This window comes from Sarcophilus harrisii, chromosome 5 (genome assembly GCF_902635505.1).
Source record: "Sarcophilus harrisii chromosome 5, mSarHar1.11, whole genome shotgun sequence".
Taxonomy (NCBI): Eukaryota; Metazoa; Chordata; class Mammalia; order Dasyuromorphia; family Dasyuridae; genus Sarcophilus; species Sarcophilus harrisii.
Window position 1 is genome coordinate 87,283,153 of NC_045430.1, and position 60,948 is coordinate 87,344,100.

Consider the following 60,948-nt stretch of genomic DNA (forward strand, 5'->3'; position numbering starts at 1 on the left):
CATTAGAAAGAACATCTAAATTGGTGAGATTATAGATATATTCAAGGATGTTATGAGATAATGGTAGGATCTGGTGAATGATTTTTCAACTAAGAACAGTCTTTGATTTGTTATAGTTGCCTGTGTGTGAAAATTTCTTATTAAAGTTCTTCTCTATACATAATAGATATCTAATCTGTATTGCATTGACTTGTGTTGTATAGTAGTGCCATGCCAAGGGAGCAAGGTCAGCGAACAGCAATCTTTAACCACTCCTATTTGTGCCTTACTACGGATTTAGTGCCTAAATGGGTTTCCCAGTATGAATGTTCATTCTTGGCTCTGAGGAATAATCTCCAGAGGAATTACAAGGAATTTGTAATTCTTTCTATCTTTTAATTCCAATATCTCAGCCAGAAACAGTGTTCTGGTTAAATCATCTCTCTTCTGTGGGGATGTTTTCCCCTTAATTGCCTCCTCCTAACTATTCCCCAAAAGTACACCCAGACTAGAAAATGCCTGTGTTTAACTATATTTATAAAGACAAAGTACACATTTAAACAAAGAAAGGTAAGCAAACTCTCCTTGAGTCCAGAGGGAACAGTTTTATTCTTCCATGAGAAAATCTAAGTGGAGAAAGGAGACACAGAATTCTGTCCTGAAAGACAGCATTTTCCCAACGCTCCTTATGCCCAATCAATGTGCTCTTTTTAGTAGCAGTGTCTGCCCATTCCTCTGATCTCCAGCTCAATAGGGTATCTTGGGACCTCCCTCTACTGGACTCCCTAAGGCCTCCTCCAACTCCACACATCTAGTCAGTCAGTCAATGAGCATTTATTAGCAATCTACTGTGACATCCTGTCAGAAACTGGATTCCTCTGAGTTTAGTTTTCATTTATACTAAATGAAGTAACTTTTAAAGGTCACCCAAGGGCAGAAACAATGATTATACATGCCATGGAGAGACTTTTTTTTCTAATTCACTCCAAAGACTTGTAGGAGGAATCTAAAGGGATCACCCCAAAGTGGCTGGTTTTGGGGGCCCTTTTCTATGATTAGGTACTGAGCTTTTAATGACCCCCTTACAAATGTAATTGTTATTGATTCTTAATTTGTCCAGTCCCTCCTAAAAGCTGGTACCCAGAACACAACAAAACACTCAAGATGTGCTCAGAAAGAACATTAACTAGGTTAAAGTCACTGCACTGGGGATTGGGGCAGGAGAAGAGAGTCTGGGAAAACTCCAGAGGATTGCCAAAGTCCCAGGTAACATCATGGCACAATGAAAAGAGTTCTTTCCTGTCATCTTAGCCAATCTGACAGGTGTGTAGTGGTATCTTAGAGTTGTCTTAATTTGCATTTCTCTGATTAATAATGACTTGGAGCATCTTTTCATATGACTAGAAATAATTTCAATTTCTTCATCTGAGAATTGTCTGTTCATATCCTTTGACCATTTTTCAATTGGAGAATGGCTTGATTTTTTATAAATTAGAGTTAATTCTCTATATATTTTGGAAATGAGGCCTTTATCAGAACCTTTGACTGTAAAAAATATTTTCCCAGTTTATTGCTTCCCTTCTAATCTTGTCTGCATTAGTTTTGTTTGTACAAAAACTTTTCAGTTTGGTATAATCGAAATTTTCTATTTTGTGATCAGTAATGATCTCTAGTTCTTCTTTGGTCATAAAGACCTTCCCCTTCCACAGGTCTGAGAGGTAAACTATGTTGGTGGAGTTGTGAACGAATCCAACCGTTCTGGAGTTTGGAACTATGCTCAAAAAGTTATCAAACTGTGCATACCCTTTGATCCAGCAGTGTTACTACTGGGATTATATCCCAAAGAGATTATAAAGAAGGGAAAGGGACCTGTATGTGCACGAATATTTGTGGCAGCCCTTTTCGTAGTGGCTAAAAACTGGAAACTGAATGGATTCCCATCAGTTGGAGAATGGCTGAATAAATTGTGGTATATGAATATTATGGAATATTACTGTTCTGTAAGAAATGACCAACAGGATGATTTCAGAAAGGCCTGGAGAGACTTACACGAACTGATGCTGAGTGAAATGAGCAGGACCAGGAGTCCAGGAGTATATACTTCAACAACAATACTATATGATGACCAGTTCTGATGGACCAGGCCATCCTCAGCAACGAGATCAACCAAATCATTTCCAATGGAGCAGTAATGAACTGAACCAGCTATGCCCAGAAAAAGAACTCTGGGGGATAGCTAAAAACCATTACATTGAATTCCCAATCCCTATATTTATGCACACATGCATTTTTGATTTCCTTCACAAGCTAATTGTACAATATTTCAGAGTCTGATTCTTTTTGTACAGCAAAACAACGTTTTGGTCATGTATACTTATTGTGTATCTAATTTATATTTTAATGTATTTAACATCTACTGGTCATCCTGATATCTAGGAGAGAGGTGGGGGGGTAAGAGGTGAAAAATTGGAACAAGAGGTTTGGCAATTGTTAATGCTGCAAAGTTACCCATGCATATATCCTGTAAATAAAAGGCTATTAAATAAAAATAAAAAAGAAAGAAAAGAAACAGCAACATTTTAAAATGTAAATAGACTTTTAAAATGCTGATTTTTATAAGTTTATTGTTAATACTTTTGAAATTAATAAAACTTAAAAGTACATTAAGATTTGAGTGGGTAAAGTTTTGGGGATACTATATGTAATGTGTACTTGAAACATAATCTCAATGTGTGATATTATCTATTACATATTGTATGACCTCTGTGTTTGACCCAATGTTTGTAATTCTGTCATATAAAACTATGTCTTCTCTACAATAGTCTCAAATTCAGTTATAAAGTGGTACCTGCTGATTCCATAATGGCTTAGCAAACTACAAATTGGCATTGTTATATTGTATTTTTATTTATTTTAAAAATGTTTTCTAATTAAATTTTAATCTGGTTTGCCAAAAAAAAAAAAAAGAAAAGAAAAGAGTTCTTGACTGGAAGGCAGCTTGGATTTGAGTTTGAGCTCTGTTGCTAACTTGCTGTGTGACTTTGGACAGATTATATTACTTCTCTGAGCCTCAGTAGTCTCATCTGAAAAAGGACCATTAGACTGGATGAATTTTAAGGTCCCTTCCAGAGCCAGTCAGTTCCTATGAGTCTAGGGAGAAAGGAAAGCTTGAAAAGTATTGGGCATGTTTGGGAAAACAGCAAAGGAGACAGTGTGGCTACAATGGCAGGTTTGTGCAGGGAGATAGGTTTGAAAAGGTAGGTCGGAACCACACTGCAAAGAGCTTTGAATGGCGAGCTAAGGCATTTGGTTTGGATTCAGTAAAGGGAAGACATTCACTGGAGGAAATGAGAAGGCTTGGCAGCAGTTTGGAGGATTGGGGTTGAGGCCATGAAGCAAAGCAAATCCTGACTCTGGACTTTCCTCCTCACCCCAGCAGCCTCTGTGGAAATGAGGGAGGGAAAAGAGGACAGAGATGAGGAAAGAAGAGGCTATTTAAGTGGCTGCATTCTGGCATCACTGTCACTGTAGCTTTAAATATTTTATAGACCTGGGAGTGTTCCTATTCAGAGCAGGCCCTGCCTACTGCTCCGGCACTGCCAGTGACTAAAGTGGGGTGTACAAGCACACACACACCCACCAGCACCCTCAGTCTGAGTACACATGAGCCAGCTGGCTCTTCTAAATGTGCAGGACCCACACACACACCTTTTCCCAGGAGGATGAGCTGTACCCAGAAAGCACCTAGAAGAGGAATTAACAGGTCATGAGTCTCTCCCTACAGAACCAAGGACAGGCTCTTCATGAGGTCCCTCACTAAACACACACCTATTCACAAAGACCCAACATATCCTTGTTCTCTCAGATGCCATCCTGCTATAGGAGCATGCCCCAAAAACTAGAGAAGGTGAATGGATCACTCTCAGGAACTGAAGAAATTTCCAAGCCCTAGTAGCTTTGAAAAGAACTTCTTGATTCTTGAAGGATGGGATAAGCTCAGGTCACCAGGCAGATGGAACAGAATGATGGAACTCTCTGGGAATCCACAAAGTAGCTTATGGGTTGGTCAGGACACAGCTTTTGCTAGGACACTTGGGTGGGGAGGAACAGAACAGAAGACAGAACTGAGGTGCTTATGACTGCAAAACAGAGTGTAGAAACAAAGCAATGGAAATTGGGGTAAAGTAGAGCAGTAGTTAGGCACCAGCATGCTGGGTAGTTAGATACTTGGAATTCAGTCCATAATACTCCTAGATTTTTCCCTCTGCTGAGTAACCCCAAACACACTTCTTCCCTCCATCAGGGAACCACTCCCCCTCTACCAATCTATTATTCTCTTCCAGCCTTTCCCTCCCAAACAGTAAGGATGAGTGGAGCGGGAAAACCACTGATTATCCTCTCCTCAGTTGCCAGTCATAGCAGCCAACATTTGGAAGTATATTTCTTTAATTGTTTGCTTTTGTTTCTGTGATATTTCTCGTTAAAAAACACAGTTTAAAAACACAATAGCAAACTGCCATTCATCATGAGCTTGTTGGTCTATAAGCATATTGCTCAAAACTGAGAGAAGAAATTTTCCCAGTTGAAAAAGGGATTTATTTTTCCTCCACAACAGCTGGGAAAGGACAGAGACAATAAGAATGGGTTCACTTGTTTTAAATAATTTTGCAAAGTGCATATGTGTACATATTTGATTAGATCAAATTGATCTACACTTTTAACCCAGTGTTAGAGAAATCTGGTGGGAGGGAAGAGTTGGTGCAGGTTTTGCCCGAAGGTGCCCTTTGGTACCAAGTGATGAGGCCTTTCTGTTATTTACTTCTGGAACTGGAAGATTTTTGGCACACATATCTTCTAGCTGAATGAAGCTCAGAGGACCCCACACACCTATTACTTACAGACCCCCCCAAAAAAAACCCCAATACAAAGATAAATAGAGGCAAACTCAAAAATACAATGAGCCCAACCTTGTACTCAGTCACTTTCATATCAAAAGACCACATGGGTTCTATTGCCCACTCTCAACACACACACAATACATAACAAACATACACATACACAGCAATAGAAGTGAAGTATCAAGGAAAACACTGAATGTAGAATCAGGAGACAGGGGCTACTTACTGCCATCTGTGTGACCTAGGCAAGTCATTCTCCTTTGTAAAATGATAGAGTTGCACTAAATGATCTCTTAAGGTCCCTTCCCAAATCCTGTGATCCCACATGAACAAAAATTCATTCTTCTCTCCTGTAAATAGTTACACATTTTTTCAATGCCTCCACAACACATAGTTACACATGCACACACACGTGCACACACATGCTCACATATACATCCTCACTCCTCCACAGCTTTACATCATATTCTCTCCTTCCCTCCCTCCCACACTCCTTTTTTCCCATCCATATCAGAAATCCCCTCTTACAAAGTGCTCTTAAGAGCACCCCCAGATCATCTCTCCCTATTTCCACCCCTGCACCTGCTGCTCCCAGAATCCCCTTATTTCTACCCCATCCTCCCCTACAATATCAAACCTTCCATATACTGGAGGTGTTATTCTTTCTGTCATTTGGTCTTCAGGATTTTATGAAAACCTAGGGCTTTGGAAACAGCATAGAAGATAAGATGAAATCTAGGCAGAACTTCCAGCATGTTTTGACATTGCAAAGAAAGAATAAGTACCCCTTTCTATAAAACCCAAAACTAGGAGTTCTCAATTTTTGTGTATCCTAAACATACAGGAAAAAAAGTCAGTGGAGTGAAGTTCATGAGACCTGCCTCAGAATAATGTTTTTAAACACATGGGATTACAAGGAAAACCCGGGGTGGGGAGGGGGGGGGGAGAGATATAATTTTTCCCCATTCAGGTGATAGATCTCCCGAGATGGATCCACAGAGTCTCACCACCGGCTAACAGTTATCCAAACTAGAAATAAGACAATCCTAGGGGATCAGAAAGGGGGACCTAACACCTGGGTGACAACAACAAATCATGTCACATATCTCAATCTGAGTCCTCATGTACAATATGACCAGGTTGAACAAGATAATTTTAAAGTGTTTTCTGACTCTCACATTCTGTGATTCTGTGACTAAGCAGGTTATAAGTAGGATATCTCTGAGTACACACACACACACACACACACACACACACACACACACACACTCCTAAATAATGAGTCCTATCTGGGGTGGGAGTGGGAAAAGGAACAGAGTCACAGGGACAGGCATCAAAGCAACTCCCTGGAAAGTCAGGAGCCAATCCTCCTCCACTGCCTGTTTCAGTGGCTCCCCACCCACCCTAAGGGTTCTACCTAAGGTCTTCCCTCAATCCCTCTTGTTGTAATAGACAGCTGGCATGCTAAAACAGCTCACAGTTACGATGGTGGGAGAAAAAAAGAAGGGGAGGGATGGGGGAGGGATGGGGACAGATCCAAAAGCTGCTCATGCCCAGTTAGTGAAGCCCAGACAGCTGTTTTCCCAGGCTGAGTGAGCTCAGGGAAGGGAAGAAAACTAGCGTCTCTTTAGGGAAAACTTGGGCTGTAGAAGAGTCCTGTGAGTCTCTGTTTTGAGTTCATGAAGTGAAAATGAGAGGCCAATTAATATGAAAATGAGAGTCAGTCAGTCCCTAGGGAGTCAACAGTCCCTCTGGGATCCTTGGCCTTACCCCCAGCACCCACAGTGTACTGGAGAAAACTGAGCCCTTAGAAGTATGTGTAAAGAGATATGGTCTGGGCAGGTTGGAGAGAGAGTAGAGGTTATTTTGGGAGGTGGGTGTGGAAGGAGATCCAAAACAAGGAGATGTCAGGGAGGTGAGGACAGCTCAGGAGGGCTGCAGAATAACCTCACAGAAAAGAGACTTGCTCGCTAAAGCCTCAAGAGAAAATGACTGATTCATGAGCTTCAGGGTGCATATTTTCCACATTTCATTTCCATATTGGTCTTTTAATGTCAAATTAACAGAAATCCCTATTGCCCCCATGCCTTTATCTTTGGTTCCTCAGCTTGTCCCACTTTCACTAAGGAAAAGTCCTTTTCTTCTAACAGCTTTGTGAGGCAGATTCTTCCCAAGATTGCATTTATCTTCTTTCTCCTCCTAGAAATAAGATTCCCCTATACCCCTCATGCCTTAGGTATGACTAAATTACTACCTTTTCCCTTCCTATCAAAAAAGTTCTTCCAATAGTCCAATAGTCTAACTTCCTTTCCTCATGTTTTACATTTGTCTTTATTCTGTCCCTAGTGTTTACCAAGGACCAACTTCCTCATAAAGAGATCCAGATTGGACTCCTTTTCTCTCTCCCCAGTTCGATCTTTTCCTACTTTTCCAGGCCCATAATTCACTAAAGGAGGAAAATAATCCATCCATTTCACAAGCACTCCTACCTCTCTCCCCAACACCCCACTCCCCCAACGTACATGCACCCCTCCTCCTCCAAGCTAAATTGCTGAGTCTCCTATATCTGTATCCCTTAGCCTTCCTTCTCCTCCAGAGCCAGCACAAGGCATGAGTACTTCTTCATGGGAGTGATACTACAGGATAGCAGATCTTTCTGAGGTCATCCCATCCATCTTTCTGCTTTAGAGCAATATTTGAAAAAATCTCAGAAAACTAAACACAAAGCCCCGCCCCTTTATGGAAAGTCCTCACCAATGTCTCACCTCAGTTCCTACTACAAATCAAAGCCCCTTTTGTCTTGCATCTTCTTAGGATAAAGACCTAAATGATATTTATTAACTATCCATTGGTTCCTGCCCCCGCCCCCAGCCCCAGCTATATCCCCTTAAAACCCTGCCCAACCTGGATAAATACTCGGGTTTGGGCTCCGCCTGGCTGGACTCAAAATATTCCTGGGTCCCCGTCCAAGCTCTTGCCCTCTACCTTCCACCCACTATTTGGTAAAAGGCCACACCCCCAGTCCGTGGCACCCTGGTGGTGACCCCCGTTGGCGCGGACTCGACAGGGTTAAGATTTGGGGGCGGGTGGGGGTTCTGGGAGGAAGGGGTACGGAGCCAATCGGCTGCGGCTGAATCCCAGGGAGTGAGGATCCCAGAGCAGAACCGGAGCAGCGACCGGGCCGGCTGCTAGGGCAGCGACCAGGGGCAAAAGCAGCCAACGAGAGGCAGCTGGCTAGTCCCTCGTGCGCTCCGGGAGCCGCCCCATCCCCCACCTCCACTGCAGCGCCGGCTTTCTTCCACCAGAAGGACCCAGGTGTCCCCGGCGCCCCAGCCATGGAGCAAGACAACAGTCCCCGGAAGATCCAGTTCACTGTCCCACTACTGGAGCCACACCTGGACCCGGAGGCGGCGGAGCAGGTGGGGAGCATGGAGGCTTTGTTGGGCCGAGAGACCCGGGGAGGAGTAGCATCCCCAGGGCGGGGGAGGCAGTGGCTACACTCGGCTGGACAGAGCTAAGAATAGAGACTTCTGCTCTTTCTGGAAGTCGGGGAGCAAAAAGATCTATCGTCCTGAGAGGGCGCCCCTCGTGTCCCCTCTGACTACTGTTGTACCCCTATGCTGGAGGGGCGTGATGGAAAAGAATTGCTGTTTAACAATCAGATGACCCCCTCCCCATCCCTCCTATATACTCAGAGCCACAAACCCATTTGGACCGTTGTGAGACAGATGGACAGACGCTCCCACTCTTTTTCTCGCTGCCTTCCCCCCTCAGAGACATACGGCACAGACCAGCTCCCTCCCCAGCCTTGTTGAGGGAGGAGGGGGATGGGAGGAAAGATGCTGGTTCTGTCCCTACAACCCCTTTCCCTTCGTTTGCCCTGCCCCTCCTCCCACCTTACCCCGGTTTTTAAAGGAACTGGGTGGGGGACTAAGGGTCTCCCGCAGTTTCACAGGAAGTGTAGGGAACCAGGAGGGAATTAAGTTGATGAGAAAACCCAAAATAACGAGGAGGGGTTATTGAAGGAGAAGGGGAAAGGAAAGAGGTAGAAATGTAGCCCCAGCTTTTTGTCCTGGAAGAAAAGAGTGATGGGAAGGAGAATTGAGGGGCAAAGACTTGGAGTAAGCAGGGAACTGGGCAGCCTGCTCTGAGGAGGGATGTAGTCTGTCTTCTGAAGTTCTCCTCTCCTAGGGTAGAGAAATGAACATCTGGATCCTCATCCCAAAAGGGTGGTAGGAATAATTGACTTACTGCAGAAAAAGGCTCTCATGGGCCTTGAGTGATGAAAAACAGAACCTTGGGAGGGGGTGCAAGGGTCTGAGTTAAACAATATGCAGATGAGAAAGATGCTACATGCAAATGATGCCTGGTTCCCTGGGATCTTCCCCCACCTCTGGATTTAGCCAAAAGAGTAGGTGACATAGCGAGGCCTTGAGTTGCCTGACCTGAGCTATTTTTAGCTTGGAGCAGCCTGGCAGAGAGAAGGGGGGTGGGAGGGTAGAGTGGACAGGAGGCCAAAGGGTGAGGAGGGCTGGGACCATTGTGTTGGCAAAGGGCTTCCAGCCAGTACTATTGGAAGTAAAGTGGAAGTCCCACCACACACACACACACACATCACAAAATCACAGTTTATTAGTTTTGTATCCAATCTGTGCTCTCCCTAAGACTCTCAGAATTGTCCTCAGTCAATTCAATCCCAGATCCATCCAATATAAGTTCTAGTTTCTGACACATTCATCACCCCTCTTTTCTATGTTGGGTCTAGAGGTCTCTTTACCTGGAAAAACTCCCAGCTGTGCTCCCCAGGACCCTGAAGGGAAAATGTTCTTTCTGCTCCAGCTGTTTGGCAAAATGTGTGAAGGGAGAAGTATTGCCCTCTCCCACTCTCCTTCCCTTCCCCTCCTTCTCTTTAAGTCTCTAAAGCAGGTATTCCCCAGATACCCACAGGAAAAGTGGGGAGGTCATAAGGGAAAGATCAAATCTTTTCTGGCCCCCTCCCCACCTTCTCTGAGAGATGAACAGAACCCTGTGTCATATGGATGGCCAGACATTCAAGTCTTACATAGACTTATCTCTACCAGCCATAGAATAAGCCATGCCAGTTGCAAAATATGTGATTAGGCCTCAGGAAGAACACTCCCCCAGGGTGGGGCTGGAAGATAACTGAAGGGTTCTATCCCTAATCCAGCATCTATCTATTTTCTTCCACTCCCCAAAAGATACAGAGATAAAGAAGATGACCTCTGGCTCACAGTGAGGGGACTGGTGATAAGAGACCATGTGTGTTGGGGGTGGAGAGCCAGGCAGAACTAACATGATCTGCCTCCAGCTGGTCTCTTCATCCCACTGTCATGGGTTTATTCTTTGTTTGTGGTTGGGGGAGGCAGGTGTGTGTGGTTGGAGAGAGGAAGAAAAGGAGGAGGGGAGGGGATTTACAAAGGTACAAGCAGCAGCCAGGTTAAGGGCCCTCTCCGATGGAGATGAAAAAGGGAACCAGCCGAGAGAGAAGCTCTTTCCAGTCTTCAGTAAACCTGTGTCTTCTTAGTTTAAAATTCTACCTCCAGTCTAACTTCATTCTCTCCTGCTGGGGTACCACCCTGAGGCTTTTAGGAGAATAGCTGGCTAAGTTAAGGGGACAGTCTAGGAGGGAAATGATTATTATAACACATATAATATGTTTTGGTTTGTAAAACCTTTTCCTTACTACAATCCTACAAAACAAGTAGCATAAGTGTAATTATTTCTGGTTTTTTAGATTTTGAGACCCAGAGAGGTCAAATAATCATTTCAAAATCTATTTCCTTCATTTTACAAGTAACAAAACTCAATACAAAAGACTGGTCCAAGGTCATACAATCCATTGCTTCTGAATCCAGATTCCACCTCCTTTCCATGACACCAAAGTGACCTATTCATTGCCACACAGATACTAAGTGATACTACAAGAGATTTAAAGCTTGTCTCCTGGCTACAAATCTAGGGGAAGGACTCAGGAATTTGGTGGGCTCTGTCCAATGAGGCAAAAAGTAGGAAGAAGACCTCAAAGTCATCGCATGGCCTGCCAACCATCTGCAGATTAATCTGGACATAAATCCAGACTTGGAAGTTTCTGGGAGCTTTGAGGAAGCTTTGTAAGTCTATGGAATAGCTCAGGTCAGTGGGAAGTCTTTGCTGAAGTAGTCTACTATGTGCCAAGCACTCTGGGCAGTGGGGAGACATAAGTGTAACAGTCTCTGTTTACAAAGGACCAAAGACCCAGACTGTATGTAAGAAGAACTCTAGAAATTGAGAATTTAATTTTAGCTAGGAAAACTGATGAGTAGAGAGATCAAGAAAGTCTCTAAGGCAGCGGTAGCACCTAAGTCAGACACAGAAAGAAGAGAAGGACTAAAGAAATGGGAGCTTAGGGGGAGGGATAAAATTGATTCCTGGCATGAGCTAAGGAGCAGAATAGATGGAGATCCCAAGACTTGGAACTAGAGGGGAACCTCAAAGCTTCAGTCCAACCTTCTCACTTTACAAAGGAAACTGAATTCAGTGACTTACCCAAAATCTTAAGTAGTGAGTAGAAGAGCTAGAATTTAAATTCAGATGCTCTTACTCAAAATCTAGAATTTTTTGCAAAGATTATTCTAAAATTAGAAGACTTTGGTTCAGACTTTGGCTTTGTCACTCCCTGAGTGACCTTGGATAAATCATTCAACCTAAGGTCTCAGTTTATCAGCAAAATTAGGGAGTTGACAAAATGACCTTTTAAGACCAAACCTAATTCTAGCTCTATGAGGGAAAGGAGGGAAAGGAAAGTAAGAGGGAGAAGAAGAAAGAGAAGGAAAAAGAAGAGAGGAAGGGAGGAGGGAGAGAGAAAGGGAAAGAAAAAGAAAGAAAGAAGGAAAAGACAAAGAGGCTAAAAAGGAAGAGAAGGAGTAGGAAAAAAGAAAAAGAGAGAGAGAAGGGAAGGAAAAAAGGAAAGCGACAAGGTAGAGAGGGGATATAGTTTTCCAATCCAGATCCTCTGTCTCCAACGCCAATATTTTTTCCATTATCCCTCAGTGGCTCCAGAACTCATTCATACACAAGTTTAGGATACACAAATGGATGTACCACTAACCCTATGACTGTTTGTATGGGTACATGTATAAATCAGATTGGTTTCGTTAGAAACCTTGAAATGTCATCCATCAATCAACAATCATTTAACTGTTTACTATGTCCTGGGCACTGTACAAAATCATCAGGATACAAAACTAACAGTCCCTGCTCTCAAGGAGCTTACATTCTAAATGCAGAAGACAACAAACATATATATACATATATATGCATAATATATGCAAACTGAAATCAAAGTAATTGGGGAAGGAGGAGAAAAAGGGGTCATCAGAAAAAGCTTCATGTAGAATGTGGCACTTACGCTAAGTCTTGAAGGAAACCAAAGGTTCCAAGAAGCAGAGGGAAGAGGGAGTGAATTCCAGGCATGATAAATAGTCTAGGGATAAACAGAAGAGAGAATACAGTGAATATGGAACATTGATTTGGCCAGTATGGCTAGCAGACTCAGAGTTTAGGAGGGGAAAATTAGGACAGGACTAGGGTGTGAAGAGTTTTAAATGCTAAAATGCTGAAATGCAGAACATTAACAAGGTCTGGGAGGAGGCAGGAGGGAGTAGTGAAGGGAAAGAGATAATGACATGTTTTGGACATATTAAGTCTGAGATGCCCAAAAGACATACACTTTGAAACATCCAAAAAGCAGTTTGTGATGCAGGGTTGTAGCTCAAGAGAGAGAGTAGACTAGAACTGATAGTCATCAGTATAGAGATGATAATTGTACCCATGGGAGCTGATGAGATCACCAAGAGAGGGTGCAGGAAGAAAATAGAAGACAGCCCAGGACAAAGCCTTGGGTACATTCACAGTTAAGAAATATGACATTGATGATGAATCAGCAAAAGAGCCTGAAAAGAATTGAACAGAAAATTAGAAGAAGGAAGCAGTAAATTCAGAAATATCCCAAAAGAGAGAACAGTTAACAGTGTCATATGCTGCACAGGGGTCAAAGAAAATAAGGATGGAGAAGAGATCATTAGATTTGACAATTAAGATATGTAACTTGGGAGGGAGAAGCCTTAGTTGAGTAATGAGGTCCGAAGGCAGATTGTATGGTGTTTCAGAGCATGTGGACTGGAGGCATTTAATATAGATGGCTTTTCAAAGGAATTAAACTGAGAATGAAAAGATCATAGCATCATTGCCATAGAACCTAAATGGTAAGTCAGAGAGTGTCAAGTCTAACCCCCTCATTTTAAAAACGAGAAACAGAGTCCTTAATAGATAAAGCAATATGGATTTCAACCTAAATTCTCCGATTCACATAGTTCTTTTCCATTGTCCCACCCTACCTATAGGAGGCAAGTTAGGAAAGTTGGTGGGACCTAATGGGGATTGTCTAAGGGTAAATGAGAGTTGAGTGTATTTAAAGGCATCAAGGAAATGAGATTTAGATAGGGGAAGGGAAAAATTATTAAGAATAGGTAATGATAATAGAATTAATCTTCTGGAAAAGGCAGTAGAGAATAGGATCAAAGGGTCATCTAAAAGGCTTGGCATTGATGAAAAGAAGGGCTGCATCTTCATCAAAGACTGGGGTAAAGGAAAAATGAGGGAAGTGAAGTCGTGGTGTTGTGAGAGGAAAAGGCCAACTTGTCAGATGTGAAGGAGAGAAAAGAATTCTCAGCAATTAGTGTCATATTCAATAAAGCATCTTGGCTAAGGGGAGGAGGGGAGGTAATGTGGGAGAGAAGATAGGATTTGGTAAGCCTCTGTGGGAAGTGGAATAGAGAAGGAATTAGGGAAGAGAAAAAGGGCTGTCTTGCTTCAGTGAGGGCCCAGTTAAGAGATTAAATAACATAAATTTGCAGTGTGGTTGGTTTCAAATTTTCCATCAGCTCCATTCAGTAGTGCATAAATAGAAGAGGAAACAAATGGTAGGGGAATAATTCCGTTTGTCAGGGTACGAACAAACAGCAGTAAGACAAGAGAGTGAGGGAGTGGAGAATAGAGAATGATGTGAAATTGGACTGGTTCTCTAAAGATGTGGAAGGGAGAAGTAAAGCAGAGTAGAGGGAGTGGGCTGGCACAATACAGAGGGGTACCGAGATTGAAGGTCATGATAAAGACAAAGAGGAGATGAGGGGAGTGAGACATAGGAAAAGATGGAATGACAGAAAGCTGTGATCAAAGAATTTCAGTTCTTGAGCATGAAAATGATAGAATGATGGTGAAAGGGTATGGCCATCTTTGTGTATGGCTGAGATAAAGTGGAGGAATAGGTCATATAAAATGAACAGATTAAGTAACTGTGTACTTAAATTCAAGTACTTAAGTTAAGTACTTGAGATTAAGTAAATGTGTACATGTACATGTTGAGGTCTCCTTTGTAAAAGGGCATGAGTTGATCAGTAGCTGTGTGACACTGGGAAAGTCCCTTAATCCTTTTTGCCTCAGTTTCCTCATCTATAAAATGAGACAGAAAAGGAAATGGCAAATCAGTTCGGTATCTTTGCCAAGAAAATTCCGAATAGTCACAAGATCAGACATGACTGAAAAATGACTGAATAACAACAACATGAGTTGTACAGAAAAGAAGATTGAAACAGGTATTGAATTTGATAAAAGAAGCATATGACCCCAAGGAGAGGAAATGTCTTATTACCACCTCATCTCACATTCCCCACAGCTCCCAACTCCTTCTCCAACTCCCCCTGAGTTGCTCCATTATTCTCCCTTTTTTGCATGAGAAGTTCTGTCTAACATCTAACTAGCAAAAGGGCATTTTGTGCATGGGAAGAAGATTCTATATATACTGATAAGAATCCAAAACTGTTAAGAGACTTGAAAATGTAAATTCATTTGTATTTGTATCCCAGCACCTTGGTCCAGAATAGTCATTTTGTCAATACTCACGATACAATCTTTGCTCTCACCTCAACACCACCTCCCCACTCCAATTTCTCTCAAGACTGGATAATAATCCCTTCCCAGTTCTATCCAGCCCCTTTCTTTCTCTCATTCTTCCACACCAATATAGTACCAAGAAAATGAGAAATCTACATCTCTAAGGGTCACTTTCAGACTAGCCAGCCCTATGGGCAGCTTGTCAAAGGAGCCGGAGTTTGGGTGAGGTCTGAGAAGAGATTGTTACAGTGACTATAAGAGAATGAGAGGGTCATGAGCAAGGTACAAGATTTCCCAGCCACACTCAGTGCCCTAACCAAGGTCCTGATACAATGGAAAGAGCACTAGACTTAGAGTTTGAAAAGACCTGGGTTGGACTCCTCAAGTCTTACACTACTGACATGACCTTGGGAAAGGCATATAACTGCCTTCTACAAAATGGGTGTAATGAAACTCATACTGCCTACTCCAAAAGATTATTTACGAGGAATAAATGAGGATATATGTAGTCTAAGCACTTTACAAACCTGAAAACATTATGAAATATAAGCAGATATCACTGTGATATTTCTACATTGTTATATATCATTGTTGGAGGTTTTTCGGGGTTTTTTGCTGAGGCAGTTGGGGTTAAGTGACTCGCCCAGGATCACGCAGCTAGGAAGTGTTAAGTATCTGAGGCCAAATTTGAACTCAGGTCCTCCTGACTTCAGGGCTAGTGCTCTATCCACTGCACCACCTAGCTGCCCCTGTTATATGTTACCATTTAGGATCCTGTGTTCTTTCTGCAAGCCTCATCAGGTGTTACTGAAGGCTCATTAAGGAAGAAGGTCAAGCACTTTTTCTAGGCAGGAAAGAATGACACCGAAGAAGAAATTAAAGGCATAAGAGATGCTAGCAAAAGAGGTGGCCAAGAGGAAAAGAAAATAGACTGAAAGGGCACTGAAAAATGTCAGGTTTAATGGTGGCAGTGGGGAAAAAAAGAAGAAAAACTGAGGACGATACCGGGAGGAGGAGGATCCTTGGTTGGGGGTCATTGGCGGAAGAGGGTTTGAAGAGATAATTGGGGGAAAAGAGAGCTAGAGAGAGTTTGGGGATACTAGAGGAGAGAGACTAGAAGACATATAAAGGATATCTAGGGAAAGGATCTGAAAGGTGGTCATGGAAGTTGGGACTGAAAATACTGAGGGAAAAAGGACAGAAACCAGATGAGACACAAGATTATGGAGATTGATCCTGGCAAAGACTTGAAGAAAAAATGTGCCTGGGCTAGGAACATAAGCTGAAAAGTGGCTGGTGCTGATTTATCCTGTTTGAGGTCTTCTTGGATCTCCTCCCATGTTATCCCTGAGATAGAAGCATTATCGAAGTAGAGACTCTCTAGAGATGCTGGCACACAAGGTTCATGTTTCTCCTTGGTGGGAAAAACATCATGATCTCCCTGGTTATTTCTGGCCATCGATCCCTGGACATTAGTTTGTACTGATGCAACTGCTGAGAAGGGAAAGGCCAAAAGCCAAGAAGGGAGAATTGAGGCAATAGGAAGGGTTCCAGATGATTCAGGAGACGATAAACCTGGGGATAGGGCTGGTATATCATTAGCAAACAAGGTATTGGAGGGTTATAAATACAGACCTATAGGCAGCATGGTAAGGACCATGTTGTATGAAGATAGATTGTGGGATCCTCGGAGCACCATTACTAATAATGAAAGATGATTTAGAGTGCTTTACAATTTGTAGGAGCAGTTGATATCACTTGTCTCATTTGTCACAACTGACATTGTGTAATCTAGTGCAAGTAGTATAAGGTGGATAGTTTAAGTATTGTTTTTCCCATTTTACAAACTGCAACTGAGGCTCAGAGAGCTTTCATGAGTTATCATAGGATTGCCAACTTAGACCTGAAAAGGACATTTAGGTAAGATTCTCTCAATTTGCAAAGGAGGAAGCTGAAGAGATGAATTTGTCTAAAGCATTTGCAATAGTCAGTGCAGAGCTGGGACTCAAGCCCATTTCATAGCTGGGGCTCTCCCCATTCTTCCACATGGCTTCTCTTTGTTATGGGTTGTGCGAGGCAGACGTGTGTGTGATGTGTGTGTCTTGGACAGGGCCATATTGAGTATACATTAAATGGACCGTGGTCCAATTCATCGTGTGCTGCACTGCTGGTCACTAGGACTCAACAGTGTCTGTCTGACAAGACTTCACTTCCCCCTCTTTCGTACCCTCCCAGATCCGGAGGCGTCGTCCCACCCCCGCCACCCTTGTGCTGACCAGTGACCAGTCATCTCCAGGTAACTCAGAAGCCCCCTGGACACAGCATGATATCTGGGTCCCACTGTGGGAGAGGATACCTAAATCCCAGGGGAAAGCGAGGGTTGGAGTTAGGAAGTGGGATTCTGGGGGCTCCTGAACCTCCTGGTTGAGGGTAAAGTACCTGAGCCTCAAGAATAGGTTAAAAGCTGAGGGAGAGGGGTAGGGTGTACAGGACTGAGAAAAGCACTGGAGGGGGGTCTGAAAGCTTATATTTCATAGGAATAGAAGGAGGTACCAAGTTCCTGTGAGAGAAATAAGATTAAGGAATATCCTAGGTCTTGGTGAGCGCCTTGAGCAGGCTGGGCTAGCAGGGAAACTTCCTTTGCTTTCTCAGTGATGAGAGCAAGAGGTGGGAGAGGCAGGGGCACCACCTGCCTTCTCAGCACCCCCAGGAATTGGGCTGGTCAACTGATTTGCTGGTTACCACAGCAACAGCCTACTAGGTTTCTCCAGTAAGTATAAGATACTGCTGCTCCTCCCCTTCCCGCCTTTCCCAGGAGAGGCAGTGACATCTGTGGGGGAGGGGGACTCTCCTCTCCCTACTCCGGCTCACAGCTCCCAAATACATGAGAATAAAGAGTAAAAAAAATAACAAGAGAGAGGGCAGGAAAGAGCTGGACTCCAAGTCACTGAGGTCTCCTCCAAGGACCCTCTTCAGGAGAGAGGGAAAGGAGAAGTGTAAGACTGGAGCTTCACCACCCACTGAGAAAACAGCTTCAAAGTCATCCTCTGCATCCTAGCCCAGGGTGCCAGCCAGGTCTGATCCCCTCCTGCCATTCCCTGCCCAAGCTGGCCTGTGAACAGAGCCCTGTCCTAGGCACCAAGGGGAGAGAGCAGCAAGGACTGGTAGGTGTTCACATAGCTCCAGCTGACAGGTAAAAGAGTCCCAGACATAGGGACCAAGGCAGAAGAAGGGGGAACCCCAGATTTCAGGCCTGAGGCTTAAGAGCAATGCAACTTGGAAAAGGAAGTTAGGAAGAGTTTCTGGGAGGAAGGAGCCAATCCTACCCCCAGCAAAACCTGATACCACAAAGGTTGCTACTAGTGGCAAGCCCACTGACTGCCTTTTTTACCATCTTTTAGAGGCATCGAGACATGGTGGAAAAGGTAGGGTCCTGGTGGCAGGCAGGAGCCCTGAGTTCTAGGCCTGGATCCTTGACCAAGCCACTTCATGACTTGGAACGAGTCCCTTTCTTGGGCCTTGGTTTCCTTGTTTGTTAAATGAGAGAGCTGAACTAAATGATTCCTAATTCTAGTTAACTTCTGTTTCCATGATTTTTTCTTCCTCCATCACTCCTTTCCCAGAGATCGATGAAGATCGACTTCCAAATCCTCTGTTCAAGGTAAATGGATTCTCCACATGCCACCAAAATCCCTCTCTCTGTGCCATGGGGATAATGCAATGGACAGGGGTCTGGTGCTAAACCCAGGTAGGGAGGGGCAGGGACAGGCCTCAGGATCCGAGGTCCCAGCTTCATTCTGTGTCCCTTACAGTCCACACTGTCCATGTCTCCAAGGCAGAGGAAGAAGGTGACCCGGACCACGCCTACGATGAAAGGTTTGGGGGACCCTCCTCTCACCCCCTTGCATTTCCTCTTGTGCTCCTTCCCTTGGGGTCTTTAAATCTGCCAGGTCCAAGGCAGGTAGAGCTCTGTCTGAAAGTGGGGTTACAGGGTCGGGAATGGACAAGAAGACCCCCTGTTTAAATGATTCCCATGACAGGAAAAAGAATCTGCAGTATCATTGGCCCCATCTCTCCACCTCTCCTTGGCAACACTTCTTTTGGCAACACTTTTCACTTCTTGAGGGGCCTCAGTTATCCCATCTATAAATGAGGTTATTGAGCAATATTCTCTCTCAGACTAAATCCTACAGAATTTTATAATCCCTTATGACCTTTATATAATATAATACATATACATGTATGACATTTTTATATATAAATATGTATATATATAAATATGTGTATACATATAAATATGTGTATATACATATAAACATGTATATATATAAAGGATTATATTATATATATAATATATATATATATGTAAAATCCGTAATCCTTTATAATTCATCCCAATCCAAGGAGAATCTCTCCTGTTCTCAAAACTACTTCCCTCTATTTTCTGTTTCTGTGTAGCAAAGTCCTTTCCAATATCTGATTCAGTTTCTCCCACTCTAGTTGATACTTCATGCCTTTTTTTCAATCCTCTGGAAAGGAAAGAATTTCAGGGGGTCCAATAGCATAGTTTGAGGCCCCTCCCAAGAGGTCAGGATCTCCAAATTGCTGAATTTTGGGGGTGGGGTGGGTATGGATTAAAGGGTTAGTCTGGGAGAGCACATCCAGCATAGTCTTCCTTCCATGGCGTTCCTCCCCGTTCTCTGAAGAGCTCCAAATGATGGTGGAACATCACCTGGGACAGCAGCAGAATCAGCAGGGGGAAGAAACGGAGGCAGCAGCAGCTGAGAGTGAAGAAACACAGCAATCCTGCGGGCCTGAGAGTGCGGACTCAGAAATGGATTCAAAGCTGAGCCTCCCTGGAGCTGCCCAGAGTATGTGAATGATGGGAGGGGATTAATTTTGGGGGACATCCTGGTCTCCTAGTCCTGTGGGAGTGGGAGGAACAAAGAAATTTCCCTTTAAAAGGGGGGCTGAGGGGAGATCTGGTCCCAAGGCCAAAGTATTTCAGCACTGCAGGGAGATTTACATACATTTTCATCTCATTTACATATCATTCTTAGCAGCTGTTCCCCAACTCCCCAGGTCTGAGCTCTCCATCCACTGCCCTCTCTCCTGGAAAATCTCCAGGTTAGCGCTTTGTGAGCGTGCCCTCCTTGAGGCTGGGCTTCTCTGCAGAGCTCAGGGTAGGAGAGATGGGGAGTCGGGAGCAGCAGTGGCCCAGTCTCCCCGAGGCCCCTCCCCAAGGCAGACCCTTCTCCCTTCCCCAGGGCTTCCAGAATCCATCCCCAAGATCCAGGAGACTGGCAGTGAGGAACGTAGCTCAGAGGCACCAACAATTCATATACAAGCTTCAGGCTCCAGGGGGGCAGACTAGGTAATAAGCCCTGGAGCTGGGAGGCTCCCCCAACAGAAGGGTCGGCGGGGGCTGGGGAAGGGAAGGAGGGAACCATGGGTTTCAGCCTCTGAATGGGGTGTTCTAGGTGCCCACACCACCACTGAGGGTCAAACCACAGTAGGTGGCCTGGAGCTACAGCAGGAGGGATTCAGGTTAGACATCAAGAAGATGCCTCTGGAATAGGTAAAAGAGAGAGAATTGTGGAAGCTTTGGTGGGATAGTGGAAAGTGTGGGGGTGGAGAGAGCTGGGTCCAAATCCACAACCACAAACACTAATCTCAGGTCTGTAGCTCACCAGCTGAATGACCTCGGGCCCATCATTTCATCTCGCTGGCCCTCAGTTTTCTCATCTTACAAAATGAGGGGGGGGAAGAGGAAGGAGGGACTTGAACCCAAAGAGCACCTGGACTGTGGGTTAGCAAGGGTCCTGATGGGGAAAGGGACATGAATAAAATGATCCACCTTCTGAATCCCAGAATGTCCAATTTTCTGGTCTTCCCTGGGGTGAAACAAGTGGGAGGACTAAGAGGAAATTAAGCAAAAGTTGTAGCGGGAAGGAGGGGAATTAGATATGGGTCCAAAAGCAGAAAAACAATCCAGGCAACAGCTCCAGAGAAAGTGATTCCTCAGCCCCTAACTCACTGTCTCCCTCTCCCCACCCCCACAGGTCCATGGGCCACGGAGCTGACCAGGAATCGAAACCGGGGCTGGAGCCCCCACAAATGCTGGTTCTTTTCTTCTTTCTTCACTTCTGGGGGAAAACTCTTGTTTCTAAAAAGTGATAAATTTGGTGTTGGGCCTTTGGTGCCTTTTTTCTTTCCCAGATATAAGGGCCTCCAGTGTTCTTGTCTCCCTTCCCCCTCCTCTTAGCAAGCCTCTTGGGACTGCGGAGACAGCCCTGTCACTCAAGCCAGAAGACAAAGGTCAGCTTTTATTTCACAGCCAGAGGGATGAGGATTTCACACCCGAGTTATCCATTTGCTAGGGGAACACCCATGAAACTTGTCTCCCTGGCCATTTTGGAAAACAGGCTGGGCCCTGGGCCCCAAAGCAGGAGAGAGGTCAAAATGACCTTGGGAATCACTGGGCAGCCACTTTGCAGTGTTAAGGAGAAAGCTGGTCTTCCAATAACCAAGCTGGGGCCTCCCTCTGGTGACCAAAAGTCGACATGACATCCTTCCTTCCTTGTATAAATCCAGGAGGTGTCTCTAGCATCCCCAGCAAGGGAGACCAAGTTCCCAAATCAGTTAGCCGCTGTCACCCACTTTGTGGGCTGATCAGCACCTCTTCTCTTGGCCAGCTGCCCCGGTGATTCATGTTTCAGATAGAAGATGAACAAGGTAGTCATTAAGACCCTTTCTGACTCCAAGATTCCACAATTCTATGGGTCCCGGCCAGGGCTCTGAAAAGGGGGGGGAGTATTTGGGTGGGTAGGTACCTGTGTCAGCCCAGGTTCCAACCAGCCATGATTTAGAGACTGTTACTGACCTCCAACTTTCTCCATCCCTCTGAGTAACAGAGATGACCAGCATGGAAGCCAAGGGGGATGATCAAGTGGATAGGCTTTCCAGGCTCTGGATTTTAAGACATAATCCCACAAACAGCCCCTTCCACTCTCCAAGACATGAAAGGAATCAAAGAAATGAAGCCAGTGTCCTCAAAATCACCTCCATAAAACCAGGCTCAAGGTCTCCACCTTAGGTGCCTCTAGTTGGGTAGGAGGAGAGATCAAATGATTTACCCTGTGATTTTCAGCAGCTTATAAAGAGCTTTCTTCACAATGGCCCCGTGAAGTAGGCCATGCAGGCAGAAAGGGCAAGCTCAGTGATGTCCATAATCCCTCAGTAACAGCGAGGGGACCAGATGCGGACCCAATTCCACCAAGGCTGCTGTTGTTTCCCTTACAATGTGTTGTAAAGACAGCCTGGGCCAAGACTCCTGTCAGGAGCTACTAGACTACAGGGGTCCTCAAACTACGGCTCGTGGGCCAGATGCAGCAGCTGAGGACAATTATCCCCCTCACCCAGGGCTATGAAGTTTCTTTAAAGGCCCACAAAACAAAGTTTTTTTTACTATAGTCCGGCCTTCCAGCAGTCTGAGGGACAGTGAACTGGCCCCCTGTTTAAAAAGTTTGAAGACCCCTGGACTACAAGTTGGCAGGGGGTGGGATAATAAGTTTGTCCAGCTATTTCCTTCAGATCCCTAAACAGCGACTCCTCGGGACCATCCTCCTTTCTTCCCCGGAATCTAGGCCATCTCTTCAGGACCACGAGTGAAAACCGCCCCGCCCTTCACCCAATCCCTACTCCCCTGTCTCCTTATCTACCCCCTCTCCCACACCCAGCCCCCCAGACTGAAAGACGAAGGCAACATCAGACCCTGTCTCCCTCCTTTATTGGTCTCTGGATGTAGCAGTGGTCTGCAAGGAGGGGGTGGGGAGAGTCACATGCGCCTCTGTCCCCAGTCCCCAGGTAGGAGAGGGTGCTGGGGCAGGAAGGGAGGCCAGCATGTTGAAGAAACCATGGTGGATACAAGACACATGGAACACAGCCCACTGTACGGATGTGCTGAGCAGTATTTACACAGAGGGCAGGGTCACCTCAAATTTGGTTTTTCTCTTGGGGATGAGAGGAGGGAAGAAGAGGGGGGCACTTTCCCCAAGCCCACTCATCCCCCACCGATGGTTACCCCAGATTACCATCCCAAGATGGGTAACCATTTGGGAGAGGGGAGTGGGCCCGGGAACTGATTATATCGTGCCTGGGTCTGTCATCAGTTGTGGATTTTTGGGTTGCACATCCCCCTTCCCGTTACACAAACACCAGCCCATCCAAGCCCTGGGTCACCCCCATTCAGGGTGGCCCTGCCTGTCAGGAGCTGCCCAGTCACTTTCCCTCAATGGTACAGAGAGCATTAGAGCTTGTGCTGTTTGAAGGTGTTCTCACAGGGGATTTGTGTCAGGGAAGTCTCAAAGCACTTTACAGACGTTGGTCGGAGGGAAGCTGCCCCCACCCCAACCAGGTTGTCTGATGTTGGGGAGAGCGGTATGTTGGACTCGATGTAGGGAAAAGTCATACAAATAGGAGTTGGGTCCCCAGCCGTTCTCATGCTGCTGAAGCCCCTGGGGTGCCCCCATGTACGTGGACAGCTATCTCTCCCCCGGCTCCAGAATCACATTCAAAATGGGCAGGAGGAAGAGAGATACCTGGGAAATGAGGGCAGGAGTAGAAGGTATTGGGGTGGAGGAGAAGAGAAGGACCTGGGTCAGAACAACTTGGAGGGAAAGGTAGAAAGCCATCTTCTTCAGGAGCCTGGTGAATGAGGGAAACTGAGAAAACCATCTCCCTCCCCAGCTTTCAGAGACCCACATGTCCTGCTCTGGCTCCTCCCAGGGGGAGGGAGGAAACTGGGGCCCAGACCTGCCAGCAAAGATCTGGGATGGGAGTCCCAAGGGGACCCCCAAAATGTATTGCTCAGAAACTTGGAGGCAAGAAGAGTATTGCACTGGAGGGGGCTGGCATTACTGATTTTTCCCACCCCAATTCCTGGAGTGGGAGACAGTCCAGAAAGCTTCTCCCCCACAAGAAGACACCTGGATATTTGGGAGGGAGGGGAGAAGTCCAGAGGAAGAGGAATTGGACAAAGCTCCCTGGGTTCTACTGCCTGAGAGGAAAGTGTACCCCATTATGGGGGATGGCAAGGGGCTTCCTAGTAGGGAATGGCAGGCTCAAGCCCAGGCCCAAATGTCCCCTTCCCCCAACCCCACAATTTCTGACATTTGGCCTTTAGGGTCATCCATCTGCTCTCTTCGCCCTCGGGTTTCCCTGCCTCAGATCCATCTGTCATTCGAGGGAGCCAGTCCCAGTGAGTGGTGCTGATGGCGTCAACGACTTTGGGCTACATTAAAACCTGAGAGGCAAAGAGAGAATGCTAAAGTGATCCCATCTTCCACATTCTCCTCCAACCCCAGTCACCTCCCTTCTGGCTCATGTGGACAGGGACCCCATCTCACCCAATCCCTGCTGCTTGCAGCCTGAGATCTCACCTATAATGGGGGTCAGGGGGAAATGAGGAAGGAGACTCTCCCTCATTTGCTCTAATCTGTCCTCTGGCTTTCCTTAACTTCCTCCTCAGGGAAGTTTTTGCTAAAATCTGAGCCCCATCCTCCATGGAAATGGGAATTGCTGTGTGGTGATGGGAAGGACCACCAGCCTGAGAACCAGGACCCCTGGGGATTCTGCCCCTAACCTGCTCTGTGACCTCGGACAGTCATTCAGCTAAGGGACCACCCAGTGGGCTCCAAATCAGCAGGATTAGACTCAAATCTTGCTTCAGACTTTGGACTATCACTTCCCTCAGTGTCCGAATTTCCTCATGGATAAAACAGACAACCCTCGCCTCCCAGAGATGCCATGTTATGTGCTGTGCAAATCTTACTGTGCTATATGCAAGCAATCATTAATACTCTGCTGTGCTGCAGTGCTCTGGACCTCGGCTTTTGCAAAATAAAGGACTTAAATCTAACATTTGGTGAGAGGCAGAGGTCTTTTCCAAGAGATTCTCAGTCCTGCCACTGGCTGAACCCCCCCCCCTCCTCCCCTTGTGCTCACCTGAGCCAGGGGCCCAGGCAGCTAATCCAGGTTCCCATTCTGGTTGAGCTCCTCGGCAGGCAATGAAGGAGCCTCCTCATCACACGGGGACAGCTCATCGATGGAAGTCTGATTGGTGATGCCTGAGGCAGGGATGGGTGAGAGGGGGATACTCTTCCTTCCCAAGTCTCAGACCATGGCCTCTTCATCTACCTCCCTTCTAGGAGGTTAGATAGGTACCTATCTAACCTATGTCCCATAGGAGACAATCCTTCCAGCAGCTTAAAAATCTGCTCAGTCCTCATCCTGTGGCCACCCCTCCCTGGGGTCCGTTTCCCCATTTGAAACTAGCAGACAATAAGACTTCAATAACCACCTCACCAGGCTGACTGAAGGGCGCTTGGTGAATCTTTAGCTATTATTGGTAATATGTTCATGGTATCTTGACTGTCCCCTTCCTATAATCCAGCTCGACTGTCTCCTATTTCATTTGCAAAGCATTGCCTCTTGTTCTGCCCTCCCACTTAGATGGGGAAGGGGGCAAGGCAACTAGGATCCCAGAAGAGCTAAACCTCTCCCCCGCCCTCAGTTTAAGGAAGAGTAGAATCAATATTAGCCCCACTTCCTTTTCTCTCCTGTTTCCCTCCCCCAACCAGGACCTGATACCTACCGCTAGCAGCTCGTTCTTTCCATTTCTGTTTGTTCTCCTGAATGTATTTGGACCAGGTGGTACGAAAGCTGACCAGGTCAGGGTTGAGGTCACCCGGTTCCCTAGAACCATCCAGAGAGGGCTGACACCACATGGAGGGGGAGTCCCAACCTAGACAGAAATCTCTTCCCCTTATCGCCCCCCCCCAACCAGTCCCATGGATCTTGGATGACTCCCTCAATGTTGGCCCCAGCACCAAATGAACGGGAGAGTACTTTCTGGCTCATTGCTCTTCCCCACCCCTGACAAGGGCCAAGAGGAAAGGGGAGGGGAGGAGAAGAGACCAAAAAATAATAGAAGTAGAAATCAGTTATTAGGGCAATAATGAATTTGACCCCTGTGTCTTCCGAGCTACCTGCCTTCTCTATGGGCCTCCCTAACAGTCAAAGCCAAAGGCCCCAGACATCCCTTGAGAGCTGGACACTGAAGGTTCCTCCCAGTAGCCCTCACCTAGGCTTTGGCTTTGGCTTGGAACCCTCATCAACCAAAGGTTGAACACTCTTCTCAGCCACATCAGTCAGAACAGAGAAAGTGGGCTCCACAATGAAGTCAATGAATCCTGCAGGAGTAGGGCAGAGAAAAGATCAGGGAAAAGAACCAGTGAATGAAGGGTGTGGTGATGGTGCCGATTCAATTCAAAGCAGGGACTAGGGACTTCCCATACAAGAAGACTTAATAATCAATCAGCCCCACAAAGCCCTATTTCACATGGCTCAGGTGAAGTCAGGTAAGGTTTAGAAATTGTCTGGCCCTGGCTTCAGGATGTCCCAGCCCTGGCCTTCATTTTCCCCTACTACCACCTCCCACCCCCCAACCTCTCCTTCCTGCAAAGCCTGGTGGTCACTCACCGATTTGGGACTGAGCCACCAGGGTGGAAGTTCGGTCGCAGAGTGGGGAGAAGGGCAGGCCCAGCTCTGCCTCTTTGTCCCCCTAGGAGAAAGAGGGGAGGTAGGGGGAGATAGGACATTGAAGGCTAATCTGAGGCTTTTTCCAGGTATAAACTAGGGGTCACTGGGAGGCAAGGTCAAGGATTCAGGGATAGGGTTGGGGAGGGAACCATGGAAAAGGAAAAGAGGAGCTTCAGAGCAACTTCTGTGCCCTTCATTTGAAAATTTAAGATATTCAAGTAATATTTAAAAGAGCCCAGTTATTATTGTTTCTGAATATGCAGAGTAATCATGTTTATTCCCATTGATGAGTATTCAATCCTGAAAGAACAATTAGAAGGAGAATGGATATTCCTATAAAGATACAGAGGGTGGAAAGGAACTTGGGATCAAAATTCAATTGAAAAGCTCAGACAACCCCCACCACCCTCATTTTCCTGCTTCTTTTCTCCCTTTCATTTCTTTTTTAGTATGGGCAAAAGAAAGTTCCTGTAACAGAGAGACAGAGAAATAGAACAGCCATGTTGATCACATACCTGTCGGAAGAATTCTTCCATGAGGGCCTTGGTCCACCGACTATGGACTGACCATTGCTTGGTAGGGTGGCTAATATCAGCAGCATGGAGCAGGAGGGACAAGGCCTTGGACTTGTCAATCCTGAGGGGTGAAAGATGGGCCTTTCTTGAGAAGAAATTCTAGGACTCCCATTCTCACACAACCTCAGGACCCCACTCCCAGACACATACTCAAATAGGAAACATCATAGATCTTTGGGAACCTCTTCATACTAACAAAATCAGACCAGAAGAGTGTCCACACACAGAATTAAATATAATATATATGCATAATATACACATATTTAGTCATGTGTACATGTACACATGTGTGACTATGAGTATATTTATATATGTCTATTGTGCATTGTATACATGTCTTGTGCACAAATGTGCATATATGTGTGTGCCCCCAAGTATATTTACATAAGTCTATATGTGCATTGTATACATGTATTGTGTATAAATAACTGTGCATATATGCATGGGAGTGTATATAACATATACTCAGGATCTGTGCATCACAAGCTCAGATTGTTTTCTTATTGTCTAACACAAAAAGCATCTATAATTCCATTTGGTCGGGAATTACCAGTGTAGAAACTCCTTTCAACAATGCAGATCACTTCTATCCCAAGGATTTCTCTGAGGCAAACAAAATTAAATGACCTGCTCATGTTTACAAGGTTAGTAAGTGTTTGAAGTCAGATTTGAAGTCAGATTTTTCTAATACTTTACCTGATAGCTCTCACATTCTTACATACACATATATAATCAATCAACAAACATTTATTAAGCACCTACTGTGTGCTAGGCACTGTCCCAGGTACTAGAGGTACAAAAAAGGGGCAAAAAATTGGTCCCCAGATGAAAGACCCATGTACTGTTTAATTTTGCACCCAAAATAATCACACATATATTTAGGCAAAACCAATAGTAATACTACAGTCCTGCATTTCTAGAATGTTTTTATGTGTCACCACTGGGCCTTTATGAGAATGGTCACTGTGTGGGGAAGATGAGACTGAAACTCAGCTCTCCCAGCCCAGGACCTCCCCAGCCCATTTGCCCACACTCAGATGCCCACATATTCCATACATGTATGTCGTGGACATTTTCCCACAGAATGCAACGTCTCTGCGGGTGAATGGCCAGACACGACATGAAACAGCGCTCCGACCCGAGCTCCCTCCCCTCCCGTTAGCCCACCTCTCCAGCTGCTGCAGGGAAGTCTTCATGGACTTAACCTGCTGAAAGTGACAGGACATGTCTGTGGCCAGCACCATCTCGATGACCAGGGATCGAAGCTCTCTGTGCAACAAGACAGACAGGTTTCAGAGCCTGGGAGGCTGGGGGGGAAAGGATGGGGGAGAAGGGCTGGGAAATGAGTCAAAAGAAGGGACAGATCATTTGACCTTGATGGAGAGCTCTCTCTCTCCAAGTCCTGGACTCAGGATAAAAACAAGGGCAGAGGAGGGAAAAGGGAAAGGGGTCTGAATTAAGCATTTCCAAGAGGGAGGAGAAGTGGTCACCCACACAAACTCATCCTTGGTGAGATTGATAAAGATGTTCATCTCATCATCCTGCATCATTCGGAAGACGGAGCTAATGTGGTGATTCTCCAGCACTGAGCGGTCGTTGTACAGGATAGCACATTCTGACCTAGGTGCCAAAGGTCATCCGCATCAGCCCCCTGCCCTCGAAGGGAGTGCTCCCAAAGCCTTTACCCTCCCTGCTCTCCTTCCCTCAGCCACCCTTAGTGGCCCCTCACTTGGTCTGGATGTGGAAGCTATTGGTGGTGCCTGTGTGCTCATAGTCATGTATGGCGGCAGCAAAGATGATGGCCAGGACCTCGATCTCGGACAGGCAGTGCTGAAGGGAGAGGAGAAAACGGGGGGAGAGAAATCAGGTCTTGGGGACCTGGGGAGGCCGGCAGGCGCTAACCTTCAGGCTACCTTCCACAACATCCCTTCTTCCAGGCCCCAGGCAAAACTCTCAACCACCTTGATTTCCTTCTGGAAGATCCACTTTTACATTAAGGAACAGTACAACAACTAATAATTGTTTGCATTTTACACCAGAGGACCCAAAAGTTTTAATGCAATTTTGTTTCAGAAACTTACCACTAAATCTTTTGGGATACCCTGGACGGGCTTGCAAAGTGCTTTAAAAATATTATTGAACTCTGTCCTCACAACAATCTATCTAAAGGTAAATGCCATTATTACCTTCATTTTACAGATGAAGAAACTGAGGTTAACAGAGTTAAGTGCCCTGCCCAGGAGTCAAACAGCAAGCTTTTCAGGCGGGTCTCCTATCTTCCTGGTGCCCAAGTTAATTATATCACCTCACTGAGACTTTCTGAGGTTTCAGCTCCCCTGAAAAGGTCCAAGATCTCCTGATTCCCTATATATCCCCTCATCCCACCTCCATTCACAGTCTGAGACAGTTCTCCAGGGAACTCACTAAGTTAAAGAACAAATTAGACATTTGAAATACACGGGAAGATCACCCTGCTTTCTATGTCTGATTTCCCCTGGGGGCCGTGTCTTAGGGGATACCTACCACCATCCCAGTGCGGAGGAGGAAGCAGTGGACCGTTTGAGTGACATCAGCTGCATGAATCTGGTTATGGTAGGGATTCTTGTACTTCCCATAACCCACCTCCAGGGCATCCAGGAACGTCATTAAGAACACAGTGGGAAGCTGCAGCAGGAAGACTGCAAGTTAGACTCAATGAAGAACTGTCCAAGAAACTGGTGGCTGAAGGAAGGGAAGAGTAAGATCATCTTCCCAGGATGAGGGAATGTTAAAAGAAAGATCCTCCTTTCTCTTCCCAGCATTCAATTATGGAAGAACTTTTATCGGGTATAATAGAAGGAAGGACATCATGACCTTGGCAAAGGTTTTTTTCACCTAAGAGAACTACAATATTTTCCCTATCACTCCAACAATAGCAGGTGCTTTATTCAGCTGTTCCCAGTCCTGTCCTTGTTTCTGTTCCTGTGTGCATACCCCATTATACTATAAGATTTGTGGGATCCTCCCCATCCTGGGCAGGGTAGATTTTGAAGAATCCACAAACTTGGATGGGAGAACATCTTTATTTTCACTATCTTTGGGAATTTTGTGATCCTCTGTATCTTTGGCATTTTATTTTGTACATTTAAAAATCATCTCTTGAAAAAGTCATCCTTAGATTTCACCTAAGGGGTCCACCATCCATGACACCCAAAAAAGCTTTAAAACCCCTGCTCTAGATTCCAGCTTCTTACTGTGGGTCATAACCCCATATGGAGTCACATAACTGAATGTGGGGGGGGGTCACAAAATTATAATTTATTATCAATAGATGTTTCATTTGTATGCCTTTTTTTAATATCCATATAAATTTCTATGCCACAAAAATTTTAAGGTGAAAAGGGGTCGTGTGTGGAAAAAGTTAAAGAAGCCTTGTTCTAGATGATTCCCATCATCTGAGGAGGATCTAAAGTAGGGGTGAAATGAGGAGGTGTCAACCTGGATTTAGGACGATTGATTTGGAGGACTGTGGTTGGGTGGATGAGTAATAAAGGGAAGATAAAGACCTTAGACCTACTCCTCCTGCCATTCAGTCTTCCAGACCCCAAAGCCAAACCCCTCCAAGCCCTGGAGGGCTGTGCCCCAAATACCGAGAATTCAAAAGAACCGTTTCCATGGCAACTACCCAATGGTTTTTAACGTTCCCATGGTGTCTCTTGGGGTGGGAAGGTGGGGAATAAGAGAAAGAAGAACCAGAGAGAGGCCAGGTGGCTCATAGAAGGAACAAAGATAGGGAAAGAAGGTTCAGACCAAAGTTCCCATAGTTGGGGGAAGCCCAAAAGAATGTTATTTAGAAAAAAACCAACAGAAAGGGGCCCTGGAATCTAAACGCTAGAGATGAAGAAATCTAGACAGAGCCCAACAAATACTTTTGTTTTTAACCTGGAGATTTTAAGACATCATGGTCCCTGAAGAGCTAGAAACAGAATTTAGTTGGACTTGGTTTCTGGTTTTATGAGAAGTAGAGGAGGAGAGGGATTGTACCAAATTATAATTACCTCACATTTCTATTGTACATTAGAGTTTACAAAGCTGTTTCTTCACAACAATTCTGTGGATTAAGTAATTGAAGCATTATTATCATCCCCATTCTTTGGATGAGGAAAACTGAGGCTTTAAGAGGTTATCATGACTTGCCTACGGTCACATGACTGCCAAAGGAGAAAATCAGGACTAAAATGCAAGACATCTTCCAAGTGTCATGCTCCACCTGACACTCTTGCTTCTGGGGAGGGGAGTGGGATTTGGAGGAAAGGTCCCAAGACTGGGTCAGGAGGGATGAAGGTCAACCATCAAGAGGAAGTTTTTGTTGTGTAAAAGTGGTCAATGACCACCGAAAGTTATGGACTTTCATTCTCTTGTAAGAATAAAGGGATTAGGCTTTAAAGGAAGAGCTTAAACCCTGGACACAGACTCCCTGGCCCTGCTGCTAGACAGATGTGGTTAATAATTCAAAAAGGAAATACATTCTCACTTTCTCTTTCTCTCCCCTTCTCCCTCCTCTCTCTTTCTGTCTGTGTGTCATTCCCTTTCTCTATCTCCCTCTCTGTCTCTCTGTTTCTCTCCCTGTCTCTATCACACACACACACACACACACACACACACACACACACACACTATCTCTCTCTCTCTCTCTCTCTCTCTCTCTCTCTCTCTCTCTCTCTCTTTCTCTTTCTCCCTATAAAAGCAGAATTTAACTAACCCTCTTGAAAGGATTAAGACGGACTCCACCTAATTCCCTTCTCCAACCAAACTCTTACTCTGGCTGCACGCAAACACAGCAACCTCTCCAGCTGCTAACATCAACCCTCTTAGACTCCAAGTTTACCAAACAATCTCCATAGCAATAGCTCCACCTCTCAATCTCAGAAAAGGCCTTCTTCCTCCCTCCTCCCCTACACACATTTTTCCTGCCTTTCTAAATGACTTTTCCATGAGGATGAAATTCTTCCTGCCCAGATTCCCAAGAGATGCTCCCTCCACTGGGACCCAAAAGAGGAAGGGTTTTAACCCTTGAACACATCTCCTTTGGCCCAGCTGCTAAACAGACTTGGCTCTAGCTCTCTCCTCTGTACATCCTCAACTCAGCTCACTCTTCATGAAAGTTTCTTGGACAGAGACCAGAGCTTAAAAATTACTAGATTTTTTTCCTCTTTTTTTTAACTCAAGAGAGGGGTCTCTTGGAGAACATCTGGAGATGGGCTGATGGTCCCAGATGGCAATATCTGGCATCTGCCTTCAACCAAGTCTGGGGGAAACCTGGAAAAGAAGTTTAGGAGGCTCTAGGGGATAGGGGGAAGGGAAGAAGCGATAAAGAATTAGTACGGCAACCTAAAAATTCAGCTTAGAGAAAAGGTGAAGGTGAAGACAAAGCCCGGAACAGATTCTGAAAAGGAAATCTCAAGAGGAGGGGGCCCCCTTTTTTCCATTACCAGAGAAAGCAAAACAACACAGAAGGGACTGAACAAAATAGCAGATGACAAGAATATTAGTAGTCAGAGGCCTCTTCCTCCTGGTCTCAGTTGAATGAGGATGTCAAGAAAATCTGTCCTGGAGATCTTTTAATATTGAAAGAAAAAGAGAGTATAGACAGATAGAGACAAAAACACAGACATAGAAACAGAGACAGAGACAGAGAGAGAGAAAGAGAGAGACACAGAGAGATAGACAGACAGACAGAGGGAGAGTGGGGGAGAGAGCAAAAGAGACAGAGAGAGAGAGAGACAGACAGAGACAAAGAGAGAGACTTCTGACCTTGAAGCGGCTGATAAGATTGTGCCGAGTCAGCAGCTCAAAGACAATGGTCCTCAGGGCATGGTCTTCTGCCACCCGGTTCAGGGCAAAGACATCAAAGCACCAATGGTCCAGGGTCTGTGTGAAGACCATAGATTAGGCAGACCATCCCAGGGGAGCAACCCAGAAATAAGAGGGATATTGGGAATGGCTTCCCAATGGACAGAGAAGGGAAGGAATGAAGGGAAGGAAAAAAAATTAAAGCCAAGCATCTCCTTCCCTGGCCATCTCTGAGGACAGAGGAGACATGGAAGCAGGTCTCCATGGAGGAGTGCAGCCTCCTTGGAAAGGAAGGATGGTGGGAGAGGTAGAGAAGGTATACCAGGAAATAGGGGAATTCCTCTAAGAAACAGGTCAGTGGACACAAACTTTGATCCCCTCCCTTCCTTCCCAATGCTTTCAGCTTCCTACCAGCTTCCTAGAGCATCACCTTAAGACAGTTGATAACGGCATTGGAGTAGGTGGGACCCACAGAGGTGTAGGTTCTCCGGAACATCCTAGGGGAAGGAGAAGAAAAGGTGTGATGGGGAATACGTGAGGATAGAAGGGTAGGGGGACATTTTAGGAAGTGGAGAGTATGAGAGTTTGTCATGAGAAGAAGAATGATATGAGAGGTTGATGGGAAAGGGGAGAGGATTGGTAAATGGAAAGTGTCATATGAAAAGAAGTATTAAAAAGAATAATTGAGGGGATGTTGATATAAGGAGTAGGGTAAGTAATGAGAGGTCTGTGAAGTGCATATAAAGATATGAAAATGAAATTGAGGGGGAATATAGATATAGCTATCTATACATATATACCCATATAAATATTTTTGTTGTTCATTTATGGCAGTAGTGTTCAATTCTTCATGACCCCATGATCCCATGACTCCAGAACCTCCAGTTTTCTTGGCAAAGTTATACTAGAGTCATTTGCTGTTTCCTTTTCCAGCTTATTTTACAGATGAAAAAACTTAGACAACTAGTGTTAAATGACTTGCCCAGGATCACCCAGGTAGTAAGTGAAGCCAAATTTGAATTTAGGAAGATGAATTTTCTTGATTCCAGGCCTGGAGATCTATCACTGTACCAACTAACTGATTACATGCACACACACACACACACACACACACACACACACACACACTCACACCCATGGGATATGGGATATAAGGATATGAGGGTAAGGGTACAGGGGAATAAAGAGGCAGATAGGCTGAGGGAATTAGGTTTAGAAAGAACAAAAGATATAGAGAGGCCAGAATGGATGATAAAGAAGCTGGAAGAGATAGAAGGTTGAAGAATCAATGGCGCTAAGAGAAGAAGGAATATGGGAAGGGGTGGTGGTAGAGAGGGAACCTCACCGCTCCACAAATATCCCAGCCTGCACAGCGTGGACAATGCTTCGGAATTTTGGCTTCTCCTCTGCTCGTCTGCCCTTGGCTCGAGCCTGTTGGGTGAAGGTGGATGCCAGCCAGTCCCTAACCTCTGAGGGCACTGCATCTGAACGGAGCTCCTGTAACTCATCTTCGGTGTCCAGTATTTGTCTAAAATACAGGATAATAAGGAAAGAATAAACCAGAAAGATTACCATAATCCTCACTACCACCTTGATCCCTACTACCTCCATGGAAATGCTAAAAAGCATAAATTAGGAATCTTACTGGCGCTTTCTCATCTTATTCCATCCTAGGTCTGTTAATATGTGTCTTTAGCTATTTCTTCCTGTTTGAGTTTGAGAGAGAGACAGAGACAGAGACAGAGACAAAGACAGAGAAAGAGAGAGAGAGAGAGAGAGAGAGAGAGAGAGAGAGACAGAGACAGACAAAGAGAAAGAGACAGAGAGAGAGAGAGACAGACAGACAGACAGAGAGAGAGAAACAGAGGGAGAGAGAAAGCTATACAGACAGAGACAATGGAGAAATAGAGAGAAGAGATGAGTCAGAGTGAGGCATGGAGAGAGACAGAAAGAGACAGAGACTGAGAGGAGAGACAGAGTGGCAGAATAAGAGAAAGAGACAGAGATAAAGGAAGAGGAAGGGAAGGGAAAAGGGAAAGACAGACAAACAGATAAACAAAGAGAGAAAGTGAGACCAAAGAGAAATAGATAGAAAGTCTCTGCATTTCCCTCCCATTCTGATGTATCTCCATCTGTTTTTCCTTCTTTTTGTCTTCCTGTATATCCCTGTCTCTCCCTATTCTCGGATTGGTACCTGCCTGTATCTCCGTCCTTTATCTCTCAATGATCTCTAACTGCCCTTCTGTCTTTATCTCCTTTTCCTCTGCTCTCTGTGTCTAACCTCCTGTACCTGCCTCTTGATTCTATTGTTCCCCATCTTTGCTCCCTCCCTAAGATGCTCTCACCGTGTTTCATCAATGTATACAGCCTCCAACAGTGAAGCTGTATATTCCAGGTTCTTCTTCAGCTCCTCAACATTCACTTCCCCATTCTCCAGCTGCTTGACCATGTAGCGCAGCCTGCAGGAAGGAAGAGAGAAGGAAGAAGGGAGCGCAAACCTCAGAAACTGTCCCACCCGTGGTCACTGCTAAGCATGTGGTTTATCCAGGGTTAAGGTTAAATCTCAAAATGGCTCCCGCAGGCCTTCAATCTACTTCTGGGCCACTTGCCCTCATCTCCTTTCACTGAAAATATGCCCACAAGTTCACACAAATAAGAACCTTTGCAAAATGGGATCACTCAAAAGACCTCATTCATTTACATCAGTTTTCCCACACAACCACCCTATAAGGCAGCCAATGAAAATATTACTATTATCCCCATTTTACAGATAAGAAAATTGAGGCTCAGAAAATTTGAGTGGCTAGGGCAAGATCACACTAGAAAGAGGCACAGATAATACTAGAATCAAGGTTTTCATACACACAGTCACAGCTTTTTTCCAATACTTTGTAGTATATTCTTTTCTGAACAATAAATATCCTGGTTCTAGTATTGATTTTGACACTTTGTGACCTTAAGCTGGTCACTCCTAACCTCAGTTTCCTCTCTTGTAAAATGCAGGGGTCAGGTTAGATGATCTTCAAGGTTGCTTCCAGCTCTGGTCCTGCTTCACTAACCTCACCGCATCCCCAAAACAAAAAAACAAAACAAAAACATTCCTTCAAGATTATATAATAACCACTCACATTTTTATGATTCTTTGTGGTTTATAAAGAACTTCCCTCACAACCACGCTGGGAAGCAGACAGTGCAGTATGAGAAACTTAATTCTGATCTACTTAGCACAATGCCTGACACATAGTGCTTAATAAATGTTTGTACCTGCCTGATCTTTCAATGACTTGTCCAGGGTCATACAGCCAGCAGGTGTCAAAAGAAATTCCGGATCCAGGAGATCATTATATACTTCAACAACAATACTACATGATGATCAATTCTGATGGACGTGGCCCTCTTCAACAATGAGATGAACCAAATCAGTTTCAATTGTTCAATAATGAACTGAACCAGCTACACCCAGCGAAAGAACTCTGGGAGATGACTATGAACCACTACATAGAATTCCCAATCCCTCTATTTTTGTCCTCCTGCATTTTTTATTTCCTTCACAGGCTAATTGTCCATTATTTCCAAGTCCGATTATTTTTGTACAGCAAAATAACATGTATACATATATTGTATTTAACATACACTTTAACATATTTAACATGTATGGTCATCCTGCCATTTGGGGGAGAGGGTGGGGGGAAGGAAGGAAAAAGTTGGAACAAAAGGTTTTGAAATTGTCAATGCTGAAAAATTACCCATGCATATAACTTGTAACTAAAAAGCTATAATAAAAAAAGAAAAGAAAGAAAGAGAGAGAGAGAAAGAAAGAAAAAGAAAGAAAGAAAGAAAGAAAGAAAGAAAGAAAGAAAGAAAGAAATTCTGGATCCCAAGACCTCAGAATCTAAGATCTGTCAGTACATTTTCCAGCATACCTCCCAGCCCCATTTGTTGATTTGGATATTAAAAAATAGAGTAGTCTAAAGGTATTAGAGAGGCAGCTTGATCCAGTGGGAAGACAGGCTGACCTCAGAGTTAGGAGAGATCTGAAATGAAATCTGCCTCCTAACTATATAACCATGGATACTTAGAGCTGTGAATATTAAACTGAAATCATGTTAGCTTCTCAGAACCTCAGCTTTCTCATCTGTATAGATGAGAGATAAAATGGAGGTAATACTTGTTACTCTTACCTAAACTCAGTTTTCAGGAGGTTATCCTCCTGAGATAATCATGTACTTTGTAAACCTACTTGGATTTTAAAAAATCACTGATTTTGACCCTGCAAAAAGTTCTTTATAGACATCAGTTATTATTATTATTATTATCATTAATTTTACATTAGGCATTCCCACCTGTAAATTCTGTAATAAAAATGTCCTGAGGGTTTTTCCTACACTCAATAATAGTTCTTGCATTTGGAAAAAATGTGGGGCACAAGGATTTGCAAGTCACTGTAGTCCTGTCCCAAGCCCTAAGACATTTAGAGCTCAGACACTTACTTTCTCTCTCTCTCTCTCTCTCTCTCTCTCTCTCTCTCTCTCTCTCTCTCTCTCTCTCTTTCTCTCTCTCTCTTCCTCCCTGTCTTTGTCTCTGTTTCTCTGTCTGTCTTTCCTCTCTCAAAAAAAAAAAAAAAAAAGAAAAAAGAAAATTAAACTGCTCTCTCCTGCCAAAGAGACCTCATCAGCTAAGATTCCAGTATTCATCAACCAGCCAAAGAGCATCCTAAACCTTGCCTACTGTCTGTGTCACAGCGAGTGTCCATTTGGGTTGAGTTACTGCAGCCATCCCCTTGTCTCTACATCTGTCAATTTTCCCCAAAGCACAAGTGCCAGTACACACACACACACACACACATACACACACACACACTCCATTTTGAGTTTATACATATTTAAATGTTCCTGTGTATACATTGCAGGGTGAGAGTAGAGTACTTGTCCTATTGGGACATAAAAAGTACAATCTCCTCACATCTAAACATCATTGCAGAGATCTTGCCCCACTGAGGGATCTTCTTTGACATTTAACCTCAATCTTTACTACTGTATAGAGTGGGAGGGGAGGAAATGGAAGAAATCCTTTTTGGTTTGGTCCATAAGAGAGCTTAAAGAAGTAAACTTTCTTCAGCCTCTCTCCCAACCCAATACCAGATTCTGGGACGAGGTGAGGGACTGAGGGATCATCTCCATCAGACAGGCATCCTTTCCCACTGAGCAGGGAGGGGAGAGACTGAAATCCAAATAACTTCATGAGTCAGGATGGGAAGAGAATGAGTCAGAGAAGGAAACAAATTCCTTTAGGAAGTTGGGAGAAGGGAGATAGAAAAAAACAATGGTATTTTTGATCAGATCAGATCCTCTAAAATCCTGGGATCCCAGTCTTTTAAGAAGCCCTGTTCCAGAAAGCTCCCAAATCTCCCTACTAGGCACCCCACACACACAACTAGCATTTCTGGAATAAAGAGAGAGAGAGGGTTGATAAGAGATAAAAATACAATGAGCATTCCCACTACCTCTGGCCTTGGAAGGGAGTGATCCTGAAATCTTACCTCCATCCTTATCTTAAGAAGAAAGAGAAAAGATGGGCAGCTAAATAGTGAAGTGGATAGTGCACTGGCCCTGGAGTCAGGAGGACCTGAGTTCTAATCCCTGCTTTGGACACTTAATACTTGCTAGCTGTGTGATCCTGGGCAAGTCACTTAACCCCACTTGTGTCACAAAAGGAAAAAAAAAAAAGGAAGACCATGTGTCTTGGAGACTTGAAACTCATTCTTCATCCCCTATTCAAGCTTCTTACACATAAACATTTATATTGAGGAAGAAGTAATGACCCACTTGACTATGTGGGGAGATCCATAGGAAAAAGGGCATCTTTCTGGAGCTCACTCAAGAGAGTATGAAGCACTGAGGTCCCAAGTACATGAGGCTAAATAGTAATTGGACTATACTCTATTAATATATATGATTGGATAAAGAATGGTCCCTGCCCACTCTCTGTGCAAGTCCTGATGTGTTGTATAGGAAATGACGATTTTGGTGGGTGGAGACAGGGAGACAGGAAGAGAAGCTGGGAGAGATTGAGCCTGGGTTCTATACTCCTAGCTACTGGTCATGTGGCTACTGGTCTAGCTAGCTTCTTGACTCAGCTACACACATTGCTATTGCCCATTCTCTTCCACCTCCGAACTTTCTTCACTGAGAATAAAGACTGACGATTTTCCCCTAACCTGAATTCCTGACTCCGGCTGATTTTAAAATATGTGGTCTTCACATTTGGAGCCCACTGATTTTCCTTTCCAGCTGACTAGAATTAAGGTTATCTTTCCTTCCTTTTCTATCTGTTCCCTTGCCAGGCACCCAACCCATCCTGGGATACATACCCTAGATAGTATCCATAAGAGATCTTAAAGAGGCAAATGTTCTTTAATCTTTGAAAGGGGGTACTATATGGTATATGTATGTGTGTGTATATATATATATATATATATATATATATATATATACACACATACATATATACACATACACACACACACACACACACACACACACACTCCATGTCCTGATGTTATCAGAATACTCCACTTCCTTAGCCCCATACTTCATCCCTTCCAGTCTCCTACTGAAGGTCAGTGCCCTTGGTGTTCTGATACAAAGCCAATGTCTTTGGTGACCGTCTATGTGCTTTTTTTTTTTAAGAGCAGCTAAGTGACACAAAGGATAGAGTGCTGGGATTAGAATTATGAAGATTTAACTTCATGGGTTCAAATCCAGCTGCAGACACTTACTAACTGGATGATCTTGGACAAGTCATTTAACTTTTAATGCTTGCCTCACTTTCCTTATCTGTAAAATGAGATGGAGAAGGAACTGGCAAATCATTGCAGTATCTTTGACAGGTCAGAGTCAGACACAAATGAATGGCAACAATGGCAACAATGCTTTTTTGGAATAAACGGTCAGCTATTGATGCCCAAAAACGCGAGTCTAACCATGCCTATTTGTGTATATTTCTCCTCCCCCCTCAATGCCAACAGCGTCTCTTTTACTTTCCATCTCAAATAAGGTGACCTCAAGTCCTAAACCAATAAGGGTAAGAGTCAGGGAAATACCTACAGGGTTCCTGAAGGCAGAATAGATAGCAGCAATGACCCCAGTAAACACAGGACACTTTCCATAGGAGCTTAAAAGCTGGACTTCTTATGATAATAAATAGTTCATTATCTTGGAGAGATTCTGAGACCTCATGAAAGATGATCTGTGCTATAATGAAAAGAATGCTAGATTGAAGTGCTAGGTTCAAATTCCAACTTTTGCTACTTACTCAAATCAACAAAAAGCATTTTCTATCTGAGTTGCCTCAGACAAAACATCTCATTTGTAAAATGACTCCTATCCTACTACACAACTCTGGAATGATTAGGGCTTGAACTGCATTCTGTACTTATCCCTTCCATATCATGGAGATTAGGAGCACAGTGCCCCTTCAATCTGGAAAATCCACATAAAGTTTTTTGGCTCTTCCTTCATACTAGAGAAGTCAGAATTATTATGGTATTAAAAGATAAAATGTTTTGATATTGCACAATTTTATACATATATTTTATGTATTTCTGAGTTTCAAAACCTTTTCTATGTCATTTGCGGGTCTTTGTATGTTATCTGCAGCTTCTGCAAAACTCTCAAAAAAAATTCCCATTTAATACCTTATGTTGACCCAGAATATATCAAAACTGTGACAGGGAGAGTCACAATATAGAGAGGATAAATGTAGTTCTAGCTAGAGCTGGGCTAAGTAGGTGTACTGATATAGCATCATTATAAATTCATCTCCCTCATCCTGAATTTTTAGAAATCATTCTCCTTTTGCTATTAGTCCAGGTTCCCTGATCCCATTGCCCCATCAGCCATGTGACAACTGCCATAGGAGATTCTTTGTATGAAAACTCTATGTAAACCCAGGCCCCCAGTGGCTCTGAGCCTTCCATTGGAACATATATCCCACTCTGCATCCACAATACCACTCGGCATGCTGCCCGATAAAATAGTAGAGGCAAGGGAGACCACATGTGACTCTATCCCTGACTGCATCTGTCCATTTTCTCCCATGCTGCTCTTGGCTGTAAGCATTAATAAAACATTGTAAGCCATTCCAGTCTTGCTTTGTACCATTCATCCAGACTCTGCCTTGAATTTGTGTGATTTATAGAATCTTTAAGATCTCCACCAACTTTAAGGAAGTTAAATTCTTTCTGGCAATTGCCTCTGAAATCTTATTCGATTCTTCCAGCCAAGAAGCAATGAGCAAAACCGAACCCAGAAGAGGAGATCATTCTATCCTAGGGCTAGATGGCTGGCAGGAAGAAGTATTATTGGCCAGGAGGTCACCTCAAACACAGCTTCTTCCTTTACCCTACAACTGAAATCCCACAGTTTCTAGGGAAAGACTTCAAAGGAAGATGAGACTGAGGACTGATCTTGAATTCTCTCCACCTTTTGGTTCCTCCCTTTAATCTCAGTCCTGATCCTGCCCAGAAGCTCTTATCTGTCTGACTCTTGCTGAAATTTCACCATAACACAATCCAGATGCACAGAAAGAAAAAGAGCATGGGATAGAGGCAGGGTGGGGGTGGGGAAGTGACTGAAAGAAGGACATAAAGGAGGTTGGAAAGATTCAGATCCTAAACATGGTCCTTCCAAAGTCATTTCATCCACTTTCCTGCCTGGTACAAATTTGCAATCTGTTCTCATGTTCCTAAATGCTTCTAAGGAAGAAGTGTTCACTTCCCCATCCCCCAGAGTTTTTACTTCACTATGTTCTTGATCAAGAAAACTTTCCCGAAATTTACACTTCACCACACCTGTTACCATTTCAACCCATTCTCTTTGGTACAATCGTCAAAGAAAAATCGTTTCCCTTTCTCTATTGAAGAACAGACCCAGAGAATCTTAAAGAACTCACTAATTTAGTTCTCCCTGGGTTCTTTTCAGGACCAACTTTCCCTTTCCCTTCCCCAGATTCCTTTCCCTCTCCTCTCCCTTTCTTCATCCCCAGCTACTTCCCTCCACTCTGTCCCTCTCTTCCATTGTTATCCATTATCTCTGCCCAGTACAATCCCCAGCCCTTCCCTCCTGCCATAGCTCTATCATCTCCAGCAGAGATTGGTCTCTCCCCATATTACTGAATGCCCAGATGAGTTTGAGAAAGAGGTATAGAGCTAGCTGAATTGCAAGTAAGGAGACCTGGGTTCAAATTCCAGTTGTAATACAAACTAGGACATGACTTTGGACAAAATTCATCTCAGTCTTCCCATCTGTGAAAAATAAGAATACTTCACATTTATATGAGATCTCTGTATCAAAATCATACAGCTAATAAGCATTAGAACAGAGATAGAAATCCAGATCTCTCCTAAGTCCAAATCTAGAGCCCCAACTCAGTCACTAAAGTTGCTTCTAACTCAAGAATTCTATAAGAATATAAAGTAATAGGGCTCAATTGACAAGCATATCTGAAAACCTTACTTACTCTTCTGTACCAGGCACTCTGCTGAACCTGGAAATTAAACAAAAGCTCAAGAGCTCCCCTACTCTTGAGGAACTTATATTATAAAGGGCCAGACAATATGTATAGGTTTAGATGAGATACACAAGAGACAAGAAATCTTTTAAAAAGAAGGTACTAGCAGATGGAAGAGACCAGGAATATTTAGAAATTTTATTCAGAAGATGGCAGCTAAGCTGTCTTGAATGAGAATCCTGAGGTTCTAGGAGGTAGATGGGTGAAGGTAAGACATTCCAGGCATGAGGATGGACATTGTAAAAAATAATAAACAATTAGTTCACATAATAGTTTTATGGTTTGCAAAGCACTTTATAAATATTATCTCATTTTATTCTTACAATCACCTTGGAAGATAGATATTCCCATTTTAGAGATGAAATTATGCCCCACAGAGATTGGCATGCCTTGCCTGGGGTAAATATGATAAATATCTATGGTAAGGTAGAAAGGTGGCACAGTGCCAGACCTGGAATAAGCAAGATTGGAATTCAAATCCAACTTTAGACACATTAGCTGTGTGATCCTGGACAAGTCTCTTAACCATTTGCCTCAGTTTTCTCATTTGTAAAAGGAGCTAGAGAAGGCAATGGCAAACCACTTCAGTATCTTTGCAAAGAAAACTCCAAAAAGGGTTACAGAGTCAGATATGATTGAAAATGAATAAATGAAAATCTGAGGTAGGATTTGAATTCAAATCTCCCTCATTCCAGGTCCAGAGATAAAATGTGGGGATAATAAAAATCTAATTAATTAATCAAACTAAAAGTATTAAGTGCTTACTATGTGCCTGGTATTATGCTTGACCCTGGGGATACAAGAACAATGAAACAAATCCATTTACTTATAGATGTGGAAACTGAAGCCTACAGAGGTTAGTTACATCACTTGTCTAAAGTAATAAGTAATGAAACTGGAATTTGAACTTAAGGCATACAATTGATTTAAAAGTGTCCACTTCAGGGAATTAACTGGAAAAGAATTATTTTCTGGTGAAATAGACCCGAAAGAAGGACAGAACATAAAGTTCTGAAAATCTTATCCTTTAGAGAATACCACTTTCTCTTTTGGCCATCTTTCCCCCAGCCTCGAGTCCTCCATTTTTCTGAATTCTCTATTGTCTAGATAGACTCTCCTAACTTATCCTCTACTATGATTAAGAAATTATATATACATAGGATTATATATATGTATATTATATATACATAGGATTGTTTGGTGTGGGTCAGGACTGTCTTAGGTTGAGGGAACTTGGGGTTCCTCTGGAATTTTACAAGTTAGAGGGCAAGGGCTATAGATTGGGAAGGATCAGTAAGAAGAATAGTGAAAGTCTATTGTCATAGCCACTAAAGTGAGGGGGGTGGAAAGGGAAAGTGGGGGGAAATTGAGGGGTAGGAAAAACAAAGGCAGGCGTCTGGATAAAATAACTGCCAGATTCTCTATGTGTTTTCTCACAGCTGCTAGAAGCTGTTAGACCTTGGATCTTACCCAAACCGCATCATTGTTCTGGTTCACAGGGACCTGAAGCACCCCCAACTATTCTCCTTCCCAGCTCCTACCTGAGGATGGGGCCCTGGAGATGACTCCTCTGCACAGGTGTAGGGGTGGCCATGGAGTCAAATCCCTTCTCTGGAGGACAAAACACTGCCCCTGGGGTCATCGGACCCACCTGGTTTCCTCTCAGAGTCTCCTACTCAGCAAAACTTTGCAGAGACGGAGAACTCTGGGGTTGGGAAGAGAAAAGGGCCAGGCTACAAGAGGGTGGGGAGGTGGGGAGTGAGGGCTGTTGAGACAACCCACAGGAACTGGGTGAGAGGCCTGGGATGAGAGGAAAGTTTCACATCTGAATCAGACCAAAAACAAGAAACTGTTCTCAGAAGAATCTCAGAAAGGACAAAAATAGCTCAGCCCAGCCCAACTCCAAAGAGAGGGGCCTGTTCTTCTTTGGGGAGAAAAGAGAAGAAAAGGGAGGCGGAGGAGGCAGGAATTAGGGAAGAGGCTCAGGGAATCTCGCTGTAGGGGAAGTGTCACCCAGAAAGTCTGTCTGAAGCGAGACCCAGGCATCCTAGCTTCCCGTTGTGAATGATCAGCAATAACTCACCAGTTCTAACTACTCCTTTACTTGGTTCAAACCCCAAATCCTGGAGGGCCTTTTGGGGTCAGGGTCATAGTGACAGGCTTTGTTAACAGCCAGAAGGGAGAAGATGAGAGTGGGGGGGGGGGGGGTGAACTTCTCCCCTTCCACTCCAGCTAAAACTGGCGAAAACCGGCAGGGAGAGGGAATAGTGAAATTAGCGACAGCCAGAGGGATTCCTTCCTCCCTTAATCCAGGGGAGAGGAAGGGCTGGGGGAGAAGATACATTTGGCTACAAGGGCGGGGGGAGAAGATACATTTGGCTACAAGGGCGGGGGGAGAAGATACATTTGGCTACAAGGGCGGGGGGAGAAGATACATTTGGCTACAAGGGCGGGGGGAGAAGATACATTTGGCTACAGTAGCGTTTGTGCGGCCCAGAGGCAGAAACGAATGTGGAGCCCCAAGTTTTGCACCCTAATCCCAAGGTTTACTCAGAGGCTGAAACAAAACAGAAACTAGCCCCCACCAAAAACTGGAAAGGGAGGTGGGGGAGGAGCAGAGGTGATGCGGCGGCGGGCAGCGAAAAACGCACAAGCTCTAGAGACTCATTGTGAGCCTGTTTCGCCCGGAATCCCAGGCTGCTTTCTGATTGGCTAAGGGGTTCAAGCCCCCGCCCATCCCCTGGTTGTCTGTAAGATGACATCATTATTAGGAACCAAGATGTGGCCTCCCATTGGTTTGCCCATGGCATGGGAGGGGCCAGGATAGAGTGGCTGGAGGGAAACTAAGCTAGAAGCCGGGGAGATTTTTAGTATAGAAATTTGAAATGGAGAGAGGGGACAAGCGGTCCCTTCAGTTATCGGGGAAGGGGCAAAGGGCAGGGATGCTACAGCAGCGGGTGGGGGACTGAAAAGATGCATTTATCTAGTCCTGCGGTAGAACCAGATGGTTATACACTCTTAGACTTTAGACTGGTGGTAAAAGAGATTAAACTGGGATTTTAGGGAGAATCTTTTTGGTAAACTGGTAAAAGGAATTCGGCCTTAAATAATTTTTTTTTTAAAAAAAGGGCATTTGGTGGGCAGCTAGGTGGCGCAGTGGATAGAACACCAGCCCTGAAGTCAGGAGGACCCGAGTTCAAATACGACCTCAGACACTTAACACTTCCTAGTTTGTGTGACCTTGGGCAAGTCACTTAACCCCAACTGTCTCAGTAATAAATAAATAAATAAATTTTTAAAAAAAGAAAAGAAAGGGCAAGTAGGAGAGAGCACCAGCGCTAGAATCAGAAGGACTGAGTTCAAATCTAGCCTCAGACTTACTATGTGATCTGGACAAGACCCTTAATCCCCATTGCCTAGATTAAAATTGCCCCCCCCCCAAAAAAAAAACTTCCTTTTTCTCTCTCTCTGCTCAGCCTTTCACTTTATCAATTATAGAAGCATCAGCTTCGTTCAGAGTGCACTGTGTGACCTTCTCAAGGTACTGGATTTGAAGTCTGGACCCAAGTTTGAATGTAGACTCAGTACTGTTTGTTATGTACCTGTTGTGACTTTGAACAAATCCTAAACACTTTGGACATTAATTTTTTCATCTCAATTGAATTGATTGAAATAAAGCTGTTCTCTAAAGACCTATATAACTCTAAATAATAAGAAGCTTTCATGGCTCCTTAGTCTGATGTGGAGGGAGGAAACAGCTCAATGAAGAAACATGAGTTTTGGTCTCCAATGGAATATTATGAAGGACAGAAGGCCCAGCAAGGGGAAGCTCCCAGGGTGAATAGCTCCTTGATGTAATCCTCTGGCTAGCATGTCCCTGCCATTTTGGGAATCAGGCAGGCTTGGGTCCCTCTGATTTATACTAGCTATCATTGTCATTCAGTCACTCAATTCTCCCTCCTTCCCCCAAGTCCTCACTCCTCGGGCAACTCCCTGAGCCTGCATGTTATAGAACCTGACAGATTTATATCTTTGGGAGATATTCCACAGCAGGAGTTCCCCTTCAGTGATGAAAGCATGAGAACCTGCACTCACACACACACTATAGGATGCTGCAGTAAGATTTAGAAAGTTTGCATATGTTCAGGACTTCCCTAGGACTTACCTTTTGCTGTACCAACCAATATGCTTACTTAAGAGGGAAGTAAGAGCCTGGGAAAATAGGAAGTCCTGAGGAAAATAAAACAGCAGCCCTTGGCTCTGGCCCCAACAGCATCCTAACCACACAGACCAACCTGGGCAGCTTTCCAGAAATAGCTCCTCCCTTCCTCAGGCCAGCCCCCACCTTCTCCCTTATTCCTTGACCTAAACCATCAAGGAAGGCAGCTTACCTCCAGTGTGAGGCCTTGGTCTAAAAGAGACTTAGATCACCCCATTCAGCTTTCTGCTGCATATGCCCAAACAGTTCCCATAAGATGAGACCATATTGTGTCTAATAAAATCCTCCAGAGATGCTGATTCTACCTGTTAGGCCCACTCCTGACTGGGAGTGGATAGAGAGGGCCACACTTAGAGTCAGGAAGACCTTATCCTTCCACAATCACTAACTGTGTGAAGCTGGATTAATTTTCCCATTTATACAATGCAGAGGTTGAATTGGATGGCCTCCCCTATGCCTTAACAGCTCTAAATCTGTGATCCTTAAACCTGTAGCTGCTGGGAAGTTCCTTCTTATGTCTAGCCTAAATCTACCATGCCATAATTATCAAGTATCGGGCTTTCCTGAGAGTAGTAATCCATACCAAAGCAAACATTCTACGGAGACTAAAGTACACAATGACAAGGTAATGCCAATATTTAAATGCTGATGAGACATAAGTCTCCTTTCATACCTTCCTAGAGTGAGATAATAGTAGCTTAATTCAATTCAATAAAACCTCAAAAAAAAGGAGGGTCTTCTTATACAGGATGCTTAATAAATGTTCACTTGAATCTAGAATAAGAGAAGTTACCAAGTTCTGTTTGTATTGGGGAAAATGCTATCTGCCTGCAGGCAGGGGCAATCCCAGCTAAGGTTAAATTTACTATCTTTTCTGCAGCCCCTAAAATTGGAGATGAATTAGGAGTGTCTTCCCCATTCCAGCCAGCACCAAAATCCTCCACCTGTGCCCAAGAATAGAGATAGCAAGGGAGCCTAGCAAATAGAGTAGCAGATCTAGAAGACCAAATGTGTCTTCAGATACTACCTGTGTGATGCTGAGCAAGTCACTTAATTTCTGTCTACTTCGGTATCCCCACTTATAAAATGGAGATAATAATAAAACCTAACTCCTTGGGTAATTAGGATAAAAAAAGATTAATGTTTGCAAAGTGTTATATAAATGCTATTATTATTAATATCAATAATTATAATAACAAAGGATGATTTTGAAGAGCAATGAAGGCAAAGTGTGCATTATTATTGTCATTTTCATAGCTGAGAAAACAGACTTTCAGAAAAATTACAGCTAAGTTCAGATACAGAGGAGCATTAAGGGGAAGGTAGTTTTGGTTGGTGAGAGGAGCAACCCCACATGACAAGGGTACATGAATATAGCTAAAAAGAGGAAGATGAGGGAAAGTGGGACACTGCTTGGTGAGTCTCTTCCCAAGATCCTGATCCAATTGCATCTTATTTGCACACTGGTCCTTAATGCCAAACTACAAATCCAAACTACACCCCCCCTACTCCTTTTAACTTCTCTATACTGTCCTGATAGGATAGGAGGGATAGGAAGTAAGACAGTGACAAAAGTCCATTGGAAGGTGGACAGATCTAAGATCTGGGGGACTGGGAGCTCCCCAGTAGCCACCTGGGTCCAAGATTCACATTCTCCCCATCAGTCTCACAGTGCCCTTACTTTCCATCGCTGTGCCCGCATCCCCAGCTCTGGCAGCTGGTTGGGCAGAGTGGCGGGGGCGGCACCAAGAGATAAAAATAACCCCCTGGTGGCAGAACTGGAGGAGCCATCCTGAGAGTCAGCAGGGCCCAATAATGTTAAAGCACTAATGGAGAGGAGCAGAGGAACCGATTATGGTCTAACATAGCTCTTGGGGAGAGAGACAAGGACTGCGGTGGGAGGGCAGTTGAAGAAAGAATCAGGGGCTGGGGTAGAGAAGCTGAAAAGAAGTGAGGGAAAGAAGGGGAAAGAGTAGGGGCTACAGGGCAATGACAGTTTCTAGAGATAAGATGAGGGCTAAAAGGAAGTATTCAAGCTATCAAAACAGCTTAAAACAGCTCTCCTCTCATCCTTTCCCTGCCGCTACACCCTGCCCTCCAAGCTCTGTTATCTGCCTCTTGACAAGAACATGTTTCCGACAAGTGTCCCCTGCTCAGGCTTCTTGCTATTTCTTCTCTGCTCAGGTCAGATGAGGACCAAGGGCTGGACAGCTAAAGAGTTAGGAAGCAGAATGATCACAGCTTCCTGGGATGGAGCAATGAGAACCCTCCACATACAGGAGCCACGTCTCCCACCAGCTTGAGGCTTTGCTAGGGAGAAGGGAGTGGGGAGAAGAGACTTGGGGGAATGGAGAAGGGGAGAGATGTGTGGAGAAGAACCATATCTGCAGGAGCCAGGAGGGAAGAGGAATCTGCCTCCAACTCACATCCTCACCGGGGGCGGGGGGGTCCCCTTTTCCTTCCTCCTCAGTACTAATTAACCGCTTGTTCAGCCACTCTCCCCAAAGACTATCTCCCCCCAGCTGGTGATACCTCTTCCACAGCAGATGCCCAGGATCCAGGAGGCCCAGCAGACTTTGAAGGGCCACCCTGAATGAGAGCAGAAGGAGGACATGGGCAAAGAGATCTACCTCTGGGCAAGGGAGGGCCTGGCCTAAAAACAGCTCAAGATGGCAGCATGAGTTCCTGACTGGGAAATAGATAGCTTGGGTCCCTTTTCCTAAACTACAGAGTTTATTCCACATATTTGGCTTTCTGCCTATAATCTATACCTGACCAAAGAAGGTAGAAACTGGGTTAATTTAAGAAGCATAAAAACCAACTCTAAAGTCACTGTCCAGCCTAAGATTCCTAAACATATGGCAGATATGATTCAAATGGGGTATAATGCCAAGAAGTTCCTTTCAGTGTCTAGTCTCAATTAGTTTCTCTAAAAGCATGATCTCAAGGAAGAAAGAGAGAAAGAGAAGGAAAACTTTTTTTTAAGGGAGAGGAAAGCTTTCCAGACTGGGGTAAGCATTGGGTATTCTTTTGCCCCAGAATTGGCTAAAGCCAGAGATGTGCCAGGAGAAAGCATAAAAGTCTCTCTTTTAGCATAATCATCCTTATCTACCTGTCCCCATGGAGTTTCAGTGAGGATCTGAAATAAAAAAAACTTGACATTTATAATAATTATCACAATAATAGCAATAGTAACAATAGCTAGCATTTAAATAGTACTTTAAAGCTTGCAAGATGCTTTACAAATATTATCTCTTTTATCTTCACAACCTAGGTGCTAGGTTCTATTATTCTCATTTTATAGGTAAAGAAACTAAGGCAGGCAGATTAAGTGATTTGCCTAAGGTCACACAGCTAATAAATATCTAGGCTATACATCTAGCCTTAAAGTTTAGAAGTCATTTTACTTACATTGTCTCATTTGTTCTATGAGGAAAATACTGTAGATATTATTATTCCCATTTCTTAAAAATTGCCCTGAACATAGAGCTAATAAGTGTGAGAGACAATTTGAACCTGTATCTTCCTGACTTCAAATCTAGCACTCTATTCATTACATACTGTGTAAATTATAAAACACCATGTAAATCTCAGTTGTTATTAATTCTCATCTGTGCTTTCTTCTCCATAAGCTGATGTCAACCTGGATTGGTAAGGAGGGGAGGGGAGGCCATCATGTCTGCCCCAAGGCCGGGAGCAGAGAGATGAAAGAGCAGGAATCAGTGAAAGGAAGACAGGAAATATCTCAGAGCCCCATTCACCAAGACAAGAATCTCCAGGGCCAGAATCCCTGGTCCATCCCTTTCCTTGCTAATATCAGCACTCCTCACCCCCACCCTCCATTTACAGAGAGAAATCTTTACAAACTTCTCTCTTAATTTGCCACAGGTCCAAAATTTCCCCCAACCCAGAGCTTGGCTGTGTTTATTAGCATCACCCCAGATGCCTCTTCCTTGGCTCCTCTGACATCCCCATGTTTCCAAAGGCCTCCTAAGATTAACGAGTTCCACTGACATCCCCTTCCACTCAATCTTCTCCCAACATTCCTCCTTGCTGTCTAGCCAGGGAAGCTGAGGGAGGACCAAACAGGATTTTTCCTAGCAAGAAGTGCATTCACAGAATGAAACAGGGGTTAGGGTAGAAAGGCACAAAGTGGGGAGAGAGGAGGAACACTAGAAGAAAGAAGTAAGGACCAGAAAATATTAGGTATACTTTAGTATCATGAAAGAAATAATTTCCATTGCCTTTAGATCTTTCTAAAACACTCACTCCTTCAATCCAGGCAACTGGAATTTGACACCCTTCTTATATTCTATTTCCTTCCCAGTCCCTTCCCTACTCCAAATACCACTATGCTAAAAGATCTCCAAGAGAAAGAGATCACGGCCTTCTTCAGGAGTCTATTTTAGTTACTAGTTCCCCTGTACTGAACTGTAAATTCCCCCTAATGTCTAATCTCCATCCCACTTACTACACATATAACTATCTCTTCTAGTTTGGGCTTTGGAAAAGATAGACCACAGTTAACTCCCTACCTTGAAAAATCACCCGACAATTATCTGATTTCCATTCTCACAAACCCAACTTTGTCTGAAGGAAGAATGGGTTAGAAGCTCTTACTGAAGAGATACAGGAAAAGGAGAAACTCTAAAAAGGAAGGAGGTAAGAACCACTTCTAGAAAAGAAGCAGCAAGAAACAAGTTCCAACTGTGTCTTCATTCCAGAAACACCAGAAACACATTATTTTTCCTGACCAAGGAGGAAAGGGAGGAAAAATACAAGAAGAAGGCTTTCATGAGAGGAGTCAGAGGGGAGAAAAATAAGATAGAAGACCATAGAGGAGGTGGGAAGAAAAAAGAAAAGAAAGGAAAAAGAAAGTCAGATGTAGGGGAAAGGGAAGAAAAGTTAGGGAAAGGAGAGGGAATGTAAAAAAAAAAAAAAAAAAAAAAAAAAAAAAAAAAAAAAAAAAAAAAAAAAGCAGAATTGGAAATGGGGCCAAGAGGAGGAGAGGTTAAGAGAAAAATATGCTTCCAGTGTTCTCTTAGCCCATAAAAGGGGTGGGGGGGGTTCTATCTTTCTGCTTCCCACTAAACAGAGAGGAAAGGCAAAAAGGAGAATTTACCATTTCAATTTAAGAAGTAAAAAAAGCCTAGAAAAAAAAGGGAAGGTACACAGAAGATCCTGAGGTTGGATAAAGAAGGGTAGAAAGAAAAGCTCTGAATCACTCACAAAGCAAGGAGAATAGAACTAAAGATGCAAAGGGGTTGGAAAGAATAAAATATTTCCAAATAGGTCAACAGAAAAACCTAATCACACATGGAACTTCAGGACAGAATTGGAAGCAAAAGTCAGTCTATGGTCCTTTTCATGGTTCCAAGAAAGAGTCATCAAATCCAGGACACTGAGGACAATCTCATCCTCAGTCCATCTTTTTCTCCTAAGATCATAAGTTCCAGCTGGAAGGGACTACCTCATTTTCCAGATGAAGAAATTGAGGTGACTTATCTAAAGTTAGATGGGTAGAAAACTTCAAAAGTGCTAGGGGAGGAGGGGAAAGGAGATTTGAATCCAAATTCTCTGACTTTTTGCATTTTTTTTCTGTGTCTTAAATCTCTGCTCAGAAAGGAGAAGTTTCTACTATCTTCTTAGTCATACCCATTCAGTGCTGGTAAGTATTTTCCTTCTGCAATGCAACAAAAGTTCACTGATTTCATGTGCAATCCTTTTCTTCTGTTCTTTGTATATGAAAAAAGAATAATGTTTGTTGAGTTCAGAATAATGGAGAGGAAGAAAAGAAAGAACTAAATGTCATACATATATATACTTATAAAAGTATATTTGTATATATTATATATTTATATGTGAATATTGTACACCACCATATGCACATGTGTATATATAATATATATTATATATTTTTATAATTTTTATTTATCTTTTAAAAAAATTTTTTTTCCAAGGCAGGGGCTAAGTGACCTACCCAGGGTTATACAGCTAATAAGTCTGAGGATGGACACAAGTCCTCCTAATTTCAGGGTCAGTTCTCTATCACTGTGTCATCTGGTTGCCCCCTGTTGTTTTTTAAAGAGCACTGTGCCTGGAGTCAGGGGTTTGCTGTTCAGTCACTTCAGTTATGTCTGACTTTTCATGACTGCATTTGAGGTTTTCTTGGCAAAAGTAGTAGTAGTTTGCCATGTCCTTCTCCAGCTCATTTTATAGATGAGGAAACTGAGGTAATTGGGGTTAAAGTGACTTGCCCAGGATCACATGGCTAGCGTTTGAGACTGGATTTGAACTCAGGAGTCAGGAAGACTTCAGACCCGATGATCTAACCACTGAGACACTCTGGCTCAAATACTGGCACCAATACTTTCTAACTATATGACTATGAGCAAATCACAAACTCCCTGAGCTGCAGTCTCCTAATTTATAAAATTATAGAGATAACAATTATTTTTATTACCTTTATAGAACCATAAGATCCAGATTAGGAAGAAACCTTCAAAGTCATCCAACCCAATCTTCTCGTCTTATAGAAGAGGAAACCAAAATCCAGAGAGACCAGATTAATTTGCACAAACTCACATAGATAATGAGCACTAAAGCTTTTGGCTCTTCCTATAGATAATGAGCACCAAAGCTTTTGGCTCATAGACCCTAAAGCATTGTATCATGTGAGCTGTTATTATGTCTTGCCTCAGTCCCTCTCATTACAGCTTAATTCAACAACAACAAACTCAATTCCCCAGCTCCTTTCTTCTCTCCTGTTGTACGTTTCATTGCATGGTCTCTCTGAGTGAGCAAAATGGAAGCTAATTGGGGTCTCTCTGCTCTCTCCTTACTTTTCAGCTCTCCATCCTCTATTCAAAGAGGAAACCAGTTCAGTAGCATCCCGCATTTAGAGTTGGAAGAGATTCTCTAGTCTAACGAGGAAATGGAAACCCAAATTATCCCAAGGTCACAAATAAAGTGAGCAGCAGAATCAGGATTTGAATGCAGGACTCCAACTCAAGAACTAGAATGATTTCCACTATGCCATATCTCCCTGGGTCCTATGAGGGTCTAACCTGAGTCCTTCTTCCTCTATTATCCCGTTTTCTCTTCTTCTCTATCCCCAGGACATTCCATCTCTATTTTCTGGTTCTTTTCTGGGCATAAGGATACTGTTCCCAGGGTCCTGGAAAGCTACAAGTTCATCCTGTAAATGCCAGAGCAATGTCTAATCTTTCCAAAGCCATCCTATCTATCCATTCCTATACTCTACTTCATATGTCTCATCCCTCCAGGGCCAAAAACTTTCCAGAGAATAAAATTCCCTGATCTCCCTCAGTCACTTGTCCCTAGTATTCATCAACCCTCATGGTCAGAAAATAATCCCTGAAATCTGACGTGAGCAAAATCTCCTGCAGTAGTAATAGCTGCCCCCTCCTCTCAAATTCTGGGTGAAATTCTTGGGTTTTATTCAAACATGTTGCGCTGCTCCACAGTTAAGGTTTACAAAATGCCTTCCTCTCTAGAAATGATGAAATAAGTAGGATATTATTAGCTCCTTCTATGGATGAAAAAAAAAAAAAAAGGCAAAGGATCACAGGGAGGTCCTCCTGGACCATTGCTAGGATAGATCAGAATCAGGATTTGAATTCAAATCTTCCAAATGTTAAGAGCCGCTGCACAGGACTACTTGGTGAAAAGGGAAAGATGAAGGATGAGAAGAATACAGAGTCCTATGATAGCCACCAAGAGAGTCACCCATAGGTGATAATAAAAGGAAAAGAATCAAGCCTCTGATGTTTCTTCCCACCATTGCCTAAACATAGGGATGCTGCTTCCAGAGGACCAAGAAGCAGTGAGTTCATGCTGTCAGTATAGCAGCAATGCCAGAGCCAAAGGGAAGGGGAAGGTAGGAAGAAAAGGAAGAAGAGAGTCCTGTTTTCCAAAACAATTGGAACCTGCTCCCTTGCTTCCCAGGAGAATCATAGGTGGTCACCCCGAAGTGGCTCCCACACAATGCTTACCTACTTCTACTTTGCCAGGTCCCAGAAATTGGTCATTAATGAGACACCTATCCCCTTTTGCATCTGATACTTCTAAATCCTTCTTATATGTTGAAAGAAAGGAGAAGATGCTGACAATTGGAAATCTGAATTTTCTGTCAGCTCTCCTCCCTTCTAGTCCACACACACACACACACACACATACATGGATACACACACACGAGCCATGTAGAATTATATATTCTTCCTCCAACACACTCTCCCAGTATTATCTCTCACATTCAAAACATATACATATAATCTCATGTATTCATACATCCTCCCACCCACCTAGACACACACACACACACACACACACACACACACACATACACACAACGCCTAACACAAATGCATACTACTTATGCCCACCATGGTGACACAGTCATATCTCCAAGTCCTTTCATTTCCCCTGGGCGCTTTCTGCCCTTTCTGGCTCTGTCTTGAGATCACAATATTAGGAAAACAAGGTCTCTCCCGCAAAGCCCTTCAGATATCATGTATTTAAAGTTCTCATCACCCAACCCTCCAAAGCAATCCTCTTGCCCTCAATCTCATCTGAGGTTAGGGATAATATTGAACCTTCAGATACCTGGTTCTATGCCCCAACCCATGGCAATGACCTTGAGCCAGAGTCCATGACCTTGAGCCCAGACACCATTCACTATTCCTCCATCTCCTTGGGGGGTTTGAGGGAAACAAGATCTATTTTTACACCACACTTGGATTATAGAGAAAGGGGGGAAAGGACTGTGTCCATAATTTTCTGAGGAGAACAAGGGGCTACGTTATTCTCCCCTGAGAGATATAGGAACAGTGTCTACGCCAGACTGCAGGGAAGAGAGGGACCATGCCTATGCTGTCATTGGGAGAGAGAGAAGCTGAGTCTGAATAGTCTTGGGTCAGAGAGGAAGACCATGTACTTGTCCCTGGAGGAGGAATTAAGTAAGATAGCCTAATGCTGTTTCCACAGGTGTAGGGGCTAGTCTGCCCCAAATCCCACGGGTCAGAGTAAAAATAATTGTCTGATGGAATTTCACCACTTGATAGAGATGGAGGGAAAGCTGAAGAAATAGAGAAGGCAGCATGACCTGTTCCTACCCCTGCTCCTGCTCCTGCCCCAGGCTGTCACAGGTCTGAACTGAATCAATTTACCACTGTTCATTTGTATGTCAATCACTGCTTAACCAGAAAAAAAAAAAAAAAGGAAAAGAAATAAAAACAAAAACTTTACCATATAAATAAGTTCCGTACTACTATCCCTATGTAGTCTCAGGGTGAAGCCAGTGGGAACCCAACTCCTTATACTCCAGAGTCACATACTCCAGAGGCCATTTTAGGCAATCTCCTGTGTCCAAGCTGGACAGTTCTATTATCTCTCATCTACAGTCTCCCAGCCTTCGAAATTAGGGAAGACTTTCTGATGTTTAGCCACAATCCCTTTTGTAGAATAGTAGAGAAACTCCTTGGGATTGAAAGCCCCATAACCTCCCTACTCTGGCTCTCCTGTCTACTCACACTTCCTCTTATATGTCCCTTCTGTCCCAGCAAAACTCTGGGAACCCAGGACACCTAATTTCCCTTCCCACCCAAAATCCCTTCTGCAACAACACTCTATACTAAGAAATGGGATTTTTTTCCATCAGAGAACAATCCCAGGACCCTTAGAAGAAAATGTGTCCCACCTTAGAGCCATCACTGTCCCCTACCCTCCAACTCCCCCCCCACACACACACATACATACACACACAATCTGGTCAAATAGTAGTGATGGTAGGGAAGACGACTCATAACACCAAAGCCTTTGCTCATTCTTGTCCAGCTCATTTGTCAGTCTTCATGGCTAGCACCCCAAGGTCACAGCTTCCCATCTCATGGCCAGACATCTTCCCTCCAGAATTCCAGCCTAGCCTATGAGGCAAAATTCCTTTTTAATCACCTCTCTGTGATGGTGGAAAGAATATTGGTAGCTGGTGAGGAGACATGAGTCCCAGTTTGGACTCTATTCCTAATTATCTGTACAATTTGACACGCATTGTGTCACTCCTTTGAACCTCAGTTTTCTCATCTGGAAAATGAAGGGTTCGATTTAGATGATTTCAAAGGTTTCATCCAACTCTGACATTCTATTATTCCAAAAGAAATAGCTCTATTTCTGACCAATTTGGTGTCTACACTACCCCAAAAGTTAGTGAATACCCCATTTTTCTTTTTCTCTGTGATTCCATGGCTTTCAGCTTTGTCCCATCATGGCTCACAAAACCCTCCCCAATACTTTTAACATCCAAAACACCAATTATCATCAGGGCTCTGAGGCAAATCAAGTCTAGAATTTATATGACAATTTCTCTACTGAGAAAAGGGAATTATTGTCATCCCCAATCTCTCCTCCCTCTAAGAATTTTTGACCTTTTCAAAAAATTGGGATTCAAATCTTGGCTAATAATCAAAGAAGCAGCACTTTTCTGGATAGCTGCCATGCCATCAGGAGATTTCTCTTACAACAATATGCCTAGCTTTATTACAGTCTTCACATGGGATAGCACCTGCAGGAGCCCAGCCTTGGTTATGGGAGAGTGTTTCCCCTTCGAAATTGTATTATACATATATTGGATTACTTGTTGTCTGGGGGAAGGAATGGGGAAAAGGAGGGAGAAAAATTTGGAACACAAGGTTTTGCAAGAGTGTTGAAAACTCTCTTTACCTGTATTTTGAAAATAAAAAGCTATTATTTAAAAAAAAAAAGAAACATAACAAAGATTAGAATAGCTTTCACAATAAAAATAAGTATTATTAGTGATGATAAGATAATAATTTGATGCCATATAAACCAATATTTCTCTGAGGACCACTCTTTCTAATCCCATTGCTCTCCTGAGCTCAAGTATTGCTACTAGGGACTCCAACTCCTCCTCAAGCTACCTCTTAGCAGGCTGGAGGTCAGGCCCACCTTGAGGAGAATATAGCAGGAAAGATAAAACATTAATCCTCAGGTAAGACTTCTTCATGGTCAAAGACAGAAACAGGTAAAGATAATTTCTGTCCTGGACTAAAATAAAGACCATTTTGAATCAGGGCAATAAAAAGGAACTGATGCCCTTAGAAAGATGGGGTAAATTAACCGCCATCCTTCAACCTAAAAGCCTTCAAACTATCCCCTTTCCTCTAATCCACCTCTCTCACCCTTGGTTTTCATCAACTGAATTTCATTTTCCATCAAGAATCCTCCAATGTTCCTCCCCACTCAAAATCAATTTAATCCTGCTTGCATTTCTCTATCCCAAACCTCATTCCAAGCAGAGCTGTGCTCCATTGAGTCCAGAAAATTGCTTTGGCCTGCGGCAGTGAGGAAGAGGAATTGGGGAGGGACATATAAGTCCCAGGCTCTCTCATTCACATGTTCCCCACCTGTGCCTCAGTTTCCCTTACAAGATCTCCAACAGATGATTGATTTAAAAAAAAACTGATCTGCAGGGAGTAATATAGTCACAGTCAATAGATTTAGAGCAAGGAAGCCAGAAATTCAGTTACTAAGTATCCAGAATGTGTCTAACTTAATCCCCCCAGGGGAGCCAAAATTTTGTAGGATTGTAGAATTTAGAACCGAAGCAGACCTTAGAAATAATCTCATAATAGAAATCACCTTCATTTTACAGGTTCGGAAGATGAATTGCCCATAAGTAGCGGTCACTAGAATTTGACCCCAGATCCTCTCACTTGAAAATCCCTAAGCTTGGGGTGCCCAGGGCCACCCGGGACACCAATTGGATGTTATTAGATGAAAAGGAGAGAGAGGAGTTATGTTTACATGGAGCAGTCTCACCTTTTCCACCAGTCATTTCCCTTAACAGACTATGGGGAGTCATTTCAGGATGCAGTGATTATCTGATGGTGGATTAATACACAGAATGGCTTTGCTTTAGTCTTATATTATCCACCCCCTCTCCCGGTCCCAGGGGCAGAAAAGAGTGAATCTCTCTAGGCTGGGGACTGGAGATTTTAACACCTGGGTCCTGCCTTGCCTCAATGGCCCTGCCTAGAGGCTTGAAAGCACTTGGGGATCCTGGAAGACACTACATAAAAACAGGATTTAGGGATGATTTACCTCCTTCCCCAACCAACAATCAATACCTTTAATCTCTGAGGAGGGTTATCCTCCTCCCCTTCTCCCTGATGGCCTCCTTCATGAAAAGAGAGGTGACTCCATTCATTCCCCTGCACCCACTTCTGTTTCTGCCCTTGACAGCCCAGGCCATGAACCCCGAGGGAAGATGAGGGGGCCAGTGTGGGGCTCTCCCCACCTAATTCCCCAACTTCCCTTCCCCCGTAAAATACAGGGAAGTGAAGAGCTGCCAGTCCCAAGCAACACCTATTGCCCACAGGTTGGCAAGCTTTGGGTATGCCATTGTGGGCACACAGCCGCTGTTTATTTCCCTTGCCCACTAGCATGTATGTATACACACATCTACAGCTGTGTCACATCGGAGCCTGTCAGCAGAGGGGCTCCTCTCCTCGCTGCCGTTTGTCACAGGTACACACAGGTCCTCTCTTCCTGCCACATGTGTCACTCACCCCCAGAGACAAGCATTTTTCACTTTATAACTATTTTCCCCTTCCACTTGCACACGACTCACATGTGTGAGTGGCCAAGCATGTCAGAGCCATGTCACCTTGTACCTGCCGATGCGTGGGGCCGGCCACCGGTCCTGCCCTCAGCTCCCCTCCTCCTGGGATGGCTCCAGAGGTACCTCCCGTCCCCCTCCCCCGACCCAATCTCTGCTCACGGTTGGAGGGGGGGCGCTCTGTGCCGGGGACTGGAGGGGGGGTGCACTCACAGGGACCGCAGCTTAATCCACATTTTCTTGCTGGGGGCCGATTTGAGCTCCAGGGGCGACGGGCAATCGGGCTCCAGCATCTCCTGGGGACTGCCGGGGGACAGCTCCATGCTCCACTCAGCCGCTGCGGGAAGGAGGGAGGAAGGAAGCAAGGAAGGACGGATGGAGAGCCGCTCAGACCCCGTCTCGACTCCCCGCCCCAGTAGATCCCTCTCACCCCGGGTCCCCTGCCTTCCCGCTGGCCCCTCTTCCCACCTGCGGCTGGCTCAGGCCAGCCAGGCCGGTGTGTTTGAATCGGGGCCCCGGCTAAGCTGCAGCGCCTCCTCTCCGGCTGCCCAGCCGAGCTCCGGGCTCCTTGTCTGTGTTGTCCCCGCTGCTGCTCTGCCTCAGCCGCCTCCTCTGCCTTCCCTCCTCCCCCCTCCTTCCCCTCCCTGGATCCCCTCCTCCTCCTCCCAGCTCTCTCCTCCCACCTCTTTGCTGTCTCTCATTCCTCTCTGTCTTCCCTCTCCATCTCTCCTTCGCCTCCCAGTGTTACAATTACAGGAGACGCGGGGAGGTGGGGGCAACGGAGGAGGAAAAACGGGGTGTCACATATACCAATAAGCGCGGCCCATTGGGGTGCACTGGAAGGCGGCTGTGCAGGCGCACTCACTCATTCACACGCACAGGGCCAGACCACCTGGTGCGCGTTCCTGGGCTGTCGGCGGAGGCTCTGTTTGCTAGCGTGCCCTTTTATTTGTTTGTTGGTTCGTTCGGAGAGGGGTGAGATGCGCCAGAGAGCCGGGTCGGCCACCGGCGGCTCGGAAAGCCCTCTGTTTACATTCCCGTTTGAAGATAGTTTAGCCCTGTCCATCCCCGCAGGATTCCAGGGGTGTCTCTCTGCGTCTGCCCACACGTGTTCACATGTGTGTGCACGAGGGGACCTGAGGGGGCGTAGATGTAGCTTCATCTGGGAGCGTGAGCCTGCATTGGTCCACTGGTCTCCCTGCTCAGAGCTCGAGGCTCTGACTTTGTGACGCGACATCATGGGCATCTCATTCCCCGTCTCCCTGAGGGCCTTCATTCCCTCTTTGAAAGAAAAACGCCAGTGTTTGATCCCAGCTGGGACGGATCTGCCTTTCAGCTCCCTCAGCCTTCCCTTCCTGGCCAGCCTTTCTCTCCATCTCTGTCATTTTTCCCTGTACCTGTCTTCCTCTGCCTCCTTCCCACAGCTCCTGTCAGTGACTCTCAAGGTCTTTCCTTTGTGTGCCTCTTTTCTCTTCATCTCTCAAAGTCCCGGAGGCTCTCAGGTGCCCAATGTCTCTGCCTCTGTGTCTGTCCTACCTCTGTTCTCTCACAGTTGAGAAATCACTCCAGCATTTTAAATCCTCTGGAGTAGGCAACTTCACATTCTCCTTACGTATCTGGAACCCAGTAACCCCAAAGTTTGTATGATGTAGGGGTGGGGAATTTTTT

At 44.4% G+C, this 60,948-nt stretch overlaps 2 protein-coding genes across 9 annotated transcripts; one reads left to right on the forward strand and one right to left on the reverse strand.

The window, feature by feature from the left end:
• Positions 1 to 7,804: 7,804 nt before the first annotated feature.
• Positions 7,805 to 21,454, forward strand: PPP1R1A (protein phosphatase 1 regulatory inhibitor subunit 1A). Of its 4 annotated transcripts, none has more exons than XM_031937706.1 (7): positions 7,805 to 7,879; positions 8,183 to 8,296; positions 17,064 to 17,124; positions 18,452 to 18,489; positions 18,641 to 18,704; positions 19,535 to 19,699; positions 20,891 to 21,454. In XM_031937706.1, exons 2-7 carry the CDS (start codon positions 8,213 to 8,215, stop codon positions 21,091 to 21,093), a joined length of 615 nt encoding a protein of 204 aa, XP_031793566.1. In that variant the 5' UTR covers positions 7,805 to 7,879; positions 8,183 to 8,212; the 3' UTR covers positions 21,094 to 21,454. The 4 variants fall into 4 exon arrangements, with proteins under 4 accessions (XP_031793566.1, XP_031793568.1, XP_031793567.1 ...); XM_031937708.1 differs by lacking the exon at positions 7,805 to 7,879 and adding an exon at positions 20,309 to 20,406 and having other exon boundaries at positions 7,918 to 8,296; positions 20,891 to 20,978; XM_031937707.1 differs by lacking the exons at positions 7,805 to 7,879; positions 20,891 to 21,454 and adding exons at positions 20,096 to 20,202; positions 20,309 to 20,398 and having other exon boundaries at positions 7,934 to 8,296.
• Positions 21,455 to 22,600: 1,146 nt separating this feature from the next.
• Positions 22,601 to 60,329, reverse strand: PDE1B (phosphodiesterase 1B). Of its 5 annotated transcripts, none has more exons than XM_031937712.1 (16): positions 60,091 to 60,329; positions 59,494 to 59,617; positions 35,182 to 35,295; positions 34,182 to 34,364; positions 33,267 to 33,333; positions 32,798 to 32,914; positions 29,528 to 29,668; positions 28,734 to 28,834; positions 28,499 to 28,624; positions 28,172 to 28,273; positions 26,945 to 27,065; positions 26,370 to 26,451; positions 25,972 to 26,080; positions 25,483 to 25,583; positions 24,834 to 24,955; positions 22,601 to 24,132 (listed from the first exon to the last, which is right to left on the reverse strand). In XM_031937712.1, exons 2-15 carry the CDS (start codon positions 59,601 to 59,603, stop codon positions 24,855 to 24,857), a joined length of 1,575 nt encoding a protein of 524 aa, XP_031793572.1. In that variant the 5' UTR covers positions 59,604 to 59,617; positions 60,091 to 60,329; the 3' UTR covers positions 22,601 to 24,132; positions 24,834 to 24,854. The 5 variants fall into 5 exon arrangements, with proteins under 5 accessions (XP_031793572.1, XP_031793571.1, XP_031793569.1 ...); XM_031937711.1 differs by lacking the exon at positions 60,091 to 60,329 and adding an exon at positions 59,964 to 60,018; XM_031937709.1 differs by lacking the exon at positions 60,091 to 60,329 and adding an exon at positions 59,749 to 59,899.
• Positions 60,330 to 60,948: the final 619 nt, after the last annotated feature.

Coding starts and splice junctions, on each gene's coding strand:
- PPP1R1A (XM_031937706.1), top strand. CDS start 8,213: ATGGAGCAAGACAACAGTCCCCGGAAGATCCAGTTCACTGTCCCACTA. Junction 8,297..17,063: donor ACCCGGAGGCGGCGGAGCAG/GTGGGGAGCATG, acceptor GTACCCTCCCAG/ATCCGGAGGCGTCGTCCCAC. Junction 18,490..18,640: donor TTCCAAATCCTCTGTTCAAG/GTAAATGGATTC, acceptor TGTCCCTTACAG/TCCACACTGTCCATGTCTCC.
- PDE1B (XM_031937712.1), bottom strand. CDS start 59,603: ATGGAGCTGTCCCCCGGCAGTCCCCAGGAGATGCTGGAGCCCGATTGC. Junction 26,081..26,369: donor GGTGGCTCAGTCCCAAATCG/GTGAGTGACCAC, acceptor CTACTCCTGCAG/GATTCATTGACTTCATTGTG. Junction 24,956..25,482: donor GAAAGAACGAGCTGCTAGCG/GTAGGTATCAGG, acceptor TCCCTGCCTCAG/GCATCACCAATCAGACTTCC.